At 45.5% G+C, this 72,089-nt stretch overlaps 1 protein-coding gene across 1 annotated transcript; it reads left to right on the top strand.

The window, feature by feature from the left end:
• Positions 1–44,266: 44,266 nt before the first annotated feature.
• Positions 44,267–49,608, top strand: UQCRFS1 (ubiquinol-cytochrome c reductase, Rieske iron-sulfur polypeptide 1). The gene is made up of 2 exons (XM_073605812.1): positions 44,267–44,561; positions 48,779–49,608. The coding sequence occupies exons 1-2, from the start codon at positions 44,363–44,365 to the stop codon at positions 49,387–49,389; spliced, it is 810 nt and encodes a 269-aa protein (XP_073461913.1). The 5' UTR covers positions 44,267–44,362; the 3' UTR covers positions 49,390–49,608.
• The last annotated feature ends 22,481 nt before the right edge of the window (positions 49,609–72,089 follow it).

Here is a 72,089-nt window from a genome sequence, read left to right as displayed (position 1 = left end):
TATTGAGGAGGTCATCCCTTTGGTCACTCTGTTCTATTCTTCTGACTTGTTCTTAGACTGACAGCAATCATTTTGATTGTAAAGGTAAAAATTTATAACAAACATGGTACACTTACTTGCTTTGTGCAATGGTTTGTGCAATGATCCCCTTGTGGGCTCCTTCTGCAGGCTTGCTCCCAGCTGGCAGGCAGCAAGCCCGTGTGGCTAGGCCCCGCCCCCTGCTCCCTCCTCACTGGCGGTATTTGACAGCAGCTGAAGCCAATGGCTCCCGTTGCTGCTTCTGAGCCAGTGAGGAGAGAGAGAACTGCTCTTGTGCACAGCGCTGGATCAGAATCAGGCTCAGGTAAATATAAAGTTTGGTTGCACACAGAGGTTTTTGTAAGTGATAATAAAGGCAGATACTCTAATACCAAACATATTATACTTTCTTGCTCTGTGCAGCAGTTTTGCACACAGCAGCCCTGATCCTCCTCTTCGTGGGTCCCCCACCTGTGCTCCTGGCCCTCTCTCTCCTGCTGAGTGCCCCTATAGCAAGCAGCTTGCTCTGGGGGCACTGCTCACTCCTGAGCCGCTGCTCTGTGTGTCCATTCACACATGGAGCATGGCTCTGCCCCGCCCCTGCTCTTTCCTCCTTGACTCACTGGCTGTGATTGACAGAAGTGGGAGACAGTAGTGGGAGTCAATGGCTACAGCCGCTGTCTCTGCCAGTGAGGTGGGGGAGACCCTTAGGAGCCGCTGCTCTCATGCACATAACTGGATCAAGATGTAGCTCAGGTAAGTATTAGGGAGGCATATATGACATACTCCTGACCACTGTGCTCTGTATACTGGGGTATATATGACATACTCCTGACCACTGCACTCTGTATGCTTGGCTATAGGACATACTTCTGACCACTGCACTCTGTATGCCGAGCTATATATGACATACTCCTGACCACCACACTATGTTCATTGGGCTATATATGACATACTCCTGACCACTACACTCTGTACACTGGGATATATATGACATACTCCTGACCACTACACTCTGTACACTGGGATATATATGACATACTCCTGACCACCACGCTCTGTACATTGGGTTATATATAGCATTCTCTGTATGCCGGGCTATATATGTGTAGTACCCTGTAGTTTAGGCAGGGAGCTCCTCGCAAATTTACTTGCCAAGAATAGTTATCTTGGTCAATTAATAGGCATCTATTGATTTCTCCCTAAGCTTGGCCCTGTTGCACTTTTCCCTTCTACCACTAGGTGGCCGGGTGCTTTGTGGTACTGGATACGAGAAGGGCAACCTAAGGTCAGGTTATGGGTATGTGGGTATCCCACTCCCAGCCAATGGGCAGGGGCTTTCTTTAATCCCTTGGCCCGCTGGGAGAGCCTATAAATTTGAGTGAGGTCAGGTGATCTGTGTTCTGTGCCACCTGGACGGCTGTCTGGGTGGATGTGTGTCATCTGCCCCGGGCTGCTAGGCCGGAGATTGGGCCTATCCCGGTGGCATCTAGCTGCTAGGCTGTGTGAGGGCCTATCCAGAAGTAAGAGGGCAACGCAGAGTTGGGACTGCGGCTTGCGGTTCAACCAAAAGTGACGGTTCTGACGGCCGGAGAACCTGTCAGGGGTCGGAGGTAGAAGGGAAGCTGTCAGCACGAAGGGACCTATCGCCTTTACCAGGCACCACAGTGAGTAACTGAAGAAAGTAACAGAATCATATTCTCACTGAAAGGGCACAGTGGAGAATCGGGAAACTTCAGGCGGTGATCAAGTCAGGGGCCCAACCAGCGGAGGTGACGCTTGCAGAGCAGCCTTGTGTGTCAAGCTAGGGACCAAGTCAGTCAGCAGGGGTGAAGCTTGAAAGTATCAGAAGTACCAAGAAAGGGACCCAGCGGGGAAGCGTGGGTGACACTTGAGGGAGATACCACCGCAAACCTTGAAGGAGCTCAAGGGATTCATAGAAAGTGAACCAGAGGGTCTAATGAGAGACCACGAGCTCAGTATTGAAGAATTACAAGGAGCAGTTGTAGTGGAGCTGAAAGAACTCTTACGTTTGAGTTAGGAACTGTTAAAGGACTGTTACCATAGAAGACAACAATCCTGCATGTACAGAAGTGGCGCCTTGCTGGGGACTTTCCCTGTACGGCTGTCCTCCTATTGAAGTCTCGGAGTCTGCCAATTGAGTTTGCAACTATTTAAGGGTGACCTGGCCCTAACCCTCTTTCCCTCAAAATATATAAAAGGACTGTTAAAAGATATAACACCTCTTTTACATCCATGAAGTGTCTGGCGCCCAATGACTTTTACCATCTTTGCACCCACTATGCCTCCCAACCCACCACATATTGAAAGATGTCAGCTATCTTTGGCCTTGGAGGTTCTCATTAGATCAAAAGAGGTAAAAGACTTTGCTACATATGACATACTCCTGACCATCACACTCTGTACAGTGGGCTATATATGACATACTCCTGACCACTGCACTCTGCATGCTTGGCTATAGGACATACTCCTGGCCACTGCAGTCTGTATGCTTGGCTATATGACATACTCCTGACCACTGCACTCTGTATTCTTGGCTATAGGACATACTCCTGACCACTGCACTCTGTATGCTTGGCTATAGGACATACTCCTGGCCACTGCAGTCTGTATGCTTGGCTATATGACATACTCCTGACCACTGCACTCTGTATGCTTGGCTATATATGACATACTCCTGACCATCACACTCTGTACATTGGGCTATATATGACATACTCCTGACCACTGCACCCTATATGCTGGATTATACCGTATATGACATACTCCTGACCACTGCTCTCTGTACCTTGGGCTATATGACACATTCCCAACCACTGCATTATTTATGCTGTATTTCACATTAAGTAATTCTGACCAAAATGTTTAATGTCTCAACAGTTGCAAGCCATTGATTATTTTATGTTGTTCTTATTTAAGGTAGGCCGACCCTGCAAGGGTTAATTGCATGTTCAGGTCTAAGTAGTTAAATAGATCTACTTACCAGATCCTCTATTCCTCTATGCCCGGGAATAGGCAACCTGGGGTCCCCCAGCTGTTGTGGAACTACATTTCCCACGAGGCATTGCAAGGCTGGCCGTTACAATGACTCCCAGAGGCATGATGGGACTTGTAGTTCTGCAACAACTAGAGGGCCCCAGGTTGCCTACCCCTGCTCTACGCTGTTAGACCAGTCCTGACAGCAACTTTTTCCCCATGCTGGGGGATAACAGGCGTGTAGGCGCTTTAACCTTCCCACATAACAGGTCCACCCGTGCTAAGGCCTCGAGGCTGCTGACACCTCCAGTGTACCAGAATAAGGAAAGGGATGGTCGGCACTCAGGATGACATCCAAAAAATAATATTCCTTTATGGAAAAGACATGTACAACGCTGTAAAAACAGCCTTTGCGTTTCAGACGTTGGCTTAGCCGCATCGTACATGTCTTTTCTATAAAAGGAGTACTTTTTTTGGATGTCATCCTGAGTGCCGACCATCCCTTTCTTTTTCCCCATGCTGCAGCAGTCTAAGCCCTTTATATATGTCCTAATATTGCTGCTTCCATAGATCAGAAATGTATTTGCCTACTGCGAGAATTTGTAAATGCAGCAAGCCGAGACCTATAGTTGAGAAAATTGTCAGATGCAGGTTTTAATTAGGTCTACTTCACTGGAAAAAATGTTCTGGAGTGAAGCTTTAACTCCTACAAAAACCCACGCTCATAAAACAAAATTGAATTTTGTTGAATTTTATGTACCATAAACTTATTTATTTTATCCAAGATGCTCATCGTGGGGTGGCCATAGAGATGTGCACTCATAGTAAAGTCAAAGAGGAGGTGGCACGGTGGAAGTCATATTGTGAGAAAATTTCAAAGCGTTGATGAATGTTTATTTTTCCCTCGAATAATTTTAAAGCTGAAAACGTGGACCCCATAAAAAGGCAGAGAAACCGTTGTAAATATAATGAAAGGTAAACAAAGGTAATTTACAAACGTGATCAAGATAATGAAAGCAAGAGCCAATATCGTTGGTGTGCCAAGAAAAATAGGCTGGTGAGCTAGGAAAACAGAATGTGGCTTCTATTTCATTGAGGCACATCGCTTGCCTAGAGCAATTGGCTGGTAAGGGATACCCCCACGTTATGACGACCATCCTCCAATACTTTCGGTTCCCTTGCAGATAAATGCATTAAGGGCTAATTGGTGTAAATCCACGGGTGAACTTCAGCAGTATTGAATGTCAATATTATTCGATTTTGCACGCCCAATAGGCACTATCTATGAAGAGATTTAGGAAGGGCTCGTAAAATGACTGCGATGACGGTAAAAGGTCCTCCATCATTTTGGGATTATCACGGTTGATAGCAGTGACCCCAGACTTTGAGAGCTCCGCTGGCTTCCAAGACGTTTGGCTGGCATTTTCCATTCGCATCAAAGACTGGCCATGATCCACGTCTTTGGAAAGGAGCCATCTGTGAGGGCTTCTCATTGGCTAGAAGCAGCTGTCTAAAATCTTTTTTCTTTGCAGCAGGAAATAAATCTGTCAATTAAAAAAGGAAAACAAAGTTGCTTTGACCGCCAAGTATATCGTTTTTAGAAAATGAAATGGGTAAGTTTGATGGCACCTTCGTCTTACCTTGACCTGTACGTTGCCCTGAAAAATTCCATCTGATTTTAAATTCAGTTTACAGTTGAATGTTTGGAATGCAATAATTGCAAGATGTGTATGTCTATGAATGTTTTCTTTTTCTTCTTTGACATTAGTGAGGCACCTTTTATGAATTTTGAATATTTCTGATATTAGAAGAAGATTTTTAACTCCATCAAAACTCCATTGTCAACCCTCAGCATACAGTAGGTTAGGTGGGTTAGTCAATGGTTGGGTCAATGTCAAACATTGAGGAGAGCTTGTATACCCCGCTTTGTGATTTTTACCTACAGGAAAGCCTTATTTAGGAGATATTCACCCTGCATGCAGCCACTGACGTCAACGGCGCATGTGCTCTAAAGTTCCAGCCTATCATGCCAGAACTTCAGAGCTTCTTGCCGAAACCAAGGGCTCTCACACGCATGTGCGGGAGTGACATTATCGTGGCTCCAGCCACTCAGAGCGCCGGAGCCCAAGAACATGTCAGCCCCCTCAGCGGTGACCAGGCACTTTATTCTAAGGTAAGTATTTCATAATGTGCTAGTATGCAATGCATACTAGCACATTATGACATTGTCTTGCAGGTTTTTTTCCGTGGTTCACCACCGCTTTAAAGGGTAAGTTTACCCTCCCTACCCCTGGTTCTGCACTGCATTTAACTGGTTCGGTGACACTTTCCCACATCCACCGCCAGTCACTATAACTGACACCACACCTTCAATCTTCATTATACAGCTTGGCAACTGTGTAGCATCATAATGCAGGCAATATTGAGCAGTGATTGGTCAATGTGTCTACACTAACCAGTGAGAATCTCTTCTTTCTTTAGGGACCAGTTCCTGAAAGGAAGAATGCTTATGCCAAGTTTACCCCTACCGCAGGTGGTCAGACACTATAGCTGGCTGCTATGTTCTTCATCTATAGCAGCCCCCTTTCCCATAAGGCAAGCAGGTCTACCAGTACTCGGTTGCCCCCAGGACTTATACACAATGCTATAGTGCCAGGCCACCACGCGGGGGGCAGTTGCGAACTAAACAAAGCAAACAGATGCTTGTGGTTGACAGACAAGCAGCGTGGTGCAAAGACAGTCCAGGTAAAAGCCAGGGAGAGTTCAGAGAATAGTCGATATCCGATCTGAAGTCATACACAGGTAAATCCAATCTAGCAGAGCAGGGCAGACAAACCGGTACCTAGATTAGGTATTATACACGTTATCACTCTATCACAAGCATGACACTGCAGGCTTGGCTGGCTTAAATCAGGTTTGGTCTCCACCCAGAGATTGGCCACATTAATCACCTTGCAGGTGGACAAATAGACAAGGAGAATGCCACAACCAAACCCAGGATGCTGGAATGAGGAGCACGAGTGCTAGATGCTCATGACAGCTTAACAGATATTCCCATTGGATCAGGGATTGTTTTTTGTTTTGGATAGGAGGGGAGATGGATTAGAACACCTGTCAGCTTTTATTGCCGTCTTTGCACCCTCTCTATTTGTCCTGTTTAACCACTTCTCGTCCTTTCTATAGCCGAAAAACGGCTACAGCGCAAACCTTCTTTGCCGGGAGGCCGTCGTATGATGCCCTCCCGTGCTCAAGCGGCCTGCGTGCCACCTCTAGGGCACGCGCGGCGCGCTCTGTGATCAGCGAGTCAATGAGACTCTGCTGATCACAGATCGGAGTTAGGGGTCGATCCCGACCCCTTACCACGTGATCAGCTGTCAGCCAATGACAGTTGATCATGTGATGTAAACAGAGCCGGTAATCCATGTAATGTAAAAAGCCGATCACCAGCAGCTGTCAGAGGGACATCGGTCCCGATTAAGGAGAGCAGCCGCCGCCTCATCTGTGCCCACCTGTGCCACCTGCCAGTGTCACCTACCAGTGCACAACAGTGCCGTCTCCCAGTGCCCACAGTGCCACCTATCAATGCCCATCAGTGCCATCTATCAATGCCACCTATCAGTGCCAATCAGTGCCTCGTCACCAGTGCTGCCTATCAGTGTTACCTACCAGTGCCCATCAGTGCCACCTATCAGTGCCATTCAGTGCTTCATCACCAGTGCTGCCTATCAGTGTTACCTACCAGTGCCCATCAATGCCACCTATCAGTGCTGATCAGTTCCACCTATCAGTGCCCTTCAGTGCCATCTATCAGGGCTACCTATCAGTGCCACCTATCAGTGCCCTTCAGTGCCACCCATCAGTGCCACCTTATCAGTGCTTATCAGTGCCCATCAGTGCAGCCCATCATTGCCCATCAGTGCAGTCTCAACAGCGCATATCAACGAAGGAGAAAAATTACCTGTTTGCAAAATTTTATAACAAACTATGAAAACTATTTTTTTTTTTCAAAATTTTCCGTCTTTTTTTGTTTGTTTAGCAAAAAATAAAAAACCCAGTAGCGATGAATTACCACCAAAAGAAAGTTTTTTTTTTGTGAAAAAAATGCTAAAAATTTCATATGGGTACAGTGTTGTATGACCGCGCAATTGTCATTCAAAGTGTGAAAGTGCTGAAAGCTGAAAATTGGTCTGGGCAGGAGGGGGGTTTAAGTGCCCGGTAAGCAAGTGGTTAACATTATCTTTGAAAGTAAAAGAAAATCCCAAATTTTGTTTTTTCCCCAGAAAAGTAATAGAGGGGAAATCTTCCAATGGGGACACTAGTTCTGGTGACCTGGGGGGGTCCCAAAGAGAGTCGCTAAATTTGCAGGGATTTCTTCTCACTTCCTGTTTTGGCTATGGGACAGGAAGTGAAGGTAAATCTCCCCAATGGGACAAAGATGGCGAAAATAAACCTTACTCTATCTAAAATAAAAAAGAACTCAGCATCTGCAAGGATTTTACAAGCTTGGGGATGATGTCACAGTGGGGTTTTTTTTTAAAGGAACACAGGTACTAGGTAATAGGAAAAAGTCATGTTGGAACAAGATGGGTAATGCCCGGACGCACACTTGTTCAGTACAACCGTCAGAAATGCAATACAAGTTGTAGCCGCCAACAAAACTGCCTCGGTTGTTGACAATCTAAATTCTGCTCATATTTCACATTCTCAGAAATACAGAAAGTTATTATTATTCGTACTCCCTCACATGCAGTGATTTGAAGAATCTTGGGTCAGATGGGAATTATGCAGATTTATGTCTAGTTTGGCGGCTTTAAACAAATGAAAGAAACGTGAGCAGTGCAAACAAAAAGGGACGGAGCCCAAATTAGACACTGACCCACGCAACCGGTTCACGACACCACGAAAATAACTCTACTGTGCGCCGCCACTTGATTCCTAGCCGACATTTTTTTTTTTTTTTACCACCGCCACTGTAAACAAACATATCGGAGAACCTAATTGCTGCATCTTTTTAATGCATCAAGAGGGGTTTTTTTTCTTTAGATTTCTTCTTTAACTTTTTTTTAATCCTTAAAATGGTTCTAAAGGCTCAAGTTTTTTTACTTTCATGCATTTCTACGCATGGAGGTAAAAAACCTCCTCTGTGCAGCAGCCCCCCCTAATACTTACCTGAGCCTCACCTCGATCCAGTGATGTGCACGAGAGCCTCGGCTCTCCGGGGACTCTTCCATATTGACTGAGACAGCAGTGGGAGCTATTGGCCAATATGTAGCAGAATACATATTAGCCTAAATTTATAAAGACTTTTTTTTTTATTGGATATGTTTTATAGTAGAAAGTAAAAAAAATATTGTTTTTTTTTTTTTTTCAAAATTGTTGGTCTTTTTTTGTTTATAGCACAAATTTTTTCTTTTTTTTTTCTTTTTTGGGTTTAGCTTTGTTGGGTTTTGTTTGGTGTTCTTCTGTTTTGTTTTTGTTTGGATGAGGTGGGGGTGGCAGGTTTTATATATTGTACAGAAGGGTTTATAAGATAACCTATATAAATGGGAAAAATGACTTAAGTTAGAAGTAAAGAAGTACATATTAGCCTAAATTTATAAAGACTTTTTTTTTTATTGGATATGTTTTATAGTAGCAACTAAAAAAAATATTGTTTTTTTTTTTTGTTTTTAAAATTGTTGGTCTTTTTTTGTTTATAGCACAATTTTTTTTTTTTTGGTAGTATTCTTTGGTTGTGTCCTTCTTCTGCCTCCTCTCCCCCCCCCCCCCTTTTTTTTTTTTTTCTTTTTTTCTTTTTTGGGTTTAGCTTTGTTGGGTTTTGTTTGGTGTTGTTCTGTTTTGTTTTGTTTTTGTTTGGATGAGGTGGGGGTGGCGGGTTTTATATATTGTACAGAGGGGTTTATAAGCTAACCTATATAAATGGGAAAAGTGACTTAAGTTAGAAGAAGTAAAGAAGTACATATTAGCCTAAATTTATAAAGACTTTTTTTTTATTGGATATGTTTTATAGTAGAAAGAAAAAGAAAAAATATTGTTTTTTTTTTGTTTTCAAAATTGTTAGTCTTTTTTTGTTTATAGCACAATTTTTTTTTTTTTGTAGTATTCTTTGGTTGTGCCCCTCTTCTGCCTCCTCTACCTCCCCTTTTTTTTTTTGGGTTTAGCTTTGTATGGTTTTGTTTGGTGTTGTTCTGTTTTGTTTTTGTTTGGATGAGGTGGGGGTGGCGGGTTTTATATATTGTACAGAAGGGTTTATAAGATAACCTATATAAATGGGAAAAGTGACTTAAGTTAGAAGAAGTAAAGATAGAAGTATATATATTATAGTTCACTCTCTCATTTTTTTCCATGTACAGCATTGTATGGTTTGTTTTAAATGTAAAAAAAACTTAATAAAGATTGAATTATAAAAAAATAAAGTAACACAGTGCTGTATTGCAAAAAATGGCCTGGTCATGAAGGGGGGTAAATTTTCCAGAGGTCGAGTGGATAAATAAATTAACTAAATATAAATTAAATATAAATATATATGAACCTTAACCCTGGTTTTTATTTATTTATCATCATTGTTATTTATGTATTGTTAGAGTTAGGATTAACCCCTAATTCTAAACCCTAATCCATAACCTCTAACCCTAACAAAATAAATAGATAAATAAATGAATATTAAATAAAAAATAAAAAATAAAAAAAACGAGAAGAAGAAGAGGAAAGCTGAAAAACATGAAAAACATAGCAACAAATGAGGAAACAGATTACATTTTTCTCTATTAGCTGATAAAAAAAGCCAAAGCTCAAAAACACTTTAAAAAACACTGTACAAAAACACGCAAAAATGCTCAAAAACTTGCATAAAAAGACGTGACAAAATATACCCCCCCAAAAAAGTCCCAAAAATTGCAATGTTCAGGTATGAATGCAGTGGTCTCTCTGCAGATGTCTGACACACACCCCTACTAATTCAGAGCTGGAACTCTCCAATCAGCAGGTAGGAGCTTTGTTTGGTTGCAGAGTTATAGATCCGACTCAGCAAGGGGGCAAATTGGACCTCAGCAGAGAGACCACTGCTTCCACACAGATAGATTTTATACAGAGAAAGAAAAATGGATGTAAAAATGAATCTGAAATTTATTTCGTTGAAAGTTCAATTGGGCTTTAATGTCCTATTATGCCGCGTACACACGGTCGGACTTTTCGTCTACAAAAGTCCGACAGCCTGTCCGACAGACTTCCGGCGGACTTTCGGCGGACTTGCAGCAGACTTTCTAACGAACGGACTTGCCTACACACGACCACACAAAAGTCCGACGGATTCGTACGTGATGACGTACACCGGACTAAAATAAGGAAGTTCATAGCCAGCAGCCAATAGCTGCCCTAGCATGGGTTTTTGTCCGTCGGACTAGCACACAGACGAGCGGATTTCGGGTCCGTCGTAGTTACGACGTAAAGATTTGAAGCATGTTTCAAATCTAAAGTCCGTCGGATTTGAGGCTAAAAAAGTCTGCTGAAAGTCCGGAGAAGCCCACACACGAACGGATTACCAGCCAGCTTTAGTCCGTCAGCGTCCGTTGGACTTTTGTAGACGAAAAGTCCGACCGTGTGTACGCGGCATAACAGTGATGGAGAACCTTGGCACCCCAGATGTTTTGGAAGTACATTTTCCATGATGCCCATGTGCTCTGCAGTGTAGTTGAGCATCATGGGAAATGTAGTTCCAAAACATCTGGGGTGCCAAGGTTCGCCATCACTGCCCTATAAAATAGCCAATATTTAATCTAATATAAAGAATATTGCAGACTATCCAGTAGCAATCTAACAATTATAATTTTTTTTATTAGGTTTTTTTTTTGGGGGGGGGGGTGAAAAGGGGACTAATGACATCCACCACAACCTGTCCTGTCTGTACATTCTCATAACACTTAACAGCAAATCCGCGTTTGGATAGAGTTGGCCAAAGATTTGCCACCTGTCCCTCAGTTTCCGAGATAATCTCAGACCGAACCACGGACATATATTTTACATCCTTCCTGATTTTTTATTACTGACCAATTGCCTGTTATTATGGGAAAGAAATGTCCCGAACGTCCACATCGGAGCATAAAATGGCTTTATTTGTATTTTTTTTTTTTTTTTATTATGATGGGATGTTATTAAGAATTTATAGACTTCTGTCAATTTACTGCGGCCGGAATGGAGATGAGTAAAACAGCAATTTGCTCGCTTCTCCCCTCCAATCTCATCATGTTAAATATGGTCAGGTTGTAAAAATATCATCTGTCCATGGTGTTTTAGTGATAATTCAATAAAAAAATGTAATCTAGCATGCTCCTAATGGCTTCTAAACTTGTAAAATCTGACTTAAATTGTAGTGTGGAAATGATTGCGTAAGTTAGGAAACAAAATAATAGTTTTTTGGTTTTTTTTAATGGTTTCTTAATAACCGGAACTGGAAAATGAAATTTAGACACTTTAATTAAATAGTTCACAGACCTTGCCCTGTAAGAGTGATGGGAATTAAATGATTACATCCATGCTCTGGATAAAATTATACAAGTTAAGACCTATTGGGCATTAAATCAGCATTTGATAGTTTAGGATTCTGTATCATCACTTCTAGGTTTTATCAGAGTCCTTAAAGATTGTCGCATTAAAACGAAACTGTGATTTTCCGAGACTGTAATTTTTTGAGGCCAAGGGAACCTCAAGTCTGCCTCCTGGTGCATACACTATTTTGTCAAATGTATTGGAACGCCTGCCTTTACACGCACATGAACTTTAATGGCATCCCAGTCTTAGTCCGTAGGGTTCAATATTGAGTTGGCCCACCCTTTGCAGCTATAACAGCTTCAACTCTTCTGGGAAGGCCGTCCACAAGGTTTAGGAGTGTGTCTATGGGGATGTTTGACCATTCTTCCAGAAGCGCATTTGTGAGGTCAGGCACTGATGTTGGACAAGAAGGCCTGGCTCGCAGTCTCCGCTCGTATTCATCCCAAAGATGTTCTATCGGGTTGCAGGCCAGTCAAGTTCCTCAACCCCAAACTCGCTCATCCATGTCTTTATGGACTTTGCTTTTGACAATATAGTATATTTAAATTCTGCCTGATCTTGTGTGTCATCCATGCAACTGCCTTCACCCATCTACATTGCATGTAATAAGAATGGTGTTGAGCAATTAGATTGTTAGAGAGGAAGGTGACAAATAGCAGTCTTGACAAGTCTTTAATGAAGGATTTCTCAACTGAGGTTCTCCAGAACCCTAGGATGCCATAAGAAGTCCCCAGCAGGGATGAGCTTGGGTTTGACTCTGGGTTATGTCTCAACCTATGGTTGGCCGTACCCAGAAGGCAGCTGTCAGGCCCAGGCAAATGTGATGTGGGTGGGGAATGCACATATACAAAGGAACAGGGATGCTTGTGACATTATTGACCTAATATGGCCACATGGCCACATGGCCAAATGTCCATGTAGTGATGTATGTGATTGTCAGGAATCCACAAATTGCTGGCTATATAGGTAGGTGTGATGGTCGGGTGTCCACAAATTGTTGGCCATATAGGTAAGTGTGACAGTCAGGCGTGCACACATTTTTGGCTATATAGCAGGTGTGATGATCTGGTGTTCAAATACTCTCGGCCATACAACGGGTGTGATGGTCAGGTGTCCACAAACTCTTGGCCATATAGCAGGTGTAATGATCAGGTGTCTACATACTCTTGGCCATATGGTGGGTGTGATGGTCAGGTGTCCACAAATTCTTGGGCATATAGCAGGTATTATAGTCAGGTGTCCACAAATTATCGACCAAATAGGTCATTGTTCACATACTCTTGTGTATGTGGCAGTTGCAATGGCCAGGTGTCCACAAATTGTTGGCCCTATAGATGGGTTTCGTGGTCAGGTGTCCTCATACATTGGCCATAGAGCAGGTGTGCTGGTCAGGTGTCCACAAATTGTTGTCATATAGGTAGGTGAAATAATTAGGTGTCCACAAATTGTTGGCCAAATAGGTAGGTGTGATGGTCAGGTGTCCACATATTCTTGTCCATATTGCAGTTGTAATGGTCAGGTGTCCACAAATTGTTGGCTGTATAGTGTGTTGTATCTGTGCTTTTAGTTGAAGTTCAGCTGCAAAGTTATCATACTTATTGTAATTGTATTATTATTTAAGACAGGGGACTTTTTTCCATACTAAATAATAAACTTAAAAAGGAATAAAGTTACTAAAACTCACCTCAGAGGGTATCTGTGACCTCCCAGTTTGGTCGGAGGGAGTATGGCTTCTACAAAGACATGTAGCTCTGCAGCTCGGTGGCCTTTGGGATGTAGCCTCAGATGATCCTTTCCCCACATCATGATGTAAAGTCTTATAAAGAAAATTCATTACCAGCTGTCATCTGCAGGAGACAGAGACACTAATCATTGGCGCTGTGTGTCATAAATGCCCCCAGACAAACCTCAATACTCGAAAATTGCTGGGCAAAGCCGGGTGACGTGTGTCTTTGCTTTGATGGACAATGAGAAGGGGGTGACTCAGTGAACAAACCCGACAAACGTATTGATCCATTACATATAGGTGCGAGATCTGCAATGCCTGGGACTTCTGGGGGTCTATATAAATGTAAAGCCACATTTCAGCAGATAAATAAGCAGTGTGCATGATAGCATGATATGTGCAGTATAGCCACAATATAGCATTACCAGTGAAACTGTTTGCCTTTGTTGTTATCCTTTTTTTTTTTTTACCAGTGAAAGTTGTTGTGGGTTTTTTAACGTCTGTAATAGGTTTCCCCATTCTCCCCTTTTCTTTCTACAATGAATGCGTATTGTCAGTTGGGATTCTGTATGGTAATTATACATTTTCAACAGACAGGTTTTCCCACAGGAGACAGTGGAAAGAGGTTTGTTATTTTGTCCTGGTAGGGGCTAAGCTCCTTACCCCATATTTCTTCTTTAGTATTGCATAGCTTGGTGGACCTTAAAGTGGTACCTAATGCTAGGCATTTTTTACCCTAATGCATTCTCTGCACTAAGGTAAAAAAGTCTCAATATTTTTCTATGCCTCCCCCAACACTTACCTACGGACCCACGTCACAGTTGTCAAGTACACAACAATCTGCATCCCTTCTCTAATCTTCTGGGTTGTGAAGGACAGTATAGAGGGCTTTGGGGCAATAGGCTGCCATTAGTCAAACTGTTAGGGAGAGGGGGGTGGTAGGGGTGTGGCATTCTGGGTGCTGTATGTGTCTATGGACATACAGTATCACCTGAACTCAAAAGTCAAAAGAGTACTGATTAATTGGGAAAGCAGGGTGGGGGGCTACAAAAATGTGGGGGTGGGGTGGAGGGGCTATAAAAATATGTTGATCACTTGGAAACAGGCAGCCCTATTATGCTTCGCTTCATATTAAACCATGTCAATTCAGTTACATTTGAAAATGCTGGTGGCCTGGTGGTCTTGGCCACATGGCCATGTTTGGTCAATGCCATTGACCTAATTTGGCCATTTGTTCATATCTTAATGATGTCACAATTTGGCCATTTGTCCATATCTCAACAAGGTCACAATTTGGCCATTTGTCCATATCTCAACGAGGTTACAGTTTGGTCATTTGTCCATATCTCAACGAGGTCACAATTTGTCCATATCTCAATGAAGTCACAATTTGGCCATATCTCAATAAGGTCATTATTTGGCCATTTGGCCAAATCTCAGTGATGTTACAATTTGGCAATATCTCAATGATGTCACAATTTGACCATTTATCCATATCTCAGTGATGTCACAGTTTGGCCAATTGGCCATATCTCAGTGTCAAAATTTGGTCATATCTCAATGATGTTGAAATTTGGCCATTTGGCCTTATCTCAATGAGGTCACAATTTGGCCACTTGGCCATATCTTAATGAGGTCACAGTTTGGCCATTTAGCCATATCTCAATGATGTCACAATTTGGCCATTCCGCCATATCATAATGAGGTCACAATTTGGCCATTTGTTCAGATCTCAATGATGTCATAATATGACCATTTGGCTATATCTTAACGAGGTCATAATTTAGCCATTTGTCCATACATCAACGAGGTAACAATTTGCCCATTTGTCCATATCTCAATGAAGTCACAATTTGGCCATATGTCCATATCTCAATGATGTCACAATTTGGCCATATCTCAGTGATGTCACATTTTGGCCAATTGGCCATATCTCACTGATGTCACAATTTGGCAAATTGGCCATATCTCAGTGATGTCACAATTTGGTCATATCTCAATAATGTCAGAGTTTTTGGATTTGTCCATATCTCAATGAGGTCACAATTTGGCCATGTGTCATTGAGGTCACAATTGGGCCATTTGTCAATATCTCAGTGAGGTCAATTCTGTTATGAGCATCTCCGTTCCTTCCTTTAGGTGCAGCTGCAGAACAGGGAATCCCCATCCTATAGTTGACTGACCCAGTACTGACAGCTTCCTTGTAGGTTTGGACCAATTCCAGGCTCAGCTCTAGTAGGGAACTGATGCGAATGCACAGTAAGTAAAGCACTGCATAACTTGTTGGTGCTAAATAAATACCTGTAGTAAATAAATAATAAACAAATGCAGCCAGTACATCTAAAGGACTGGTAAGCTGCAATATATTAGATTTTTGTTCTTGGGTTTAGATATACTGTAACTCTTAGAAATATTCTAAAAAATGCAGTGATATATGAGAAAAGAACTAAAAGAAATATTGAAAGTTAAGTGAATAGCTCAGTACATTTTCCTTTGGAACATGTCAGAGCTTTGATGAACAACGTTCAAAGGTGGAAATTTCCTTTAATAAGCTCATGCAGAAAGCAGTTTTGCCCAAAGTTCTCCATTGAATATACATTGGTGGATATCTGATCTCTGCTTTGTTACACTCTAATGCCGCGTACACACAATCGGAATTTCGAACGGGAAATGTTCGATGTGAGCTTGTTGTTGGAGAGTCCGACCGTGTGTACAGGGCATAAGAGTTGTAAAGAAATTTGTAATATAATAATAATCCACCGGTGTTCCAATGAAGGGTTAAAGAGTAGATGCCAAGGTCCAGATTGATGTCTTGTGCTCAGCAAGAGGGGTGTTATGTCTGACTGTCAGAAGATAGCCACAAGGTTAATTGTCTGCACCTGAGCAGCACATGTGATTAAGGATCACAGCAGCATGCAGAGACAGATGGGAGTTCCGGGGCGATCTCTGTCACAGCCAACACTTGGTGGACGAAGCTGTTCTGCTAGACAGATGGGAAGGGTTGTGTTCGGGACATTTTTATACAAGGACACCAGGCTGGTGATATACGTCCTCTGATAGTATCTGGTGAAGTAGATTGTGTGAAGGCCTGTTTTGTGCAACTGTGGATCTGCCATCCAGTTCTCTTGGGAAGATTTCCCTGTCTTTCAAATCTTTTCCTTGCAGCCTGTATTTTTGGAATTATTTGTAGGGTTGTTCTTACAATGAGACAAGCAGCTTCAGGTGTAATATTCTTATGAGGTCATGTGACAAGGTTCCCTGCCACCTGGCCCCAAATGTCTTCTGCTGGAGGAACATCTCAGCAATTTAATATCTGCACCCTTGTTTCTGTGCCCCATCAGGTACATTATAATGTGCAATTGTCTGAATTCAGACTTTCAGCAGCACAGGCTTAAGATATGTTTTTTTTTTTCTTTATTCTATTAAAAGTCAGGGGTGCAAACTAAAAAAGTATCCACGTGTTTCGGGGGGTCCAAACACCCCCTTCATCAAGCTCTGATGAAGCAAGCCCTGATGAAGGGGGCACTTGGACCCTCAAAAACACGTTGGCTATTTTTTTTTGGATTGTACCCCTGACTTTTAATGGAATAAAGTTGTATCTTGACCTCTTAACTGTGGTGTGGGGCTATAATTTATATTCTCATTACATTACACTATAAGCCAAGGAGCCTGTTGAGATCCTTTGGGGTGTAGAACCTGCCTGCCCAGGAAGCAGATAATTTACACCGACATCAATTCTTTAAGATAATAATACCAGTAAGCTCTATGGGTCCAGTGCTATCTTTCCATTTTCCTCTACTGCAGTGCTAAGGGCATGGGATCCTCTCTGAGCATCATGACAGAAGCATCCTGTTGGAGGCTATCGGCCTGGCTAGTAACCTGTTCCATACCTTCCAAGAATCTACTCACACAGCAGCACTTCCAGGACAAGTTTTTTTTTCAGAAGACATGAGAAGGAAGTGTCCATACAATGGCAGCCTTTTAACACATTACTATCACACAGTTGCTATACATATTTGCATGCTTTCAGTCATCTCAATGGTGACGGCATATTCCTTCAGTTGCAAACAGATAACAGCAGAGCATTGAGCTGAGTTGAGGAGCACCCTATACCTTTAGGGTTTTGCCAGATACCTCCTTCCTATACTCAAGGAATGTGAGTAGTCACATTAGTCCTGGACTTGTCCTTCCTTGGTTTCACCCTAAGGGGAAGCTCCCAGAAACTAGGTTCTCAAAGAACATCTTTAATGTCATGGTCCTTGCACTGCCTCCCATGACTAACTGACCACTGCCCATCTATTTATACAGATTTCTCAACTCAAGATGATTCACAATGGCAAGGGCGGAGCTGGCTATCTATGGTGCACCAAACTCACCACCTATACAACTACACTGTCTATTCTCCCTACAGGAATCCCAACCATAATGATGGCAACACCTAATGATCGGTTTTGGGAACTATACCTCCATTCCCCTACCCTACACAAGGCCATAAGTTTCATGACATCCATAAAACTATAAGAGGTCCATTTTCTTCTAATTTACTCTGATTGATAATCTCACCAGTAATTTTGTAGAAGAACAGTTTAAGAGGGTAGCAGCATGTGGTCAATTTGGATTTTGCTCTTAAGGTCCTTTATCTTTGCCTGGTTATAGCCCCCATTATCAAGACTGGTTTCAGGGTTTTTAATTACCTTTCTCTGTACAACCTTTTCCCATACATCATTTTGTACAACATTTTAATCCTTTCTTTTCCTTCATCATGTTGTGTTGGGGCTATTTAGACTGCAAGCCCTTGTTGGTAGTCAGAGACTTTTTTTTTACACTGAAACAACCACAGAGTTTATTGAAGGTGGAGCATACATACAGGCACAGAATTAGACAACAACTTTGGAAAACAAATATCCATATAGCGAGTCAATGACTAATAGGAAGTGATACATATGAACATTCGAAAAGTTGTACAAGGTGCAAAAGTACATTGATACACAAGAATCCAAATACAGTGTCCAAAGTCTAACGAGGATTAGCATAAACTGCAGCCCCAAATCTGAATGGCAGCCACGTCGTGGCATGGGTTTTGGGAAAGCACTCAATTGACCAAGACCTCCCGGTACAAAGACAATCTGAGGTACAAGTAACAGAGTGTTCCAACCCCATATTATATGATATTTGATGGGGCATCCCCTATGGATATAAATGAGCTTCTTAAATGGAAGGGTAAGGTTGATTTCCTTAACCCATGATTGAAATGTAGGAGTGGGGGCACCTAGATCCAAGAGCAAGCAACCCGTTTCATGGCGGCAAAAGGAACTTAATGTAAGAATATTGTCATATATTTGTCAGTGTCAGGGTCAAGAAATAATCCCAAGAGACAAAGTTTAAAATCTAACAGCAAAGGCTGAACCCATTTGGTTATGTAAGAATTGGACTATCTGCAGCCAGAAGCTCTGGGTAGCTGAGCATGCCGACAGCAAATTAAAAAACATACCATTGGAGTCGGGGCAGCTAAAACACTGGGGGCTAAGGGGAGGTGCGATATCTAGCCACACATACAGTATAGGGTTCAGGTAACCCCCATGCAAAATATACAAATGGGTGAGTCGATCTGACAGGGAGTCAGAGACTTTTAATGCTTTCATGAGGAGCCCAGAGGGCCATTTACGAAAGGAAAGGGGAAATACCCCACACACATATCTTTAGAGATTAGACCACTCACATAACACCAGGAGTTCCACTGGAAACTCATTTTTCTGCATGTTTAAAAACTTTTACTTAAGATTTCTCCTAAGAAGAACATAACTTCTGAAACAGTCCTTTTCAACCAGGATCCTGTGGAACCCTAGGGTTCCTACAAAGATTATTAGTGGTTCCTTGAGCAATAAGCAGTGGTGGATTGACTTCCTACCTGATGGTGCTTGCATAGTTATAGGCCCAATGTCACCCTCTGCTCTTAACAACTGAAGCCATTGATCCTTTTTCCCTTTCTTTAAGGGTGGCATTTTTTCCAATGACCACTGATGCCAAGGGGTAATCTTCCTCCTACTGGCCACCAATTATGCTAAGATACTATGAGCTGTAGATGTATTATTTTTAGAAGGAGTTTCCTGAAGTGTGAAATTTGTTTCAAGGGTTCCTCGGGGGTAAAAAAAAGGTTGGAAAGGCTAGTTTAGATTCTCAGATCATTTAGAAAGAAAAAAGAGAAAAAAGGTTGGGACTTTATTCTCAGATCAAGTATTGTGTCTGTGTGGGTTTCCCCCGGGTACTCCTGTTTCCTTCCACACTCCAAAAACATGCTGGTAGGTTTACTGGCTCCTCTCTAAATTGGCCCTAGTATACGAATGTGAGTTAGGAACTTTAGATTGTAAGCTCCTTGAGGGCAGGGACTGATGTGAATGTACAATATATATATATATATATATACATATATATATATATATATATATATATATATATATATATATGTAAAGCGCTGGGAAATTTGACAGCGCTATATATAAGAACCTGTAATACAATAAAGTGTAGGCAGGTAAAGGCTAGCTAGTCTGCCTCCAGGTGGCTCTGTGCTAGAATAGTATCTGGGTACAGCGGACAGTGTCATCAGGTGGTAGGCCCCTTCTAGTTAGAGCCCTCCTGCAGTGATCTCATGGGTAAGTCAGTGCCCAGTTATAAGCCAGGTTGGAAGGAGCCCTAGTGCAGTTGGGGCATGGGAGTCAAACACTCCACACCAGTACAGATGTAACCAGCACGTGGAAGCCCTGGGCAGGTTTGGGGGCCGGGGAGAAATAGACCTGCACCCAGGAGAGCCGGCTGTACATTTCCTGACCCTTATGAGGTGGGGGCTAGGGCGGGATGTAAAAGGCCTTTTAGGCCAGGCCAAGAGTTCCCTTAGTGAGGCTGCTTCCCTGGAAGGTTGTACCTATGGAGAAAGTGACTACAGAGAGCACAATCCTATGAGTACTAATTGCCCCAGTGGGAGGAGAGACTGTTACAGGGAAAGTGTTGCAAATGCTTTCACATGTAACTGCTGCAGAACGTCCACTAAATATGATTGAATGCAATGTCAATTGACTCCGGAATGCATGTTGATGTGATGTGATGTGACTATTATTTAATTCCCTGAATTCCATCAGTAAAATTTAGCAACCTTATTCATGTGTGGACATTCCTTCCTTGAGATTTAAAGGTCAATGGCCGGGAGGAATATTGTTCTAGTGCGGGGGCAGGGACTTGTGCTCTTGGCACAATTATTACCATACATTAAAGCCCCTCTTACAAATATTTTATTTAAAAAAAAAAGAAAATTGTTTATGATACTTAGCAAACTAGTCATTTGGTTAGGGTTTATATGTTCTTAAAGCTGAGCTATAAGCAGATATAAAAAAACACAAATTGATTTAGCTCTATTATCATTATTACATCATGAAATGTATTTTTAAATGCAAGCAGCGTAAGTACCTAAATGGTATCAGCCTCTTGCAGCCCCTGTGCAGCAGGGCAGGACTGTGAGAGGAAGAAGCAACATGAGTAGCCAATCAGTTCATGTTCTGACAAGAAACATGCTGATAGGGGAAGAGAGCAGAGTGACAGAAAGATGATCTCATCACTGTGCTGTTTTCTTTTTATTGTCCAGTCACAGGCTGGGGACAGGTCTAACCTGGGGATCAAAAGAAGTAGGTTTAATTATGCTGGCCATCAGACTGAGGACATCTAGTGACAAAAAAAAAGTCCTGCAGGAGAAAATTGAAGGTGAATATTGCAACAAAGGCTGGATTTGTTATTTTGTCTTTTAATGAGCTATTCGTTTTTATCTTGCTATTTTTGTAGAAGGTTCTTCTTTCAAACCATCCATGGGGACCTTTGAAATCTCTGAACTAAAGGGAAATAGTGTAGAATAGCCTATTTTTATTATTTTATATTTTAATGATCTATTTGTTTTTATCTTATTTTTTATTTTTGTTAAAGTTCGTTAAAGTTTGCTGTAAAGTTTTAAAATCATTCATGGGGTCCCATAAAATCGATGGATTGAATGGAAATATCGCAGTAAAGCTTGGGTTTATTATTTTATCTTTTTAACGATCTATTCATTTTTATCTTGTTATTTTTGTATAAAGTTCTGTTTTGAATTATAAAGCACATAAAGTAAAAAGGAACAATTGCCTCAACTAAAAAAAAAAAAAAATGTTTTGGAAAGTTTATAAAGTGAATAGTTGTCGCAATTCCTTTTCCGTCCCATGTATCTTCGCTCCCCATGATTCTAATATTCTAGTCTACAGCAATATGACCTTTTCACAGCAAGAAAGAATTATAACGGAGGTCCAACTTTACTATAAATACCGGCAACCATCCATAATCTTAGCTTAAATTGGACATTGCATGCGGCTAAGAATTATAAAATTAAAGGGGGAAAAAAAAAAGCTGTATATCAACATTATTTAAGTGACTAATTAATCAACCAGCGTAATTAAAAAGAGCCGTCTTATCAGGCAGTACATCTTCTGAGTTGTATGACGTCTTCATCAGACGGACACGAGCAATAGCTATCGGTAATGGATCCCGATTAGCGGACCTGAAATTCAAACAATTAATTATTAGCATCTTCCTTCACTTTGCACTCTCTTTAATTAATTCTGCAATGTTTTATCTCACTGAAAAAAAAAAAAAAAAGAATACTTTTCACTTAAATATTTGCCTTTTCCAAGTCTATCTAAAGTCCACGAAGAATCAAAAAAGTTGTTGGATTGCCGAGCTGAACATTGTACCCCTACCCATTCACCAAAAAAAAGTGCAGGCTCCACAGTGTGACAGTTCTTATATACAGTATCTCACAAAAGTGAGTACACCCCTCACATTTTTGTAAATATTTTATTATCTCTTTTCATGTGACAACACTGAAGAAATGACACTTTGCTACAATGTAAAGTAGTGAGTGTACAGCTTGTATAACAGTGTAAATTTGCTGTTCCCTCAAAATAACTCAACACACAGCCATTAATGTCTAAACCGCTGGTAACAAAAGTGAGTACACCCTTAAGTGAAAATGTCCAAATTGGGCCCAATTAGCCATTTTCCCTCCCCAGTGTCATGTGACTCGTTAGTGTTACAAGGTCTCAGGTGTGAATGGGGAGCAGGTGTGTTAAATTTGGTGTCTCTCACTCTCTCATACTGGTCACTGGAAGTTCAACATGGCACCTCATGGCAAAGAATTCTCAGGGGATCTGCAGAAAAAGAATTGTTGCTCTACATAAAGATGGCCTAGGGCAGTGATGGTGAACTTTTTTGAGCCCGAGTGCCCAAACTGCGACACAAAACGTACTTATTTCTTTCAAAGTGCCAACACGGAATTCAATTTACCAGCAGCTCTGTACAGCAGATGGGACTGATCATCCCTCTAAATGAGCCCTAAGGGACCAAAAACGTACGATTCTGCCAGATTCGCTCAGAATGCAGGGTTCAGGAATGCGTTGTGCTCAGAATACACTGTGCAACATACACTGAGCTACCTGACACATGCACTGAACATTACACTCTCCTACCTGACCATTACACTCACCTACCTGACACATGCATTCACCTACCTGCCCATTACACTCACCTACCTGACCATTACACTCACCTATCTAACACATGCACTCACCTACCTGCCCATTACACTCACCTACTTGCCAATACACTCGCCTACTTGACCATTACACTCACCTACCTGCCCATTACACTCACCTACCTGACCATTACATTCACCTATCTAACACATGCACTCACCTACCTGCCCATTACACTCACCTACCTGACCATTACACTCACCTACCTGACACATGCACTCACCTACCTGACCATTACACTCACCTACCTGACCATTACACTCACCTACCTGACACATGCACTCACCTACCTGACCATTACACTCACCTACCTGACCATTACACTCACCTATCTAACACATGCACTCACCTACCTGCCCATTACACTCACCTACTTGCCAATACACTCGCCTACTTGACCATTACACTCCCCTACCTGTCCATTACACTCCCCTTCCTGACCATTACACTCCCCTACCTGACCATTACACTCACCTACCTGACAATTACACTCACCTACCTGACACATACTTCCTGCACTACTCACATCCCCATCCCCCCACACACAGTACAATGTAGATCGGAGGATCCATCCTCCTCCTTACCTCTCCATGACCTCATCATCCAGCTCTCCCCGGGCAGTATTGTAGGAGTCCCCATCATCCAGCCTCTCCTCGATATCCCCGCCGTTGGGAGGTCAGCTAGCAGCCACTGCACCTCTCCCATGGCCATGGATGATCTGCTCCGAGCACCGCCCCTCCCCCTCTGCTGTTCCACAGGCTGCACCAGAGGGACAGACTGAACCAAAGTAGTCATGGAGCAGGGGAAGCTAGAATAGGGTTTCTGCAGAGAGGAATACCCAAATGGCTTATGGAGGTGTAGGGGTCCGGGGGAGGCAATGAGCTGCAGCACAGACCCTTGGGTCGATGGAGGAAGAACTTTACACACCCCTAAGCATCGCACATGGGACGAGATGATTGGCTGCCAACCCATCCCGGCAACGTCCCTGGCACTGATGCAAGGAAGGGAGCCGGCTCCTCCGTGCCTGCACCGCCAGTGCAAGTGACTGCCTGGCTGGGGGATTCCCCTGGTGTGCCCACAGAGAGGGCTCGGCATACCAGCTGTGGCACGCATGCCATAGGTTCTCCATCACTGGCCTAGGCTATAAGAAGATTGCCAAGACCCTGAAATTGAGTTGCAGCACGGTGCCCAAGACCATACAGCAGTTTAACAGGACAGGTTCCACTCAGAACAGGCCTCACCTAAAGAAGTTGACCAAACTCGGCCATGGTCGACCAAAGAAGTTGAGTGCACATGCTCAGCGTCATATCCAGAGGTTGTCTTTGGGAAATAGACATATGAGTACTGCCAGCACTGCTGCAGAGGTTGAAGGGGTGGGGGGTCAGTCTGATGGTTGTCATCCCACAAGGAAGCCTCTTCTAAAAATGATGCACAAGAAAGCCCACAAACAGTTTGCTGAAGACAAGCAGACTAAGGACATGGATTACTGGAACCATGTCCTGTGGTCTGATGAGACCAAGATAAACTTATTTGGTTCAGATGGTGTCAAGCGTGTGTGGCAAGAGAGAGAGAAGGACGCGCCAAACTAAGTGCAGTATCCCAAAGATTTATTTGCATAGGCAGGATTAAACACTTACAGAATAAAAAATAAATATGAGCTCATCTGTACAGTACTCCTTCTACTGGCCTACTGCTCTGAGAGCCCAGCCTTGCCTTTCACTTGTCAGTAGAGTTGCCACCTCATCCCGTTAAACCCGAACACGTATTAATTACACAGGTTCTGTGGCTGATTAAGGTGGTAATTAAACTCACTTGGTGCCTTATCTGCATTAAATTAGCCTCAGAACCTGTGTAATTCATATGTGTTCAGGTTTAAAGGGATGAGGTGGCAACCCTACTTGTCAGTGATCTCCTGTCTCCGTTTGATGATGTCATACCTGTGGGACACTCCATGCTGCCAGTGGGACTTCCTTACTCCTCGAGGCTCCAGGAACTGCTTCTCTCTCTCCAACTGAGCAGCTGGAAACCACTCCACACACCCACCACATTTTCATGATGACAGCTCCGATGACAGCCCGGAGATCTATATACAGACGAGCCCATATTTATCTTTAATTCTGTAAGTGTTTTTAATCCTGCCTATGCATTAAATCTTTGGGATACTGCACTTAGTTTGGCGCGTCCTTCTCTCTCGCTTGCTATCTATGATTTACACAGAGCCGTCACAACTCTGAGGACAGCAGCCACAGTTGAGCCTTTATTCAGTATACCCCATATCACAGCTCAGTGGTTTTTAAAGACTGCCTCCCATCCCATTCCATTGTGTCTTTTAAAGAGACATTTGTCTTTTCAGTTGGCTGGACTATATCTGAATACAGTTCTAATGCACCAGTTTGTTTGCCCTTAATCAAGCGTTTGTGGTGGCAACCAGGTGAGGAGGACAAAGCCAAGTTTGTCTTGCCTACAGTCAAGCATGGTGGTGGGAGTGTCATGGTCTGGGGCTGCATGAGTGCTGCCGGCACTGGGGAGCTACAGTTCATTGAGGGAACCATGAATGCCAACATGTACTGTGACATACTGAAGCAGAGCATGATCCCCTCCCTTCAGAGACTGGGCCGCAGGGCAGTATTCCAACATAACGACCCCAAACCCACCTGCAAGACAACCACTGCCCTGCTAAAGAAGCTGAGGGTAAAGGTGATGGACTGGCCAAGCATGTCTCCAGACCTAAACCCTATTGAGCATCTGTGGGGCATCCTCAAACGGTCTTAGAACTCCCAGCCAATCGGGTCTCAGGACCCACGTCTGTTCAGGACCCACGCCTGGAGCGAGGAGCAGCCTCCTAAGGTAAGGCCGTACTGACCGTCACCTTCCCGTCCGATCCCACGGTGTGGCGGTTGTAAGAATGAGGGGGGCAGGTTTGTTTGCCGCCCCCCCCCCAAAAAAAATATTGAGCACCAGCCGCCACTGGATGGTAGAGCCCAGGTGGAGCGACGGAAGGCGACGAGAGGTGGGGGGGGCTTCCCCTCCCACTGCTTGTGATAACAATTGAGTGCCTGCTTAGCCGCAGCGGCTGTTATCACAAGAAAGCCGACCGTCCGCTCTAAAAAAACTGTACCGGGGTGATTCCTGCAGCTGCAGTCATCACTGCGCTACAACCACTTGAAACAGAATGCGGCAAGTAGTTAAGGACGCGGCAGCCGGCTTTGCCCAATCAGGGCTTAGAATGCAATATGCAGTGCGCAGTGCATTATGGGTCACTCAGCGGGCGAACATCCCGCAAATTTGGATGTTCGCCCAACCACTCGCCCCTCTCTGGAACCAAAAGAAGAGCATACACTGCTTCAGGCAAATCTTCAGCCGCAGACCCCGGCTCACCACCGTCCAATGCGAATAAAATGAAGAAATGGTCGCACTCCGAGTTTCCAAAAAACTTGCTTGATGTACCTTTATTGTCACAAGTGTATCAGACAATCGCCCCTCTCTACTCTCTAGTCCTTTTTCCAACCATTTTCACAGTGGCAGGGCCTCGCACTGTCACGATATCTTTTTGATTGTCAGCTCTTATGAGCAGGGCCCTCACATTATATACTGTAAATAAGAAAAAAGAAACAGTACACATTGTATATAAAACTGTGCTTTATCTAAGGTCGGCTTTAAATGCTCATATGCGGTTAAATTCGGAAACACACCTAAGATTTCTACAAACAGTAAAAACAAAGACTGCCGGAGTGGCTTTTATTACAGCCTGACCCGTAACAAGCTTTCTGTGATTTGGTGGGATGGCACCTCAAGTCGCTGCAGTCAGATCATTTTAATGGCAGCGGGGAGGCGGCTGACAGCTGCTGCATTTCACTGAAATTCCCTCCAGCAGCCTCCAACAGGGAGATCCAGCGTCTGGCTGCTGTGCCTGGATACGTTTATTGCTTGCTGGTGTCTCACTTAGGGTAGCGGGACTGCCCAGCCTGATAATGCGCAGCGCTGCAGGCCACAGATTGCTTTATGGGTTGCCAAATGATAGACTTTGCGGCAGATCTGCAAAAAAATGAAAAGCATTTTTTTTATTGTAAAGTTTGATTTACCACTTAACTGCTGTTCTAGTTACACGTAACTGTGCTGAATTGTTGTTTATACATTTGCTACGAATGTGTCAATTGCAGTATTTTTATAAGGATGGGAGGGAGGTAGAAGAGGAGAGGGAAGGGAAGAGAGGGAGGGAGGAAAAACTGAAGAGAGGAAGAAAGGAAGATACGGAGGTAGGAAGGTAAAAAAAAAAGAAAAGAGAAAAGGGAAAAGGAGACAGAAGAGACATGATGGTAAAAAAAAGAGAAGAGACAGAATGGTTATGGATAGGAAGGAAGGTGAGGAAAGGAAAGGGAGGAAAAGGGAAGGAGAGAGGTGAGGAAAAGAGACAGGAGGGTCAAGAAAAGGAGGAGACAGGACAGGTGAGGAGAGGAGCCTGGAGGAGTGAGCAGAGGAGGACAAAGGAAAGTTGAGGAGAGGAGAAGGGACATGAAGAACAAGAAAAGGAGATGGAAGGGTGAGAAAAGGAGATAGAAGGGGGGAAGGAGTGAGGAGACAGGAAAGAAGAGTGAGGAAAGGAGATGGAAAGCGTGAGGAGAGGAGAAATGGAATGAGGGTTGAAAAATTAGAAGACAGAAAGGTTTGGGGAGAGGACACCAAAGAGTTGAGATGAGGAAACAAAAAGGATGAGGAAAGGAGATAGGAGGGGGGAGGAGTGAGGAGACAGGAAAGAAGAGTGAGGAAAGGAGATGGAAGGCATGAGGAGAGGAGACAAGAAATGAGGGTTGAAAAATTCAAAGTCAGAAAGGTTTGGGGTGAGGACACCAAAGAGTTGAGATGAGGAAACAAAAAGGGCAAGGAAAGGAGATAGGAGGGGAGAGGAATGAGGAGACAGGAAAGGTGAGGAGACAGCTGAGGTGAGGAGATGAGAAAAGAAGAATGAGGAAGGAGATGGAAGAGGAGAGGAGATAGGAAAGGTGAAGTGAGGAGTCTGAAAGGGTGAGGACATGAGAAAGAAAAGAAGGATTAAAAAATGAGGAGACAGAAAGGGTGGGGAGAGGAGGAAACTGAAGAGTTGAGATGAGGAAACTAAAAGGGTAAGGTAAGGAGATAGGAGGGGGGAGGAATCAGGAGACAGCAAAGGTGAGGAGATGAGAAAGGAAGAGGAAAGGAGATGAGAAAGGAAGAGGAAAGGAGATGGAAGAGGAGCAGAGAGGAGATAGTAAAAGGTGAAGTGAGGAGTCAGAAAGGGCAAGGACATGACAAAGAAAAGAAGGATTAAAAAACAAGGAGACAGAAAGGGTGAGGAAAGGAGACAGGAAGAACAAGAATTGGAGACAGGAAAGGTGATGGGAGGAAACGGGATGAGGAGAAGAGACAGAAAAAGTCAGGAGACAGCAGAGGTAAGGAGAGGAGACAGGAGGGAGGAGTAGAGGAGAAAACATAACATGTGAGGAGAGGTAACAAAAAGGGTGAGGAAAGGAGGAGAGAAGAACAAGAAGAGGAAACAGGAGTGGGTGAGGAGAGTAGATGGGAAGGGGAGGAGAAGAGACAGGAAGGGCAATGAGAGGATATAGGAAAGAGGAGACAAGAGGGGTGAGGGGAGAAGACGGAAGGGGTGAGGAGAAAAGAGGAGATAGGAGAGGTAAGGAGAGGAGACAGGTGAGGGGTAAAAAAAAGAGGGTAAAGAACCGGATAAGTGAATACAGGAGACTGGAGGCCAGCGGAGAGGAGGAGGCGGGAAGGCAAGGAGATAAGATGTGAGTAAGCATCACTAGATGTGAAACGCATTAGCTTTTGCTATACTCTGTTCCTATGAAATGGCTATCTTTGGATTTTAAACAATTATGCAATAAAGATGTCTGTCTTCAGTGTGTGGCAGTCCAGGATTTTCTTGTTTCTAAGGAGTGAAGATGGGATGAGTGAGGAGATGTAAAAAGAGAGGACGGGCAATGAGAGGAGATAGGAAAGATGAGGAGAGGAGACAAGAGGAGTGAGGAGAGGAAACAGGAAGGGTGAAGGTAGGAGACATGAAAGATGAGGAGAGGAGACAAAAAAAGATTAGAAGAGGAGGCAGAAATAATGAGGAGAGGAGACAGAAAAGGCAGGACAGGAATGATGAGGCAAGAAGACAGGAGGAGTGAGGAAAGGAGACAGGACAGGTGAGTGGAGGGGACAGGAAGGGAAAGGGGAAGACATAATAAGCAAAAAGGAGAGGACATAGGAAGGGAAAGGGGAAGACATAGGAAGGAAAAGGGGAAGACATAGGAAGGGAAAGGGGAAGACATAGGAAGGAAAAGGGGAAGACATAGGAAGGGAAAGGGGAAGACATAGGAAGGGTAAGGGGAAGACATAGGAAGGGGCGCACGGGCGCCCCCCCCCCCCCCCCCCCATCAATGCGTCTGGCCCCCTAATCTACATGCAGGGCAGCAGATCCATGGATTCCAATGGGGGTAGGTGGGGGGGTTTGAAGCACATGATTAGAAGCCAGAGGCTCTAATAGGCTTCAAAATAGGGTGGGCTCGGGGCACAGAGCACTGCACCCCGAGCCCACCCAATTGTGTGACACTAGCGAATGAATATTCACTATTCTCACAATAATTCTCCTCCCGGTCAATCAAAAAGCGGGCTTAGACCCATTTCCCGATTGGCCAAAAAAAGAAGCTACGCTGGCCGCCAGGAGAAGACGCGAGGTGAGGAGACGCACGGGAAGCTAGCCGGCCGCCCGTCCATCGCCCGGAGGGAAGCCCAAGGAGAAGCTATGCTGGCTGCTGGGAGGAGGAGGGAGGAGACGCGAGGAGGAGGAGGAGAGGAGACACAGGGGAAGTGTTGTGGCCAGGTGACAGACCGGGGGGGGGGGGAGGTGTGGGTGACCTGACCGGGGGGGGGAGGGTGGCTGGCTGTGCACTGCTTGCCACCCCCCCAAAAAAAAAAAAAAAATACCATTGGCCGCCACTGGTTAAGGGGAAGGTGAGGAGACAGGAAGGATGAAGAGGTAGGAGGAGTGAGGAGAGAAGACAGGAAGGGTTAGGAGAGGAGAGGAGATGGGAAGGGTTAGGAGAGAAGAGCAGACGGGAAAATTGAGTAAAGACGAGGAGAAGATACAGGTGGAGTGAGGAAAAATGATAGGACAGGTGAGGAGACAGGAATGTTGAGGAGAGGAGACAGAAAGACAGAGAGGAGACAGGAAGACAGAGAGAAGACAGGAAGAATAAGGAGACAAAAGAAGCAAGAAGACAGTAGGAGATATGCAAGAACAAAGATGGAAGTCATGAGTGCCAACTTCACTTGCTGCCTCGCTATCACAGGGAACAAAGTATGGCAGCCCAGAGCTTGTACCTTTAAATGTAAGGTCCCCTATACTGCAATGACAGGTCTCCTTTACAACACTTGTGAAAAGATTGCTATGAAAAAACACCTTCTTATATCCGCAGTACCCGTTAGTTAAATCTCTTTAATTGTGTCTCCTTCAATGACTTTCATTTTTTTTTCTATGTAAAATGGAGGTTTTAGTTATTCTCGTTGCAGTTGGAGAGGCCATATATTCAGGATGACATTGCTGTCTTCTCACAAGACGATCCTGACAATGAAATTTACGGCTGTATTATAAAACAATCTGAGTATATGGAATACGTGTAGCCAAACCAAGAAATCTCTGGCACTGCCAGGCTGGGACACGTCCCCGGGGGTGGGGTGGGGTTGGAGGGGGGGAATCGAATGACTGGCTGGATCCTGTTCTGTTCATTTTTTTTTTTTTTTTATAGAATTTGGAGGATTAAATCACAAACTCCAGAAAAATAGGATTGCTGTTTTTCATTTTATTGACTTAATACTTAGCTAAAGCCAAAAACTTTTTTTGGAAAGCGTAGGAAAAGATTAAAACCCTAAAGAATAATATATTTGCTATCTGTGTCCTATTGGGGAGATTCCCTTCACTTTCTGTCCTGTAGATAGACGCAACAGGAAGTGGGAGGTAATATCTCCACAGTAAGAGAAATCTGCTAGAACGCTGTCACTGGAAAGAGTGACCCCATTCCTGTTTCTTTGGCAACTGGAAATTTTGGATTTTCCCTCACTTTTCGTCCCCGGTGATAGTCAGAGAGGTCGAATCTCCCCAGGGAAGACACAGACAACAATAAAAACTTGATAGGAGTTCTAATCCTCCCCCCCCCCTTTAGGCTCTGCTCCCAGCTATGCAGGTGTGATGGTGCCTGCACATCTTATTGGGAAGAAGAATGCCTCCTTACATTGGTAATCGTTGGGAAGAAGAATACGTCCTTACATTGGTGGCCATTGGGAGAAAGAATGCCTCCTTGCATCAGTGCTCATTGGGAAGAAGAATGCCTCCTTACATTGGTAATCGTTGGGAAGAATACCTCCTTACATTGGTGGTCATTGGGAGATAAAAAGCTCCTTACTTTGCTGGTTGTTGGGAAGAAGAATACCTCTTAACATTGGTGGTCATTGGGAAGAAGAATATCTCTGTACATTGGTGGTCATTGGAAGGAAGAATACATCCTGGCATTGGTGGTCATTGGAAAGAAGACTACCTTTGTACAATGGTGTTCACTGGAAGGAAGAATACCTTCTTGCATTGGTGGTCATTGGAAAGAAGAATACCTCCTTACATTGGTGGCCATCGAGAAGAAGAATACCTCCTTACATTGGTGGGTACTGGGAGGAAGAATACCTCCTGGCATTCGTGGTCATTGAGAAAAAGAAGACCTCTGTAGATTGGTGTTCATTGGAAGGAAGAATACCTCCTTACATTTGTTGGCATTGGGAAAAAGAATACCTCCTTAAATTGGCGGTCATTGGGAAGAAGAAGGCTCCTTACTTTGGTGGTTATTGGGAAGTAGAATACCTCCTTACATTGGTGGTCAAGGGATGAATAATACCTTCTTACATTGGTGGTCATTGGGAAGAATAATACCTCCTTACATTGGTTGGCATTGGGAAGAAGAATACTTCCTTACATTAGTGGTCATTGGGAGGAAGAAAGCTCCTTACTTTAGTGGATTTTGGTAAGAAGAATACCTCCTTATATTGATGGTCTTTGGAAGGAACCTCCTTACTTTGGGGGTTATTGGGAAGAATGCCACTCTTAGAGACAGCTAAAAGATCATTTGTGCCAGTGGTACTTATGTGAGAGAAAACATGACGAGTTCAACTGGCCCCCACTGGCTCTACCCATTGGTGTTGGCCCTAGAACTATGCAGGCGCCATCAGGAAGGTAGTCCATCGACTACTTATTGCTCAAGGAAATTCCTATAAACGTCTGAGGAACCCTAGGGTTCCACTGAACCTTGAATGAGAGAGGCTACTCTAGTTCCAGCACAAGGTATTGTAACCCAAGCTTCATCACAAAGTAAAGAAAACAAAAAGAACATATTTATTACGGTGACTAGTTTACAGAAAAAAATATGGAAGCTTCACTTGGGCTTTAATGACCTGGGCCAGTAGAAGACAATTCCCCTGACAATAAATATACGCAGGCTGGGTGATGGAACACTAGTCGAGGCGTTCAGCAAAATAATATTCCAACCATGTCTGCGTTTGGATTATGGTTGATGGCAGAACAGAGCATATAATCTGCTGTGGCTTGGAGGGGATGTTTTTTTCATCACCAGTATATTATTTTCTTTCCTTCCTTCCAGTAAAGGATTTTGCGATTTCAGGCAAGAGTTGTCACTTTATTATGGAGGCACAGCACTCTCCCTGTACATGGAGATGGATTATAAGGATCCCAATGTTACATATTCAGATGCAATAAACTACTATCACTAGTTGTAATAAACAAATAACATTAATATACACATACGGTAAAGTTATATTGTATACAGCCTTATGGATCTGTAAAGGCTGTGCGTTTTCCCAGGCTGTGAAGCTGTAGGGGGGGGTCAGTCCTTGCAGCTGATGGGGCTTCAGGAACCTCTAACTGTGCATGAGGGTCTCCTGGAGAATTGATTACATATTTGCTGTACAAACAACCTACCCACTTCCAGTCCAGGCCTTTTATGGCACTTTTTGTTTCCCAGTAACAATCGGTATTTTTTGCTAGAAAATTACTTAGAACCCCCCAAAACATTATATATTCTTTTAAAGCAGAGGCCCTAAAGAATAAATTGGTGAGTTTTGCAAATTTGTTTTATGCCACTATGGCATAAATGGAAACTTTTTAAAATTTTAATGGAAAAAAACAAAAAAAAAAACAATACATAACCCATATTTTGTGTACAATATATAAGATGATGTCACGCCGAGTAAATAGATACCCAACATGTCACGCTTTAAAATTGTGCACACCTGTGCAATGGCAACAATTGACATCAATTTTACTATCCATAGGCAACGCTTTAAAAGCCTTTACTTGTTGTTACCACTTTAGATTTACAGAGGAGGTCTAGTGCTAGAATTACTGCCCATTATCTGACGTTTGTGGTAATATCTCACATGTGCGAGGCGATCGATTGTTTGCGTGCGTGCTGGACTGATGTGCGCGTTCGCCTTTGCACGTGAGCATGGGGTTGGGCGGGGGCACTTTAAATTAGTTTTTTTTTGTGTTAATTATTCATTTATTTTATTTTTTATTGTTACGCTGTTACTTTATTTTTTTTTAATCACTTTTTTTGCTGTCACAAGGAATGTAAACCATATGGCAGCAATAGGCATGTGACAGGTACTCTTTATGGAGAGATCTGGGGTCTCCCAAATCCCTCCTCTGCCCTTAAAAGCATTTAAAACACCAAGATCAGTGTTTTTGAATGGCTTTTGATTTTTTAAAAATGGCGCCGTTGACATTCAGGTAAACTGGAAGTGATGTCAGGTCATTGCTTCCAGGTTACAATAGTAGAGAGCCGATCAAATCAACATAATTAAGCTCCGAAGGGCGGAGCAGAACACGTTGGATCCCCGGTTGAGGTTGCCACACTTCACCGATCGATGGGATTGTTTAGACGTGCGGCTACAGGTAGACTTTCTGTTACATCCGGAAAGCCGGTCAAAGCCAAAGTTTTGTTTGGGTGTCCAACCACGCCGGATGGTCACTTGGGTCTCCTGATGGGATGGGAGAGCCTGAGCAAGCCGCAGATGATGGCGGGAAGGGGGGGGGGGGCAATCCCCTCCTGCTGCTTGTAAAAGCAATTCAGTGGCTAGTTAGCCACTAGGATTGCTTTTACAGTGGAACCTCGGATTGTGATTAACGCGGGTAACGAGCATTTCGCAATACGAGCACTGTATTTTTAAAGAACGTAACTTGGTTTGCGAGTCTTGTCTCGCAAAACGAGCACGATTCAGTACCGATGTGCAGTACCGCTTTTGGCCTGAGGTGGGGGGGGTGCCGGAGGCAAGCAGAGATGAACGCCACGTTCGGAAATGCGCGGAAAGGCCCGAGAACAGCACGGCTGACCTCGGAAAGACTTCCTACCCGAGATTTGCCGAGGTCAGCCGATGTGTTCTCGGGCCTTTTCGAGGCTCTCTGGCGCCCCGCCCCCGCATCTGGCCACATGCGGTATTGCATCCCATTGAAGTCAATGCGGAACAAATTATTTTAGTTTCCATTGACTTCAATAGGAAAATTCGCTTTGATATGCGAGTACTTTGGATTACGAGCATACTCCTGGAACGGACTATGCTCGTAATCCGAGGTTCCACTGTACAAGAGATCTGACCGCCGGCTCTAAAAAACGGTACTGGGATGATCCCGGTATAACCACCTGAATTCCAGTTACATACAAGTACATTTTATGAAGAAATCTGGTTTTTTACAATTTTTTGGATATGTTTCATAGCAAAAAGTAAAAAATATTGTTTTGTGTTTTTTTTTCAAAATCTCTGTTTTTTTTTTTTTTGTTTATAACACAAAAAATAAAAACTGCAGAGGCGATCAAATACCACCAAAAGAAAGCTCTATTTGTGGGGAAAAAAGGACAAAAATGCTATTTGTGTACAGCGTCGCATTACCGCGCAATTGTCAGTTAAAGTAACGCGGTGCCATATCGCAAAAAAATGGCCAGGTCAGGAAGGGGGGTACATCTTCACGGAGCTGAAGTGGTTAATGCTCCATTCACACCTGAGCATTGTGTAGCTGGAAGTTTTTAAACGCTGGAGGAAGAAAAATCAATTATTCTCCATGGAGTTGGTTCACATCTCCATTCCGAGATGTCTGAAGTTAAAGGCGGGTTTTTTTTTTTCCCTCCCATGGAAATGCAATGAAACGCATGATTTGTGCGGTTTTTGAGTGTTTTTGCTCATCTTGTTATGCGTTTTTGAGCATTTTTCTACTCAAATGCAATAATTGATTAAAAATAAATGATCATTAATAAATAAATAATAAATAAATAATTAATAGTGAATAAAAATGTAATAATAATAAGTAAAAAAAAACGAATAAATAAAATAAATAAATAACAATTAATAATAAATAAATAAACCCCTAAACCTAACAAACAAACAAAAAAACAAGTAAAAAAATAATAATTATAAGTTATTTAAGAAAAAAATCGCAAATTCAACAGCCCCCTAAAGCCACACAAAGACACCAGATACGTATTCCTATTAAAACTTTGGAACACTTTATTCCTTATTTGAAATTTGATAAATGGGTAGATATGGGATTGCTGTGGGTCGGCGACCTTTTCAATGGTACCACATTAAAAGATATAGTGAAAAGCTGACAGCTGATGACTCGTCGGTTGTTAAGGACATGGCAGCTGCCCTCTCCTTAACGACCAGCTATTCACAGTTTGTTAAGGAGAAAAAAAAATGCAAAACCCATGAAAACCGCAAACACATAAAAATGCCAACGCTCAAAAAACGCTTTAAAAAAACTCTGTACAAAAAATGGTCAAAAATGTGCCACAAAACACCCCAAAAAACGCTCAAAGACACGACGCTCAGGTGTGACTGCAGCCTAAAGGGCTCGTTCACAGAAGCAGCCAGGGGAAAATAAAATCAGGTGGTTTAGCCGTGGTTTTAGCATCCCCCAACCTCCTGGCTTGCAGCCACTCAGCCTTACACTTGACTCAGCCGTGATGCCTTGGTTCGCCGCCAGCAGCAAAAATTTAATGGCATGTTGATGCCAGTGGTACCAGCCATTAGGGGCGCAGGGGCGTCACCCCCCTTAATCCATGCGCCCAGCCCCCTAATTTCAATGCAGGGTGCCGGATGCATGGATTTCAATGAGGGTTTTTTTTCTTTTCTGAAGCTCGTGATTAAAGCCAGAGGCTCTAATTGGCTTTAAAAAGGGTGGGCTTGGGGCGCAGAGCACTGCGCCCGAGGCCACCCACTTGTGTGACATTAGCGAATAAATATTCGCTAAGGTCTTCCTGTTTCTCCTTCCAGCTAATCAGGAAGCAGGTTGTGAGACCCGATTGGCCGGGAGTTGGAGTCCTAAGACCAGATTGGCCGAGAGTCCTAACTCCTGATTGGCCGGGAGTAGAAGCGACCGCCGGGACTCGTAGCTGCTTCCTACCCCCCAGCTGAGGGACATCATTCTATAGTCACTTTCCTTCCCAACATCACTCCCTGGTCACCCCATAGACACTGCAAGAAATCCCTCCCCATTCTGCCACTGTCATATCCTCCACACTCCTCTCCTGTACATACTGCCCTTATCATACCCTCTGCACTCCTCTCCTGTACATACTGCTCCCATCATACTCTCCACACTCCTCACCTGTACATACTGCCCCATCATACCCTCCACACTCCTCACCTGTACATACTGCCCCCATCATACCCTCCGTACTCCTCTCCTGTACATACTACTACCATCATACTCTCCACACTCCTCTCCTGTACATACTGCTCCCATCATACCCTCTGCACTCCTCTCCTGTACATACTGCCCCATCATAATCTCCACACTTCTCTCCTGTACATACTGCCCCATCAGACCCTCAACACTCCTCTCCTGTACATACTGCCCCCATCATACCCTCCGTACTCCTCTCCTGTACATACTGCCCCCATCATACCCTCCACATTCCTCTCCTGTACATACTGCTCCCATCAGACCCTCAACACTCCTCTCCTGTACATACTGCTCCCATCAGACCCTCAACACTCCTCTCCTGTACATACTGCTCCCATCATACCCTCCACACTCCACTCCTGTACATACTGCCCCATCATACCCTCCACACTCCTCTCCTGTACATACTGCTCCCATCATACCCTCCGCACTCCTCTCCTGTACATACTGCCCCATCAGACCCTCAACACTCCTCTCCTGTACATACTGCCCCATCATACCCTCCACACTCCTCTCCTGTACATACTGCCCCATAAGACCCTCAACACTCCTCTCCTGTACATACTGCCCCCATCATACCCTCCACACTCCTCTCCTGTACATACTGCCCCATAAGACCCTCAACACTCCTCTCCTGTACATACTGCCCCCATCACACCCTCCACACTCCTCTCCTGTACATACTGCCCCATCAGACCCTCAACACTCCTCTCCTGTACATACTGCCCCATCATACTCTCCGCACTCCTCTCCTGTACATACTGCTCCCATCACACCCTCCGCACTCCTCTCCTGTACATTCTGCCCCCATCATACCCTCCGCACTCCTCTCCTGTACATACTGCCCCATCAGACCCTCAACACTCCTCTCCTGTACATACTGCCCCCATCATACCCTCCGCACTCCCCCCTGTACATACTGCCCCATCAGACCCTCAACACTCCTCTCCTGTACATTCTGCCCCCATCATACCCTCCGCACTCCTCTCCTGTACATACTGCCCCATCAGACCCTCAACACTCCTCTCCTGTACATACTGCCCCCATCATACCCTCCGCACTCCCCCCTGTACATACTGCTCCCATCATACCCTCCACACTCCTCTCCTGTACATACTGCCCCATCATACCCTCCGCACTCCTCTCCTGTACATACTGCCCCATCATACCCTTCACACTCCTCTCCTGTACATACTGCCCTTATCATACTCTCCACACTCCTCTCCTGTACATACTGCCCCATCATACCCTCCGCACTCCTCTCCTGTACATACTGCCCCCATCAGACCCTCAACACTCCTCTCCTGTATATACTGCCCCATCAGACCCTAAACACTCCTCTCCTGTACATACTGCCCCCATCATACCCTCCGTACTCCTCTCCTGTACATACTGCCCCCATCATACCCTCCGCACTCCTCTCCTGTACATACTGCCCCCATCATACCCTCCACACTCCTCTCCTGTACATACTGCCCCCATCTTAACCTCTGCACTCCTCTCCTGTACATACTGCCCCCATCATACCCTCCGCACTCCTCTCCTGTACATACTGCCCCCATCATACCCTCCGCACTCCTCTCCTGTACATACTGCCCCCATCTTAACCTCTGCACTCCTCTCCTGCAGAATCAGATGTAAAGGGGAACAGACCCTGTGCATTCAGATCTAGAGGGGAACTCTGCAGATTCAGATCTAAAGGGGGACTCTTGTGATTAACTCCATATGATTAGAAATGCTATTTAATCACAAAAATATATGTATAGTGTATACTACATAACAAAAATGCTGTGCATTGCTTTGTACAGAGGTAATGAATTTAATGTACTACAAAAAAAAAAAAAAAATTGGCGTGCACTGCAAGTGTTCAGGTTTGGCCTGACAAAAAGGTGGCAACCCTACAACCACCTGGATGGGGTAAGTGCGGGGCTAGTGGGAGGGACTGGCTGGCGATGGGCAATTGATTAAAAAACGGGGGGGGGGGGGTCGCGATTGAGTGAGCACCCTTTATGTGGTTGGTTGGCTGACTGCGGAGGCTGGCTGGGGTGGCCGCCCCCCCCCCCCCCAAGGAAGTTGAGCACCAGCCACCACTGGGTGGTAGCATCCCCCGACCTCCTGACATGAACAAGGGCTTGCAGCCCCTCAGAGCCGTACACTTGCCTCAGCCACGATGCATTGCTTCGCTGCCGCAGCAAATATTAACCACTTGCTTACTGGGCACCTAAACCCCCCCCTCCTGCCCAGGCCAATTTTTAGCTTTTAGCGCTGTCACTCTTTGAACGACAATTGTGCGGTCATACAACACTGTACCCAAATGACATTTTTATAATTTTTTCCGACAAATAGAGCTTTCTTTTGGTGGTATTTGATCACCTCTGGGTTTTTTATTTTTTGTTAAAAAAAATAAAGACCTAGATTAAAAAAAAAAAATACAAAACCGTTTTATATTTTGTTAATACATTTTGCAAACAGGTAATTTTTCTCCTTCATTGATGTACGCTGCTGAGGCTGCACTGATGGGCACTGATAGGCTACATTGATGGGCACTGGTAAGGCGGCACTGATAAGGCTGCACTGATGGGCACTGATGAGGTTGCACTGGTGGGCACTGATAGGTGGCATTGGTGGGCACTGATAGGCAGCATGGAAGAGCATTGATTGGTGGCACTGAAGGGCACTAATAGGTGGCACTGATAGCTGGCACTGATGGGCATTGATGGGTGGCAGTGATGGGCACTGATGGGTGGCAGTGATGGGCACTGATGGGTGGCAGTGATGGGCACTGATCGGCACTGGTAGGTGACACTGATAGGCAGCACTGCTAGGTGGCACTGATGAGGCACTGATTGGTACCACTGGTGGGCATTGATAGGTGGCACTCGTGGGCATTGATAGGTGGCACTGATTGCTGGCACTTATGTACTGGTGGGCACAGATTCATGGCACTGTGGGCACTGATACCTGCACTGGCAGGCGGTACTGGTGGGTACATATGAGGCGGCTTCGCTCTTCCTCTTCAGGACGGATGTCCCTTCAACAGAAGCCGGTGATCGGCTTTTTTTTCTCCTCACGCTGTTAGCGTGAGAAGAAAAAAAAAACAATTACCAATCTTCTGTTTATATCATGTGATCAGCTGTCATTGGCTGACAGCTGATCACGTGGTAAGGGCCGGGATTGACCCCTTCTCCGGATCTGTGATCACCCGAGTCTCATTTACTCGGTGATCACAGCGCCTGTGCGCCCTGCAGGGGGCGCGCAGGGAGCGTGCAAGGGAGAGGACGTCTATTGATGGCCGACCGGCAAAGCAGATCCACGCCGTAGCCGTCATTCGGCTATAGCGCGGGTCAGAAGGGGTTAAACGGCGGTACCGTTGCCAAACAAGACCCATTCAAGTGAATGGGGCTGCATTGCAACAAGCCTGCAAACCTTGTGCAATGCACGGGACGCTGCGGTACAGAATTTTAAGGGTTGAAAAAAGCGGTAAGGAGGTGGCATATCGCCTCCTCACTGCCTGTCAATTGCCCTCTGAAAAGCAATCCACAGTGGAGCAGCATTTGAACGAGCCCTAACACAATGACACAGCTTGGCAAAACGTATTTTCCAGACCTCTTTACGGCCAATTAGACTTTTATTTAAAGCGCCCTTTTCTTCTACGTCTTTATCCTTTAACTGGGATTATCGTCTTTTTTTCCCCCGCTCCCGCGGGTTTCTCCCCCTCCGGTATGGCGTGTTTTCTCTAGCGAGTGACTTTTTAAGAACTCATTTCCCCGCCACCGGCTTTTCCAGAGACACGGGGGTTTTAAAGCCTTTAAGAGTCGCCTTTTTAAAAAAGAGAAAAATAAATAAACAGCGTGGAGGTCATTACCGGATGGGAATGTTCCTTCTGCTGCGAGGTCGTGCGCGGAGCCCGCACTTTGATTATACCTTTCGGGTTTTGTTTTTTTTATGTGTAAAGAAAAATGCGTCTCCAGGGGGTGCGCGTGCCAGAAGAGGTGTATGGGAACTCAAGTGCGTTTTCGGCAAGCTCTAATACAACGTTGCGATTCTCATTTTTGCAGAATTTGGCTAAATTAACCTCTTGCTGATCCCACGTAATGCATGTGGACGGCTTCCAAGACTGGGGGTTTCCTGTGCTGAGGGCACGCTCCCAGTCTCTAGTATATGATCAGGAGCCAGAGGGAGCGGCTTCCAATCATGTGACCAATGTGACAGCCAATCACAGTCCTAGTAAATGAGAAAACTTTGGGTGCTGCTCCGAGCTCTTATCCCGAGTGGTCCGGAGGCTTATGCCGTGTACACACGAGCGGATTTCAAGATATAACGGCTTTCCCGACGGGATTCCGCTCACTTTTGCCTTGAATACACGCGGTCACGCAAAAGTTTGCTGAAATTACGACCGTCAAGAACGCGGTGACGTACGACACTATGACGAGCCGAGAAAATTAAGTTCAATGCTTCCGAGCTTACGTCGAATTGTTTCCGAGCATGCGTAGGGATTTTGCACGTCGGAATTGCCACAGACGTCTGTACATGAATTAAATAAAGTTTTCTACTTTTTTTAATTCTGTTAGATATTAAATAATATTAATAATAATAAAAGTCAGTTAAAACCAGAATTAAATTTATGTACTCGTTTACTCTATTTCATGATTTCAGGGTCTTTTTCCTCTTTTTGGCCCCAGTGGGTCCCCCGGCCTCCCCTCCTGGTCTGCTTTATGTGTGGGTGAACTGGGTCAGCTTTTCAGGCTAGGCACCCCTCTTTTTGAGGCACGCCACTTGTGTTGGATCGCCGGCTCAAGCAAACTGGGAACATCTTTTTGCATTCATATGTTTTTAATCTGCGTGGTCTGAAAGGGTTGTCATCTCCAGGGCTTTTTTTCAGGGGGAACTTGGTGGAACTCAGTTCCACCACCTCTGGCTCAGACCCTTTGGTGTCTGCTCACCACAATCACTTGTAAACACAGAAGACCAGTTTCCGTGTTTACAAGTGACAGCTCTGCACTCTGTGTGTAACCCTCCTGAACTCTGCACTCTGTATGTAATGCAATCCTGGTATTTAATGCCCCTTTAAGACCCTCCTACTGTCAATGGCGTCCCTAGGGGGGGGCAGAGGGGGCCCTGACCCCCCAACATTATGCTGTGCCCCACCATATGCCCCCCCAATTAAAAAAAAACATTTTTTTTTTTTTTTACAAAAAGGCAATGTCTAAGAGGGAGAGCGTCCCCAATCAGCTCCTGCGGGTGATTCCTCCCCCCTCGCTCTGCTCGCTGACACTGCATAATGCGAGCGCTCACACAACCACGGCAGCCCAAAGGCTGCCCAAAGAAGAGCGAGTTGCAGGAAGGACTCCACCAGGACTCTCAGTTACTGAAAAAACAGACTGATTTCTCCCGTCCTTAGGACAATAAAGCTGACGTGTTTCGGCAATAGCCTTAGTCGTAGCTACGACTAAGGCTATTGCCGAAACACGTCAGATTTATAGTTTTATTGTCACTCTGATGTACCAATAAGTGACACTTCAAGGATTACAGTTTTGCCGGCTCTTCTTACTTACTACTGTTGCATTGGAGTGTGTTGGGACACATCGAGCCTCGGCACCTGTGAGTGGACCTGGTGTATGGACTGAGTTGTCCCTGCAGAGAGCGCTGTTACCTTTCTTCTTATTCGAATCCGGAGCAGCTGGATTTTCCGCAAGATCACTTTTATCGGCGGTGGGAGAGGGCCCCCCTCCCGCCGCGCTCCGGTGCCCTCCACCGCCCACCGGAGCCACCTACCGGAGCCGCCGCAAGAGGCGATCGGATCCTGTCCCCTGTTGGGCATGGAGACGAGTGAGGAGAAGATGGCCCCCACCTGTCTCCATACCATTGCAGGGTGGAAGCGACATCAAAACGTCACTTCCGCCTATAGCTCTTTCAAATGACATTCAATTTTTTTTTTTTTTCTATTGCATTTTAGTGTTAATATGAGATCTGAGGTCTTTTTGAAACCCAGATCTCATATTTAAGAGGTCCTGTCATGATTTTTTTCTATTACAAGGGATGTTTACATTCCTTGTAATAGGAATAAAAGTGACACCATTTTTTTTTTTAAAGAACAGTGTAAAAATGAAAAATAAAAGGTAAAATAAATAAGATAAAAAAAATGTAAATGCGCCCCGTCCCACCAAGCTTGCGCGCAGAAGCGAACGCATACGTGAGCAGCGCCCGCATATGAAAACAGTGTTCAAACCACACATGTGAGGTATCGCCGCGATCGCTAGAGCGAGAGCGATAATTCTAGCCCTAGACCTCCTTCTATAACTCAAAACATGCAACCCGTAGAATTTTTTTAATCGTCGCCTATGGAGATTTTTATGGGTAAAAGTTTGTCGCCATTCCACGAGCGGGGCGCAACTTTGAAGCGTGACATGTTGGGTATCAATTTACTCGGTGTAACGTTATGTTTAACATTATACAAAAAATTGGGCTAACTTTACTGTTGTCTTGTTTTTAATTTAAAAAAATGAATTTTTGTCCAAAAAAAAAGTGCGCTTTCTGTGTGACAGAAAGTATCGCAACGACCGCCATTTTATTCTCTAGGGTGTTAGAAAAAAAATATATATATATTTATATTTGTATATATATATATATATATATATATATATATATATATATAATGTTTGGGGGTTCCAATTAATTTTCTAGCTAAAAAAAAAAAATGATTTTAACTTGTAAACAACACGTTTGAAAAATAGGCCTTAAAGAGGAGGTCCAGCCAAAAAAAAAATGGCTGCTAAAAATACTGCAGCTGCCGACTTTTAATATTAGGACACTTACCTGTCCAGGGAGCCCGCGATGTCGGCAACCCAGATGATCTTTGGATCGACTCCCGGGTGCTGCCGCCGCCATTCCTGGTAAGGGAACCAGGAAGTGAAGCCTTTCGGCTTCAGTGCTGGCCCCCTATTGCGCATGCGCAAAGCGCGCTGAACTTTCCAATTGACCCGGCAGCAGGTGAAGGAGGAGGGGGGCCAAACTTCCGGGAGAAGTCCTGGAAGTGGGGAAGGGGACCTGTCATAAACGTCCCTGAAAGGTGCCAAATGTGACACCGGAGAAGGGGGGGGGGGGGGAGCTTTTGGGTGGAACTCCACTTTAAGTGGTTAAAGTGGTTTTTTTTGTTTGTTTTTTTGCATTAAAAATATTACCGTGCAAATACTGTGTGACATTAAAAATTGCAACAACTGCCATTTTATTCTCTAGGGTCTCTGCAAAAAAAAAAGTATAATGTTTGGGGGTTATAAGTAATTTTCTAGCAAAAAAACAAAATACTGATTTAAACAAAAGGTGCCAGGATTAGCCTGGTCTTCAAGTGGTTAAACTGTACAGAGCCCAGCGGATCAGTATGACAGCCAGGCAGTTGGCACCCATTGCTGTTGTTTATATATAAGGCGTTCAGTCCTTGGAAGTTTCTGCGCAGGCTCATCAGAGGTCACCGAGTGTCACACTCTCCAGCCTGGGACAAGGGCACTCAGCACGTGACCAGCTCTCGGCTGCGAGCCCCGCCCACTCCCTGGCACACTCGCCGCTCTGGCTTCTCAGACCCCGCCCTGCGTCTCCCCCTCCGACGTCACCGCGCCGCCCTACGTCCCTTCCGCTTCCTGTGAAAGGTCGCTGTGACCGGCTCGGTAGTCCTGACTCTTCCGAGGTGTCCCCGCCGCCATGTTGTCCCTGGCCGCCCGCTCCGGAGCGCTCTCCCCGTACCTCTCCGCCACCACGTATGCTGTGGCCGGGCAGCTGAAGCCGCTGGTGTCCGGGGTGACCTCACACGGGGAGAAGAAGGTGCCGCTGGATGTCAGGAGAACGGCTGTGAGGGGCCAGAGCCCCAGGGGGCCCATCTCCGCCACCGCCCGGATCAGTGGTCAGTCTGAGGGGGAGCTTCCAGGCCGGGTGGAGGGGTTGGGAAAGTTGTGGGAGCCTTCCAGGCTGGGGGGGGGGGAGTTGTGGGAGTCTTCCAGGCTGGGGGGGGGGGGAGTTGTGGGAGTCTTCCAGGCTGGGGGGGGGGAGTTGTGGGAGTCTTCCAGGCTGGGGGGGGGGAGGAGTTGTGGGAGTCTTCCAGGCTGGGGGGGGGGGAGTTGTGGGAGTCTTCCAGGCTGGGGGGGGGGAGTTGTGGGAGTCTTCCAGGCTTGGGGGGGGGGAGTTGTGGGAGTCTTCCAGGCTTGGGGGGGGGGGAGTTGTGGGAGTCTTCCAGGCTTGGGGGGGGGGGAGTTGTGGGAGTCTTCCAGGCTTGGGGGGGGGGGGGGGGAGTTGTGGGAGTCTTCCAGGCTTGGGGGGGGGGGGAGTTGTGGGAGTCTTCCAGGCTGGGGGGGGGGGGGAGTTGTGGGAGTCTTCCAGGCTGGGGGGGGGGGGGAGTTGTGGGAGTCTTCCAGGCTGGGGGGGGGGGGGAGTTGTGGGAGTCTTCCAGGCTTGGGGGGGGGGGAGTTGTGGGAGTCTTCCAGGCTTGGGGGGGGGGGAGTTGTGGGAGTCTTCCAGGCTTGGGGGGGGGGGGGAGTTGTGGGAGTCTTCCAGGCTTGGGGGGGGGGGGGAGTTGTGGGAGTCTTCCAGGCTTGGGGGGGGGGGGGGAGTTGTGGGAGTCTTCCAGGCTTGGGGGGGGGGGGGAGTTGTGGGAGTCTTCCAGGCTTGGGGGGGGGGGGGAGTTGTGGGAGTCTTCCAGGCTTGGGGGGGGGGGGGAGTTGTGGGAGTCTTCCAGGCTTGGGGGGGGGGGGGAGTTGTGGGAGTCTTCCAGGCTTGGGGGGGGGGGGGAGTTGTGGGAGTCTTCCAGGCTTGGGGGGGGGGGGAGTTGTGGGAGTCTTCCAGGCTTGGGGGGGGGGGGAGTTGTGGGAGTCTTCCAGGCTTGGGGGGGGGGGGAGTTGTGGGAGTCTTCCAGGCTTGGGGGGGGGGGGGAGTTGTGGGAGTCTTCCAGGCTTGGGGGGGGGGGGAGTTGTGGGAGTCTTCCAGGCTTGGGGGGGGGGAGTTGTGGGAGTCTTCCAGGCTTGGGGGGGGGGGGAGTTGTGGGAGTCTTCCAGGCTTGGGGGGGGGGGGGAGTTGTGGGAGTCTTCCAGGCTTGGGGGGGGGGGGAGTTGTGGGAGTCTTCCAGGCTTGGGGGGGGGGGGGAGTTGTGGGAGTCTTCCAGGCTTGGGGGGGGGGGGGGGAGTTGTGGGAGTCTTCCAGGCTGGGGGGGGGGGAGTTGTGGGAGTCTTCCAGGGCGGTTGCTGTGGTGGGACAATCTTCCAGGTAGGCCCATCTAGGCTGGGGGTGGAAGGGTGGTCTGCCTTGTGGTGGTCTTCCAGGCTGTGAAGCGATGGGTTCTTCCTGGCTGAGCAATATGAAGTCTTCCAGGATTGGGGGAGGGGGTCCTCCTTTAATTCATGGAACGAATTGGGGATCTTCCAGGAAGAGGGGGGGGGGGGTTGTGGATGGGTAATCTTCCAGACAGGACCTGCAGTGCCTTCTAGGCTGGGGGGAGAAAAGGTCTCTTCCAGGCTAAGCTTCCAAGGTCTACTCCAACATGGAGTCTTCCAGTTGTGAGCCACTTAGATGGGAGACTAGTTGGGGAATCTTCCAGGCTGGGCCATGAGATGTCTTTTCTGAGCTTGGAACAAAGTGGGTGACCTTCTGGGGGAATCTTCCAGGCTAGTCTTCTACAATATTGAGTCTTCCAGGCTGGGGGTCTTCTGGTGGAATATGGTGGGGTTATCTTCCAGGCTAGGCTTGCAGGGTCTTCTCCAATATAACGTCTTCCAGGAAGGGGGAGGGATTACAAGCGTGGCATGAATTGCAGGTTTTATCTTGATATAGAGTCTTCCGGGTGGGAGGGGTTTCTTAGAAGTGTGGCCTGAATTGGGGGATCTTTCAGGCTGTGGTTATGCCTGGCTGGAAATCTTCCGGACATGTCTTGCAGGGCCTTCTAGGCTGGGGGAGAAGGTCGCTTCCAGGGTCTACTGCAATATAGTCTTCCAGTTGTGCAATGAAATTTGGGCTCTTCCAGGCTGGGAAATGGGAATCTCTTCCAGGCATGGAACAAATTGGGCGACTTGTGAGAATCTTCCAGGCTGGGCTTGCAGGGTCTCTTTCAATATGGAGTCTTCCAGGCAGGGGAAGGAGTCTCCCATTCCTTAAAATAAAGAGTGGGGTTGCTTCCAGGGAGGGGGGTTGTGGTGTGTAATCTAGGTTGGGTCTACATTGATGGTCTTTCAGGTTGGGGGGGTGGGGGTGATCTTCCAGGCTGTTAAGCTAAATGGGTGGTCTTCCAAGCTAGGCTTCCGAGGGGCTCCAGCAATAGTCTTCCAGGATGGGGGAGGGGTTTCTGATGAGCATTGTGTGATTTGAGCGAATTGGAGGTTCTTCCAGGCTGGTGAAGGAAGTGGTCTCTTCCAGGCTGTGAAGTGGTGGGTTCTTCGTGGCTGGGCAATATGACGTCTTCCAGGATTGGGGGAGGGGGTCTCTTCCAGGAGTTGGAATGGATTGTGAACCTTCCAGGAAGGGGAGTTGTGGTGGAGAAATCTTGCAGGGTCTTCCTCAATATAAAGTCTTACAGGATGGGGGGGGGGTTCAGGCATGGAATTGAGTTGAGGTCTTCCAGGCAGGAGGTAGTGGTTGGGTAAACCGGGGGGCAGGGCATCTCCAGGCTGTGTAATGAAGTTGGGGGTTTCCAAGGAAGGAGGTTGTAGTGGGCAGATCTTTCAGACTGGGCTTGCAGTGTCTTTCTCAATATGGAGTCTTCCAGGATGAGGGAGGGGTCTCCAAGGCTGTGAAATAGGTGGGGGGGGGGGGGGGGGGGGTGATTGGGTGATATTCCAGGCAGGGCTTGCTGGACCTTCCTTGGTGTGGAGTCTTCCAGGTGGGATGGGTTTCTCTTCCAGGCTGTAAAATCAAGTGGGGTGGGGGAGGGGTCTCAAGCAGAGGATTGTGGTGGTATAATCTTTCAGGCTGGGATTTCTGGCCCTTCCTTGATGTGTGAAGTTTTCCAGGATGGGGGTTGGGAATGTCTCTTCTAGGCTGCGAAATGGAGGAAGGCAACGCAGCCAGGCGGGGGGGTTGTGGGTGAATCTTCCAGGTTGAGCTTGTTGATTCTTTAGTATGGTATCTTTCGGGTTGTTGGGTGGTGGAATCTGAGGGGCGAAGGGATCTCTTCAAGGCTGTAAAATGGGAGTCGAGGTATCCCAGGCAGGGGATTGTGGTGGGGGGAATCTTCCAGGATAGGTTTGCAGGTCTACCTCAATATGGAGGGGGGGTGTCTCATTCATGTTGTGGAATGAAGTTGGTGGGTTCAGGCTGGGGGTTGTGGTGGGGAAACTTCCTGGCTGGGGCTGCCTGGGTATGAAGTCTTAAGGCTGGTATGGGAGGAGTCCTCCAAGCTGGAAGACTTGATGGCCTGTGTTTCTGGCTGGGCCTGATGTACTTGTATATGGGGGGGTTCTTAGAAGATGTGGGAGGTTCTTCTATCATTGGTTGGAATCTTCCAGACTTGGGGACTGGGTGGGCAAGTCTTCCGGTTAGGCATAAAGGGTCTACCTGTGTATAGAGGGGATCTTCCAGGTTTGAATGGGGGAGGGGGTCTTCTAGGCTTTGGGGGTCTTCAAAGAATTATGTAGGAGATCTTCCAAGCTTTTCATATTCTATCCCAAATGGAAGAAGGTTTTGGTGTTGGATGGTAAAGGGGGAAGTTCACCTTCTTAATGAGTTGAACAAATTCCTGATGTCCTGGGGAAATCTCTGGACACTGGTGCCACCGGTGTGGCAAAGTGTACAGCACAGCACACAGCCCCGAACTGGGTATTCATCATAATGCTCGCAATGGCAAGCGCTCGTTGGTCAGTGCAGCCATGAGATGAGCGGTTCTTTCTTCTGGGACATCTTATTGGAAGAAGCCTCAGATGCACATCCTGTTGGTCAGCATGGTCACGTGACCAAGGAGCACTTGCTGTTGCAAGCTTCGGTGCTACTCCGGCAACATGGCAGCAGACCCGAAGTGGTGGCCATGATATTTTGCTTTTAGTTCAGTTTAATTTTCTGTGTAAAGATGAACTTTTCTCCTTTTTTGTCTCGAACAGTTGAATTTGCACTTTTAGCTGTAACTTTGTTTCTTGCCCTTCACAGGTCCCTCTTCCATTCGCTTCTTGCACAGCGATGTCACTGTCCCAGAATTCTCGGACTATCGCCGCTCAGAAGTCGCCGACAGCACCAAGTCCTCGCAGCCCAGCGATGAATCCAGGAAGACTTACTCTTACCTGGTCACCGGCATTGCCACAGTCGCCTCGGCCTACGTCGCCAAGAGCGTAGTCTCCCAGTTCGTCTCCAGCATGAGCGCCTCCGCCGACGTCCTGGCCATGTCGAAGATCGAAGTGAAGCTGTCGGAGATCCCAGAGGGCAAAAACGTGTGCTTCAAATGGCGAGGCAAGCCTCTGTTCATCCGTCACAGGACGGCCAAGGAGATCGAGCAGGAGGCCGCCGTCGAATTGAGCGAATTGAGGGACCCACAGCACGACCTCGACAGGGTGAAGAAACCGGAGTGGGCCATCCTCATCGGAGTCTGCACTCACCTGGGTTGTGTCCCCATAGCCAACGCTGGCGATTATGGCGGCTATTACTGCCCGTGCCACGGCTCCCATTATGACGCATCTGGTCGGATTAGAAAGGGCCCGGCGCCTCTGAACCTGGAGGTTCCTCATTACGAGTTTCCAACTGAAGAACTTGTAATAGTTGGGTAGACTTTTACACTTCAAGGAGGGATTTCGGGTTATTGCTGTTAATCTGTGTTCCTGTCTCCATGAGGTTTCATGCTTTTAAAGATCGGTGTTCAATATTTTAATAAGCCATCACACTAGATCTGAAGATCTCTGGTTTCTGCTGTACAGTGTGATCGTAGAGTGTCAGCTCCTCTGACGTCCTGTACAAAGAAAACATTAAATTCTGACTTTACACTGTAACTGCCCTCTGATTGTGGTTTTTATTCTCCTGTGCTAAAAAAAATAAGAAGCCAATTTATGTCCAGTAAATGTAACTTGTATCACAATCAACGTTTTCTTGCATAGGTGCACCAATGCGTGCGTTTGCATTCATATATGCGTCTAGGTGGGGGGCATTTTTATTTGCTTGGGTATCACAGACAGTACTCAATTTTCTCTGTCACAATTGCACTAATACGGCTACAATCAAATCAAGTATTTGCTTGGATGTAACTTTAAGCACTTCACGCAAAATATTTTTGTGTAAGTGGTTGTACTGGAGTGATACCTGCCAGTGGTGATTAACCAATGAGCCGCTCGGTCGGAATCGCAAGCGGGGGGGGGGGGATACGACTCTGTGTTTTTTTTTTTTTTTTTTTTTTTTTTTTTTTTTATTTATTTTTATTTATTTTTTTTAATGGGCCTGCACACCAAAGAAAACGTAAGTCGGTCCGGCAAATGTAAACTGTGTTCAAATCACACATGTGAGGTATCGCTGCGATCACCCCAGCCCTTTCACACTGGTGTTGCGCCGGTGGTAAAACGGCGCTATTTTTGGCGCCATTTTACCGTAATTTTATCAGCGGTTTTCGTCCGCTAGCGGGGCGGTTTTACCCCCCTGCTAGCGGCTGAGAAAGGGTTAAAACCACCGCAAAGCGCTGCTGCTGCTGCAGCGCTATGCCGGCAGTATAGCCACGCTGCCCCATTCATTTCAATGGGCAGGAGTGGGATACACACCGCTCCTTCACCGCTCAGATGCGGAAAGCAGGACTTTTTTTTTTTTTTTTTTCTTTTTTTTTGCGTCCTGCCAGCGCACTGCTCCAGTGTGAAAGCCCTTGGGCTTTCACACTGGAGTGTGAGGAGCGGCTTTTTCAGGGCGCTATTTTTAGTGCTGTAGCGCCTGCAAAGCGCCCCAGTGTGAAAGGGGTCTAACTCTAAACTGGTAACCGTTAAAAAATTATAACCGTCGCCTGTGGAGATTTCACGAATGCATGCAATTTTAACACGTGACATGTTTGGTATCTATTTATTCAGCATAACATCTTTCACATTATGCAAACAAATTGGGCTGACTTTACTGTTTTACCTATAATAATATTACTTTTTTTTTTTTTCAAAATTGCGCTTGAAAGACCGCTGTGCAAATACCATGTAACATAAATCATTGCAATGACTGCCATGTTCTTCTCTAGGGTCTTTGCTTAAAAATTAAATGTTTGGGGGTTCGAAGTAAATTTTCTAGCAAAAAAATGACTGATTTTAACTTGTAATCAAACGTCAGGCCTGGTCTTGAAGTGGCTGGTTAATTTTACTATTATTTATTTATTTTTTTCTCATCACATAGGTCACCTATGTGGTGATTTTTAGGTGATGGGTTCTCTTTAACGTGACGTGCAGCATCAAAAAGCCCCTGCGTGTCTCTCCTGTGCTCCACTGAATGTAATGCAAGGCAAATTGCACTTCATTACATTCTTTCCTTTTACTGGCCAGGGAAACCCAACAGGGACCCGGAAGTGACATCACTTCCAGGTTAGGAACAAGATGGGGGTGGAGAGTAATGTGTGTCCGCTCTCCTCCCTCTCCTCTACCCTGCAGATAGGCAAGCAAAGCCTGGGATACATGGGGGGGGGGGGGGAACGACCTGTCCGGCACTGCATGTCCTGAGCGTCAAGTGATTTAAATTGTGCATCCCTGCAACAGTGAATGTGCTGACAAAAGCCCAGGCGCCATTTCTAGTCGATGTGGTGGCCTGGTGCCTGGGATTTTTTTGAGCAATGGATTAGAAGACTGGTTTGTGCCCAATTCATACATCCTAAATTTCTGTGATGTTGGAAACATAACTCTGGCAATGGCTTCCAGGTGTTGATCCGCACTGACTGTTCAGCCTGTACAATAGAATGACGGGCTGAAAAGAGTCAGGTCTTACAGCAGCAGGAAGGCCTTTCTGCACATCCAGGGGTTACCTACAGTTAGGGACAGATGTCTGCATCTGGACACACATTGTGGACAGCTTTGGCATTTTCTGCCTATTAATTGGTTGTGCCGGCTGTGCATCTGCCGCTGCCTAGAAAACGCCTGTCATCCTGGCTGCAGTTATATTTACCACACCATGACCTCGTGCTTGAGGCTTTACTCGAAGGTCTTGTTCATATAGGCTTTAGCTTGGGTTAGGTAGGTGTGTGTCTGAACAGGACGCTTTTTCATTATGATTTTGTAGCTTTGTTTTACCTCCTCCCGCCCGCTGTATACAGGACTGTCTGGAAACAGGGCAAAAGGGGAAGCTGCCCCTTGAGCCTGCAAATAGTTGATAAGTGGATTCAGGAGGGCCCAAGAAAATGTTTGCCCAGGGTCCAATCAGTATTAAAGAAAGACGGTGGGTGGGATTCCCTCTTGTTTTGGGATAATGTCATATGATGTCGTCCCAGTCTCACTGTGCTGGCGCGGTAACCCCGATCTCGGTAAAGAGTCGATGACACCGCTCTTTACCCATGTGTACAATCGCAGCCGATCACATGTAAACATGGAAGTGCCGTTACGCGACTCACACTGTATAGGTATTCGGGGCACTGATCATCAGTACAGTGCCCATTGGTGATGCCAGTCAGTGCTGCCTTATCAGTGAAGGAGAAAAATTACTTGTTTACAAAATGTTCTGACAAACAAAGGAAACTTTTTTTTTTTTTTTTTTTTTTTTTTTTAACTAAAAATTAAAAACCCAGTGGCAATTACCGTGTTTATCGGTGTATAACACGCAATTTTTTTTTTTTTGCCCTTTAAAATCAGGGGAAAAAAATCGTGGGTGCGTGTTATACGCCGATCCCCGCTGTCTGTGAGGGAAAGAGTAGCGAGCGCCGCCGATATACACATAGCCGAGGGTACCATGTACTTGGCTCAGTTCCGCTCGCAGTCACGCCCAGTCTCGCCATTGGATCTGTGTTATGTCCATCATAGTAGGCAGGACTGCGAGAGGAGCCGAGTCCACAGGACGTCCGGCTCTGTCTATCGCGGCGGTAATTTTAAACGACCGTGCTGCAATGACACTAAGGCTGAATTGATGGGCATTAAAATTTTTTTTTTTTTTTTTTCTTTTCCCCTTTCCTTAACCACTTAAGCCCCGGACCATTTGGCTGCCCAAAGACCAGAGCACTTTTGGCGATTCGGCACTGCGTCGCTTTAACTGACAATTGCGCGATCGTGCCACATGGCTCTCAAACAAAATTGACGTCCTTTTTTTTTCCCACAAATAGCTTTCTTTTGGTGGCATTTGATCACCTCTGCGATTTTTATTTTTTGCGCTATAAACAAAATAAGAGCGACAATTTTGAAAAAAATGCAATATTTTTTACTTTTTGCTATAATAAATATCCCCGAAAAATATATCAAAAAAACATATATTTTTTTTTTTTTTGCTCAGTTTAGGCCGATATGTATTCTTCTACATATTTTTGGTAAAAAAAAAATCGCAATAAGCGTTTATTGATTGGTTTGCGCAAAAGTTATAGTGTTTTCAAAATAGGGGATAGTTTTAAGGCATTTTTATTAATAATTTTTTACTAGTTTTGGCGGCGATCGATTTTTTTTTTTTTTTTTTTTTTTTTTTACTGCGACATTATGGCAGACACATCGGACATTTTTGGGACTATTGTCATTTATACAGCAATCAGTGCTATAAAAATGCATTGATTCCTGTGTAAATGACACTGGCAGTGAAGGGGTTAACCACTAGGGGAGGGGTTAAGTCAGTACTAGGGAGGTGTTTCTAACTGTAGGGGGGTTGGGCTGTATCTGTCAGTACACTGATCTCTGCTCCGATGACAGGGAGTAGAGATCGAGTGACACTGTCACTAGGCAGAACGGGGAGATGCTGTTTACATCAGCATCTCCCCGTTCCTGCTCTCCGTGAGACGATCGCGGGTATCGCCGCGGCGATCGAGTCCGCGTGACCCGACTCACGGAGCTCCCGGCCGGCGCGCACGCAATGGCACAGCGGGGAATTCAAAAGGACGTACAGATACGCCATTCTGCTGACGTAAATAGTCGTGCGCCAGTCGGGAAGCGGTTAAACTTCTCTCCTAAACTTGGGGTGCGTGTTTTACGCCGATAAATACCACCAAAAGAAAGCTCTGTGAAAATAATTGTAAAAATGTCAGATATAGTGTTGCATGACTGCGCAATTGTCATTCAAAGTGTGACAGCGCTGAAAATTGGCCTGGGCAGGAAGGGGATAAAAGTGCCCGGTATTGAAGCGGTTAAAGCTTTTAAAGAACGTTTCAATTCTAGTTAATTTTTTTTTCACCTTCATGCGTTCCCTGCATTAAAGGGACTAATGCTTTTAATTATTTTTGTGTGTAAAGTGATAGATATAGTATCAGGTTTATACTTGCCTGCTCTGTGGAATTGCACACAGTTGCCCTGAACCTCCTCTCGGGTCCCCTAGCAGCGCTCCTGGCTCCTCCTCTCTGGCAAATGCGCCCATAGAAAGCCACTTTCTATGGGGACAATCGTGCGGGCTCGCTGTTTGCATCTATCGATCGCTCACTCGTCACTGACGGCAGTGGGAGCCAATGGCTGACCGCTACTTCAGCAAAGCCAGTGAGACCGGGAAGTGAGGGGAGAGGAGAGCTGCAGATGGGCACAGCGCTGGATCCAATGAGGGCTCTGGTATGTAAAAATAAAAAAAAAAAAGTGGGTGGGGAATCCTGATGCTTAAAGGGTAACTCCACTTTTGTGGGGAAAAATAAAGCCTATACAATTGTGACTCAAGTCCTACTATAAATAAATGTTTATTAAAAATTACCTTTTTTCTTTTCAATCTCCAGCTCTGTAAAATGAAATATTTCAGCCTGGAGATGTTCTGTACACATTGGGGTTTATTTACTAAAGGCAAATCCACTTTGCACTTGGAAGTTCTACAGCTACTACACCTCCAGGTGCACTTGTAGTGCACAGTGTATTTGCCTTTAGTAAATCAACCCCTAATTAGTACAGAACGCCCCCCAGAAACATAATTTCCTCCTTGTGTGATTGGCTCACTGATTTTCCCAGAAGTCTGCACTAAGATACAAGTTAGATATTGAGCATCCCCTTCAACAAAAATATTGTTCTTTGTGAGATTCTTCCAATCGAAAATCACATCTAAATGGATGCAGACCCTGCCACTTTCCTCATTGGAGCCCTGCAGGTGCAGCAGCTGATTATGAAATCACTCCCATTATATTTACTGCATACACCCCTACCTCTTCACCATAAAAAAAAGGTAGAGATCTGCAACACAAATGCAATGTACATAGATCACCCAGAGGAGAATGGCTTTTTTTTTTTTCTCAACGAAAGTGGAGTTTCTCTTTAACCACTTGCCAACTGCCGCATGTACATATACGTCGGCAGAATGGCACGGCTGTGCAAATGGGCGAACCTGTAAACCTCTTTGAATTTGCCGCCGGGTGGTCGCGTGCTCGCCGGTGGCGCATTCGCGACACTGCCGCGAGCTCTGTGAGTGTGATCACGGGTCCCACGGACTCGATGTCCGCGGGGATACCCGCGATTGTTTCACGGAGCTGAAGAACGGGGAAATGCTGATGTAAACAAGCATCTCCCTGTTCTGCCTAGTGACACTGTCACTGATCACAGCTCCCTGTAATCGGGAGCAGTGATCAGTGTCGTGTCACACGTAGACCCCCCCCCCACAGTTAGAATCCCTCCTTAGGACACACTTAAACCCTGCAGCGCCCCCTCCTGGTTAACCCCTTCACTGCCAGTCACATTTACATAGTAGTCAATGCATTTTTAATCTCACTGATCGCTGTATAAATGTGAATGGTCCCAAAACAGCGCCAAAAGTGTCCGATGTGTCCACCATAATGTCGCAGTCACGAAAAAAATCGCTGATCGCCGCCATTACTAGTAAAAAAAAATATTAATAAAAATGCCATAAAACTAACCCCTATTTTATGGATGCTATAACTTTTGCGCAAACCAATCAATAAACGCTTATTGCGCTTTTTTGGGGTTTTTTTAACCAAAAATATGTAGAAGAGTACGTATCGGCCTAAACTGAGGAAAAAAATGTTTTTTTATATATTTTTTGTGGATATTTATTATAGCAAAAAGTAAAAAATATTTTGTTTTTGTTTTTTCAAAATTGTCGCTATTTTTTTGTTTATAGTGCAAAAAATAAAAACCGCAAAGGTGATCAAATACCACAAAAAGAAAGCTCTATTTATGGGGAAAAAAGGACGTCAATTTTGTTTGGGAGCCACGTCACACGACCGCGCAATTGTCAGTTAAAGCGACGCAGTGCCGAATCGCAAAAGATGCTCTGGTCTTTGGCCAGCCAAATGGTCCGGGGCTTTAGTGGTTAAAGCGGAGCTCCACCCTATTTTACATGTTTTGCTCAATCAGATGCCATGAATGTATTTAGTTATAAACGGATATATATATATATATATATATATATATATATATATATATATATAATTTTTTTTCCTTTTGTACCTGTTTTTTTTCCAATGTCCTTCTCTGCTTCCTGTCTAGTTATCTGTGGATATGGGCGGGTCAACTGCGGGTATTACGCAATTTCCTTTTTACGTGCAATTCCTCCTGGGAGCTCCTGTCATCATTCCCAGGAGTCATTGCGGAGGCCTGCCGCGAGTTCTCGCGGGATTTCGACGACGACGCCCGCCCGTTGTGAAGGCAACCCTGAAGTTTACGGCGCTGCTCACAGTAAACACTGAGCATGCGTGGGAAATAGCGGTGAATGCTGGGAGCTCAGCATTCACCGTATCCTGGAAATCCATGCTCGTGGGCTTCACATGCCCACAAGCAAGATGGGATTGGCCACAATCGATTTTTATAAATATTTATTGAAAACGAAAACGGACAGCAGCAGCTTGGAAATACCGAACCAATGAGTTTCAATTTAGATTTGTACATGTTTCTGAAAGAATTAAAAAAAAATAGGAATGGTCGCGGGAACCCCGCTTTAAAGCGAGTTCCGCCGAAAAAAAAAAAAAAAAGTCAGCAGCTACAAATACTGCAGCTGCTGACTTTTAATACATGGACACTTTACCTGTCCAGGATGCACGCGATGTCCTCACCCGAAGCCAATCTGCCCTCGGCTCCTGGGTGGAGGTGCCGGCATCTTCAGTAAGGAATCGGGAAGTGAAGCCTTGTGGCTTCACAGCCTGGTTCCCTGATGTGCATGCGCGAATCACGCTGCGCGTCCTCACTGGTCCCCGCTGTCTTCTGGGTGTCTCCCAGAAGACAGCGGAGGGGGGGGGCAGAGGAGGGGTCGGACATGGCGTAGATCGCTGCAGATTCTGCGGCGATCTATCGACGGAAGTGGGAGCAAATACCTGTATTGGGCAGGTATCTGCTCCCCTCCCCCCTGAAAGGTGCCAAGCTGCTTGTGTTACTAAACCCCGGACCCTGCATTCACTATATCTGGTCTCCCACATTACACAGAACATGGAAATGCAATTATTTTAGTAAATATAAACTGCTAAATACCTTTTCTCATCGGCAGTATATAGCAGTTTTTTTTACTTCTATCAGTGTCTGGTTAAAGCTTGTAGGAGGAGTTTTCATTCTACTCTCACTGTCCTATAAAGGTGCAGGACCCCTGACCCTCTGTCTGGATAGTGCTGATTGGCCCGGCGCTGATCACATGCACCCTCCCAAGAGGAAGGGAAAAAAAAAACTCTTTAGCAATACGGACCAAACAGCATGTGCAGAGTTTCTCCAAAGGCTCAGTCTAATCGGGAGATAGATTGGGACAATGGAAAAAGTGTGGGGGGGAGGGGAGAATCAGAGAAGACAGGATCAAAAAGCCTTTTTACACAATATGGAAGATTAACCCCTTAGGTTCCACAGTGAGTATAACAAGCATGCTTTACTGCATATACAGGCTGATTTTACTGTTGTGGGTTTAGAAACACTTTAAGGTAAAAGAAAATATTTAGGCTTTAGAAACTGTCCCACTACTTTATCCTATTACCCCCCCCCCCCCCAACAGTGACAAGAACCCTCTCCTTATCCAGTGCTGTGCCCGGCTCCTGCTGCTGTTGGTAAAATCCTGTAAGGAGGGATCAGGGGGCAAGGCCAAGCTGCACTATGTCTCTAGATGCCCACAGCTCAGCCTGGGAGAGCGCCCACATGAGTGCTTCCTTGTGGAACAGAAGAGCCTGGGAAAGGTGGTTGGGGGCACAGGGACCCCTTCCAGACTCTGTAAAATCAATTGGATTACTGTATAGCTACTCAAATCACTTGACATAAAGGGGCATCGCCGATGCTAAATGACATCAGGATCAAGACAGAAGCCAATTAACCTACCAGCAAGTCTTTGGAGTGTGGGAGGAAACCGGAGTACCTGGAGGAAACCAACAAAGGGACAGGAAGAACTTGCAAACTCCAGGCAGGTAGTGTCATGGTTGGGGTTTGAACCAGCGACCCTTTTTGCTGCTAGGTGAGAGTGCTTGTACCTCATACAGTATCTCACAAAAGTGAGTACACCCCTCACATTTTTGTAAATATTTTATTATATCTTTTCATGTGACAACACTGAAGAAATGACACTTTGCTACAATGTAAAGTAGTGAGTGTACAGCTTGTATAACAGTGTAAATTTGCTGTCCTCTCAAAATAACTCAACACACAGCCATTAAGGTCTAAACCGCTGGCAACAAAAGTGAGTACACCCCTAAGTGAAAATGTCCAAATTGGGCCCAAAGTGTCAATATTTTGTGTGGCCACCATTATTTTCCAGCACTGCCTTAACCCCCTTGGGCATGGAGTTCACCAGAGCTTCACAGGTTACCACTGGAGTCCTCTTCCACTCCTCCATGACGACATCACTGAGCTGGTGGATGTTAGAGACCTTGCGCTCCTCCACCTTCTGTTTGAGGATGCCCCACAGATGCTCAATAGGGTTTAGGTCTGGAGACATGCTTGGCCAGTCCATCACCTTTACCCTCAGCTTCTTTAGCAAGGCAGTGGTCATCTTGGAGGTGTGTTTGGGGTTGTTATCATGTTGGAATACTGCCTTGCGGCCCAGTCTCTGAAGGGAGGGGATCATGCTCTGCTTCAGTATGTCACAGTACATGTTGGCATTCATGGTTCCCTCAATGAACTGTAGCTCCCCAGTGCCGGCAGCACTCATGCAGCCCCAGACCATGACACTCCCACCACCATGCTTGACTGTAGGCAAGACACACTTGTCTTTGTACTCCTCACCTGGTTGCCACCACACACACTTGACACCATCTGAACCAAATACGTTTATCTTGGTCTCATCAGACCACAGGACATGGTTCCAGTAATCCATGTCCTTAGTCTGCTTGTCTTCAGCAAACTTTACGGACTTTCTTGTGTATCATCTTTGGAAGAGGCTTCCTTCTGGGACGACAGCCATGCAGACCAATTTGATGCAGTGTGTGGCGTATGGTCTGAGCACTGAAAGGCTGACCCCCCCACCCCTTCAACCTCTGCAGCAATGCTGGCAGCACTCATACGTCTATTTCCCAAGGACAACCTCTGGATATGACGCTGAGCACGTGCACTCAACTTCTTTCGTTGACCATGGCGAGGCCTGTTCTGAGTGGAACCTGTCCTGTTAAAACACTGTAGGGTCTTGGCCACCGTGCTGCAATTCAGTTTCAGGGTCTTGGCAATCTTCTTATAGCCTAGGCCATCTTTATGTGGAACAACAATTCTTTTTTTTCAGATCCTCAGAGAGTTCTTTGCCATGCGGTGCCATGTTGAATTTTCAGTGACCAGTATGAGAGAATGAGAGCGATAACACCAAATTTAACACACCTGCTCCCCATTCACACCTGAGACCTTGTAACACTAACGAGTCACATGACACCGGGGAGGGAAAATGACTAATTGGGCCCAATTTGGACATTTTCACTTAGGGGTGTACTCACTTTTGTTGCCAGCAGTTTAGACATTAATGGCTGTGTGTTGAGTTATTTTGAGGGGACAGCAAATTTACACTGTTATACAAGCTGTACACTCACTACTTTACATTGTAGCAAAGTGTCATTTCTTCAGTGTTGTCACATGAAAAGATAAAATTAAATATTTACAAAAATGTGAGGGGTGTACTCACTTTTGTGAGATACTGTATATTTACACAATTTCTGTTGGATTGTGGTGTTGGCAGCTACTGGTTTATAGTATAGCGCAGTCATTTTTTACAACCATTTCATGTAAATGTCCTCCAGGCTATTGGTTCCCATTCCTCCCTTGGTTTTTTGGGTTGATGGAGGTTGAGGGCTGCACTGAAAACACCAGGAAGTACTGATTTTCCGACTAAAGCAGCATACAAATGGGCAGACACCATCCTTGCTCCTACCCCATAGGACCCCTTTCCCAATTTTGAGGTTGATCCACTCCATTTGTTCCATAACCAGGCTACTCAATGACTGGGGCGCATCCTATGCTGCCATGCAGTTAATCAGGAGAGGAAAATGATGATAAGTTTTTGGTAACAAATTTCCGTTATTCCAGCTCCAATACTTGGTGAGCCTTTGATCCAGGACAAGTACACAGTTCAAAAGTTTAGAATTTGCTCCTTGGATGATTTGTTTAGCTCGGTGACTCAGGAATGAAGCCATTGACGACAAAGCAGCTCCTTTTCTTAAGAGGGTCGGCAATGGCAGCCTACAGAATTTTCAAAGAATGGGTTAGTGATGAGTTTGTTTTGCTGAATAAAAAGTGCATTCAACAAGGTCATTGACAGTTTTCTATGAAAAGGAAGCTTTTACCAGTGCATTGGAAATGTAGGTAATGTGCTGTTCATGCATTTTGCTTGGTTTACCATTGACAGCAATTGATTTAAAAACTGATGTGGGCTGTGCATAGAAACCAATCACTAGATGAAAGGAAAATAAGAAAAAAAAAAAGAGAAGTGGCGATGTACCTTGCTCTAGCAAATGGCATTAATGTTATGCAGTTTGGCTGGCAGTGCACAGTTTAATTATCCACAGTGCAGTTGTTGGAATTAGATGCCATGTTCTACAGTTGTTGATTCGTTGTCCTTCTTAGAGGGCAGATGAAACGCGTACAATAGCTGTGTTCTCTGCTGCAAGAATTCTCTACACTGTCTGAACTGCTAAAGATCAAGTAGTGGGGGGCGGGAGATGTGTGCCATTTACTGGAATCACAGGTCTAAAACTTCACAGTAGTGTTGTATAGTATGTATGGGCATGGATTTTGGCCAAGTCAACATGTTGCTTGTAACACCGGGGTCTGTGAGGATGTGACCTATTGGTTTGCATTGGGCTGCAATCCGATTGGAGCCCATTGTTGTGTCTAAGGCACTCTGACCCTCTAAGCCTCAGGGAGGCACAATGAGCATTCAGGTCTTAGAGGTTTTGGAGCAACCCACTCCGAGAAAAGTTTTCCCATGCAGTGGGGCGGTGCTCGCACTACATGGGTTAGCTGTTTTGCCCATACTTCTCCTATGGATAACAGGGGTGCAGTTTGTTTTGCAATCCTGTAAACTGTTTTCGCTGTCGGCTGACGTCACTCAGCTAGTCCAGGCTTGGGAAAGATCCCGACCATATGGTCGTTATCTGCCCAGAAGTCTGAACCGACACCTCTCTCAACGATCTGCTGAGAGCCCCTCCCACCCACTCCACAGTCCAGTGCTCCGGGAGGGGAGCAGAGATCCGCTAACTGACAGTCACGGCTCTCTGCTCAGAACGGAGGGGAGAACTGAGCGCTTAAGTGTTTTTTGATCGCTCAGTTCTCACTGCAGAGCCGGCGGGGGACAGATGCAGAATAAATGTTTTGTTTTTTTTTTTTTAAATCCCGAACTTCCCTTTTAACTGCTCGTTTTTTGTTTTTTTTTATTTCTAGGAATGCAACAAATACAATAAATCGTAGACTTCTCATACAGTGCAACCAATGGTATGGTACAATAGGTACATCAAGGAGGCAGATAAATTCCGCAAAGCGGTCAATAAGTATTCACAGTAAACATCCATCGTACCTAAAGAAAGGAGCACATTAAAAGTCAACAATTAGTTAGGGATTTTCAAAAGAGAAAAAAAAAAGAGGAGGAAAGGGGTCACCACTGGGGGAGTAGGAGCAACCCTAAGCCCCAGTTCACACTGGGATGACTTGTCAGGCGACTTAGCCGCCTGACAAGTAGTGTCCCGTTCTGTACAATGGAACCGTTCGCTCTGACTTAGAAAAAGGTTCCTGTACGACTTTGGGGGCGACTTGCATTGACTTCTATACAGAAGTTGTTTTGCAAGTCGCCGCTCCTGTCGTGTCCAGGTCGCCTGAGGCAGTCGCGCTGCAAGTCGTGCTGCCTCAGTATGAAGCGACACCACTTTAAATGCCACACACCACCTAAAAGGAGGCTTCGGTTAAGAGTATTGGAGGAATTCATTCGAGAGGTGGAAAAGGTCCCAATAGAACCATCTGGTTTTATGTTCCTCGGATTTATCTCGCAGAGCAGAAGTCAGGTTTTCCATTTGCTCAATAAGATTCACTCCTGCAAGCCACTGGGCCACCATTGGAGCAGACTGTTGTTTCCACATACGAGGGATACAGGCCTGTACTGTGTTGAGAAGGTGTTTGAGAAGAGATTTATGATCTTGTTTCCTGGATAAAGGTGTTAAATTAAGTAGAGCCATGGCTTAATAATCCTGCAGGGAGACGTTGGTGAATTTATGAATAAGTTGAAGTACCAGTTGCCAAAAGGGATGTAACTTGGGGCAGTCCCAGAAAATGTGTAGGATGGTACCTACATGCAAGCCACATCGCCAGCATCTGTTCGATTGCTGAGGGAACATTTTGGCTAGAACCGACATAGTCCTTTACCAGTGCGTAAGTATTTTATAAATAGTCTCCTGATATTTACTACAAAGAGAAGACTTATGCATGAAGAAAAGTATATGTTCTTGGGAATCTTAAAAAGTGACTCCCACTTCACGATAAAGCGGTCCGATATGGTATGAACATCCAAGACTTTGTATGAAGTAGAAAGGAAACAACAAATTGGCCACGCGCCTAAACAAAGCTCCTTGAAAGAGTGTAGCTTTCTTAAGAAGAGCGGAGGCTGAGGCAGGGATAGAAGGAAATGGGTGATCTGGAGAGTCCTCCAGGGGTCCTGTTTAATGAGTGCATGGCCAGACAATAAGTCAACAGATGGAATCCAGTTCTGAGATCCTAACCATTGAGAACGCATGAGCCCCTGTGGAGATCGTCATATAAAAGACGGATCAGTAAGGCCAGGGATGAATCCAATTAATGGCTCATTTTTGTCTAGGGGATTGTAGTAGGGAGAAAAACTTACCTTATTCTCCCTGAACATGACTGTCCTGCTCCTGCCCCCTGTTATGCCCCCATCCTGCTCCTGTCTTGTGCAGTGAACTGTTCCTGACACCATCACACCCATAGACCTGCTTTGGGCATGAAGACATCAGGAACAGTCCACCACTGGATCGTGGGGAAGCACCGTTAGCTGGTGGAGCAGAGGATTAGGTGAGTATACAGCTTTCCCCTGGACAAAACAAGCAGTTAACATGTGCAGTGCGGGCACAGCCCCAATGCATGGGAACACTTTTTTTTTGCTGGACATGGGCTTTAAAGCATTCAGGTTCTTGCCCAAATCTGTCCTCTGATTGCATCATTGAGCCAACTGTGACCACCCCATGGTCTGGAAAATTCAACCCTGCCTGCAGGGCCTTATGGGGTAGTACATAAATGACCAAATCGGTGCTCACTAAAGATCTTAAAGCAGTTCTTCAGCCAGGTTTCCAAAAATTAGAAGTCTGCAGCTACACAAACTGTAGCTTCTGATTTTTAATATACAGACATCCACCTGTCCAGGGATCCAGCGATGTCCTCATCCGGGCCGGTTCTTCATCAGTCTTTGTGTCCCCGGTGGCATGTTAACTGTGGAAAGCAGGCTGTGACACCTTCTGACTTCACGGCTAGCTTCCCATTGCGTATGCATGAGATGCACTGCACTCTGTGAATGGTCTCAGCCTTCTGGGACATGTCATGTGTTGGGGGGGGGGGTGAACTGGATCATCTAAGTAGGAGCGGGTACCTGTCAAAACAGTCAGGCTGCGGAGAGCATTTCTTCAGTCTCCTGATTTCTAAGCTCCACCTTTTATCATTGAAAGCAGTCCCTAAACTCCAAGATATTGACTCTGCCTAGGCTGGGATAATGTCATCTGTGTGCTGTAGGCCGAAAAGAACATTTATTTAGTCCCCCCATCCTCCCCCCATCTCCAAACTTTTTAAACAAAGGGCCAGTTTCCCGTCCTTCAGACTTTAGGGGAGTTGGACCATAGTCATAGGGATTAGAAAATCCCAGTGGCAAAAAACAATGCCCCATCATTGGTGCCAGTGGGAGGAATTGTGTCCCATCATTAATGTCAATTGAGTTGTACAGTTTATAGGTCACATTAAAGGTGAAAAAAGTTCTGAAATTATTTATCTTTGATTTTTTTTTACATCCCAGAAACCTGACATTTTAACAGGGGTGTGTGGACTTTTTATATCCACTGTACGTATGGTGGTATTGAAGCTTTTTAACCTATTTTTGTCACCTCAGCTGTGGTTGTGATTCTCAACCCTGAAGGAAGACCATCCTGTAAAGTCCTGCTGCTGGAATCTCCCACTTCACCCAGCACAGGTTCATTCTTTTGTAGCACAAACATAATTTATGGTATACTAGATCAGCGAATGAAAGGCAACCCTCTTATCCACTCTTCCTCCTTCCCCACCTCTCTAAAACTGGTCTAATAAGCTCTTGAATTCCATATTTCGCAAGGAAAGCCATAACAATCAAAACTCTGAGAATTATCGAGCTGGCCTTAAAAAAATACACATGTTCTGCTGAAAAACACAAACCTTTGACAATCCTAATCAGACGTGACATTCTCTTCTATGGCATCTCTGTGATTCATTGTTTTCCTGTCATCCGAAGACATAATTATTGATTATATTCTAGAAATAGCGTATACCTGCAAATAAAGTGACTTGTTCTCCACCAGTTTGTCCATACTTTTGACATAAGACTTTAACTAGGTTTTTTTTTCTCTTCTTCTCGGGCTGTTACAAAGTGATTGGGCCTGTCTCCTTCAGTGAATGCAAATAACTCTCCAATGGTAGCTAAGTAAGGTTATATAATACATGGCCCTGTTGGAAATCCCATTTAAAAAACTATGAACATTAATGAAGTCTAATGAGCATTGAAAAGCAAATGCTGGTCTATACATTCATGTAGAAATAGCTAGCTGCTTTTCTAAAAAAATGCTTAAGCATCATACACCAAATCTTTTCTCTGCTACCACTACTTCTTCACTGCTATTTCTGCCTGTCAGCCCTTCCCCAGCCAGAAACCCAATTTGTGGGTGTTGATGTTCAGCTTAGGTAACAACAGGAATGCCCCCCACCCTCATTCAGTGAGCACATGTTACAGTACTACCAGGATGTATGAGACCTCCAATAATCACAGGATCCCTGCTGGGTCTGACAGGATTTCTAGGACCTCCAATATTCACAAGATCTCTGGAAGGTCTACCAGGATTCATAGGACCTCCAGTATTCACAGGATCTCTTCTGGGTCTACTACGATTTCCCATATTAACAGTATCCCTGGAGGGTCTACCAGGATTCCTAAGACCTCCTATATTCACAGGATCCCTGGAGGGTCTATTAGGATTCCTAGGACCTCTGATATTCACAGGATTTCTGCTGGGTCTACCAGGATTTCTAGGACTTCCCATATTCACAGGACCCCCAGAGGGTCTATCAGGATTTATAGGACCTCCAATATTCACAGGATCTCTGGAGGGTCTGCCAGGATTCCTAGGGCCTCCAATATTCAAAAAAATCCCTGCTGGGTCTACCAGGATTCCTAGGACTTCCTATATTCACAAGATCCCTGCTGGGTCTACCAGGATTCCTAGGACTTCCTATATTCACAGGATCCCTGGAGGGTCTACCAGGATTCCTAGGACCTCCAATATTCTCAGGATCCCTGCTAGGTCTATCAGGATTCCTAGGACCTCCAATATTCTCAGGATCCCTGCTAGGTCTATCAGGATTCCTAGGACCTCCAATATTCACAGGATCCCTGCTGGATCTACCAGGGTTGCTAGGATTTCCCATATTCACAGGATCCCTTCTGGATCTACCAGGATTCCTAGGACTTCCCATATTCACAGGATCCCTGCTGGGTCTACCAGGATTCCTAGGACTTCCTGTATTCACAGGATCCCTGCTAGGCCTACCAGAATTCCTAGGAGTTCCCATATTCACAGGATTCCTGGATGGTCTACCAGGATTTATAGGACCTCCAATATTCACAGGATCCTTGGAGGGTCTACCAGGATTCATAGGACCCCCAGTGTTTACAAGATCCCTGCCAGGTCTTGTGTAACTGGAGGGCAAGGAGGGAAATTATGAAAAAGGATTAAAGAGGGTGAAGGTCTGCTTTAAAGCTTTGAAGTCCTGGTATGGATTTCCAGTTTGGACCAACTTAAGTCTAGGTTTACATGCTAAACAGTGTGTTTTTTTACTGCTCACCCTTAAGCTGCAAAGGCAGAGGACGAACTGATCGAACGACCCCCTGTGAACATCCAGGCTTGGCTTTAGCCGCTCAATACAACAGACCCCAAAGACAGCCAAAATCACTGTAGTAGCTGCCGCTGTTCGGCACAGGACCCTGAAGACAGCCACAATCACTGTAGTAGCAGCCACTCATCACAAGACCTTGAAGACAGCTACAATCACTGTAGTAGCAGCAGCTGCTTGCCCACAGACCCCGAAGACAGCCACGATCACTGTAGTAGCTTCAGCTGCTCGGACCTGGACCCTGAAGACAGTCATGATAACTCTAATTGTGGCAGACGTTTAGCACAGGACCCAGAAGACAGCTACGATCACTGTAATAGCTGCAAATGCTTGGCACAGGTCCTCAAAGACAGCCACAATTACTGTAGTAGCTGCAGCCGCTTGTCACAAGACTCCAAAGACAGCAACAATCACTGTAGTAGCCACAGCTACTTGGCGCAGGATGCAGAAGACAGCCACAATCACTATAATAGCGGCAGCCACTCAGCACAGGACCCAGAAGACAGCTATGATCACTGTAGTAGCTGCAGACAGTCTGCACAAGACCCTAAAGACAGCCACAATCACTATAGAACCTGCAGCTGTTTGGCACAGGACCTAAAAGATAGCATCGATCACTGTAGTAGCTGCAGCTGCTCGGCACAGGACCCCGAAGACAGCTGCAATTACTGTAGTAGCCACAGCTACTCTGCGCCTGACCCAGAAGACAGCTACAATCCATGTAGTAGTGGCAGCCACTCGGCACAGGACCCCGAAGACAGCCACAATCAGTGTAGTAGCTTCAGCCGCTCAGCACAGGACCCAGAAAACCACAGTGGTTCTTTGCTTCCGCAGTGCCCTCATAGGTATGGAGTATACACCCACCGGCCACTTTTTTAGGTAAACCTGTTCAATTGCTTGGTAACACAAATTGCTAATCAGCCAATCACATGGCAGCAACTCAATGCATTAAAGCATCTAGATGTGGTGAAGATGACTTTCTGAAGTTCAAACCGAGCATCAGAATGGGTAAGAAAGGGGATTTAAGTGACTTTGAACGTGGCATGGTTGTTGGTGCCAGATGGGCTGGTCTGAGTATTTCAGAAACTGTTGATCTACTGGGATTTTCACACACAACCATCTCTCGAGTTTACAGAGAATGGTCAGAAAAAAAGAAAATATCCAGTGAGCGGCAGTTGTGTGGAGGACATTGCCTTGTTGATGTCAGAGGAGAATGGGCAGACTGGATGGAGATGATAGAAAGGCAACCGTAACTCAAATAACCACTCGTTACAACCAAGGTATGCAGAATTCCATCTCTGAACGCACAACACATCGAACCTTGAAGCAGGTGGGCTACAGCAGCAGAAGACCACACCGGGTGCCACTTCTGTCAGCTAAGAACAGGAAACTGAGGCTACAATTTGCACAGGATCACCAAAATTGGACAATAGAAGATTGGAAAAACGTTGCCTGGTCTGTTGAGTCTCAATTTCAGCTGCGACATTTGGATGGTAGGGTTATATTTGGCGTATACAACATGAAAGCATAAATCCATCCTGCCTTGTATCAAAGGTTCAGGCTGGTGGTGGTGGTGTAATTGTGGGGGGGGGGTATTTTCTTGGTACACTTTGGGCCCCTTAGTACCAATTGAGCATCATTTAAATGCCACGGCCTACCTGAGTATCGTTGCTGACCATATCCATCTCTTTATGACTACAGTGTCCCCATCTTCTGATGGCTCCTTCCAGCAGGATAATGCACCATGTCGCAAAGCTCCAATCATCTCACCATTGGACAATGAGGTCCCTGTACTCCAATGGCCTCCACACTCACCACATCTTATCCAATAGAGCACCTTTGGGATGTGGTGGACAAATCTGAAGTAACTTTGTGATGCCATCATGTCACTATGGACCAAAATCTCTGAGGAATGTTTCCAACACCTTGTTGAATCTATGCCATGAAGAATTAAGGTAGTTCTGAAGGCAAAATGGGGTCCAACCCGGTACTAGCAAGGTGTACCTAATTAAGTGGCCAGTGAGTGTATATACTTGCATTGGTCCAAGCAACGTAATCCATACCTGAAATAAGCTTTAAGGAGCCAATCATCTCTTTGGTAGTTGCCCCAGAATATTCCCAAAAAACAATTTCATGTAAACTCATAGAAAGTATGTATCTTTTTTTTGCCAGGAGTTTCACTTTAAATCCAAGCAGTCCAAGTAACTGATATGGACTGTAATTCTTTCTGTAGGAAACAGAGAATGTAACTTAAAGGCATGGAAGTCGAAAAGTCCTTTGTATGTATATCATACCCAGAGTTCTAGCTTAATATTCCAGACTGGACAGGAATGAACCATTATTATGATTTACTGAAAGGTGAGCGGAAACAATTCTTCCAGAATGGGAGATTTTATTGAAAGGTGCTGCCCGTGGCTGTGCCCGGAATACAGAATCAGGGTGAGAGCAGCAGGCAGATCCTTATCACTGGGATTTCTTGTGGCATATATGTGACAATCATGGCCCATGACCTGGACTGTGTCTGGGGGGCGGACAAGGCTGCAGGCTTATCATTGGCAGATCTTTCATTTATTAATGCTGATGAAAATGACAGTGGCGGGGGGGGTTCATGGGAATGATGGGAGAAGTCTGACAAGGATCACATACACACTCAGATATAGTCTTTGTAAAATTAGATTTCTTCTTGCCTTAAAGACATCCAAATAGCAACTGGGGCACAGGCGGAACTTCACTCTCTCAATCAATATTGACTATTTGTAATCCTTACACATAGGGAAAAAGTTGGCACTTATAACAGCCTCAGTGAAGAGCCACCTAACTATTACATACCTAAAAAGTAAAGGGGACTATGGGGGAAAATAATAACAAGATGACTGTAAAAAGTCCATAATAGTCCGTAGTATGGCACTTGAAGGCAGCCCAGTGGAGATGAGAAGCAAACTCTTGGAGGCTGAGGGAAAGAAGCACAGAGGCGCCACTCTAAGTGCGGTATTTTGATCGATTTTAATGAGCAAATATAGCATATGTACTCACAAGAGTAGATTAAAAACAGGCATGGCAGTTGTGGGAGAGGAACCGTCCGGGAGGGAGTCCATCCGTGGCTGAACGCTGGTGAATTGGAGTGGGTTGCTCCGGTGGGTACCGACGTTTCCTGGACCTCAAGCACACAGGAAGTCAGGGGATGACGTCACTTCCGGTTAGGACGGTGGACCAATAGGCGACGCGTTCACTGAGCATGCTCTCCTTCTTCAGGCCTAGGCCTGAAGAAGGAGTTTGGGGTGGAGGACGTATTGAGACGCCTGCCTTTACATGCACATGAACTTTAATGACATCCCAGTCTTAGTCCGTAGGGTTCAATATTGAGTTGGCCCACCCTTTGCAGCTATAACAGCTTCAACTCTTCTGGGAAGGCTGTCCATAAGGTTTAGGAGTGTGTCTATGGGAATGTTTGACCATTCTTCCAGAAGCGCATTTGTGAGGTCAGGCATTGATGTTGGACGAGAAGACCTGGCTCGCAGACTCCACTCTAATTCACCCCAAAGGTGTTCTATCGGGTTGAGGTCAGGACTCTGTGAAGGCCAGTCAAGTTCCTCCACCCCAAACTCACTCATCCATGTCTTTATGGACCTTGCTTTGTGCACTGGTGGGCAGTCATGTTGGAACAGGAAGGGGCCATCCCCAAACTGTTCCCACAAAGATGGGAATATGAAATTGTTCAAAATGTCTTGGTATGCTGACGCCTTAAGAGTTCCCTTCACTGGAACTAAGGGGCCAAGCCCAACCCCTAAAAAACACCCCCCCACCATAATCCCCCCTCCACCAAATGATTTGGACCAGTGCACAAAGCAAGGTCCATAAAGATGTGGATGAGCGAGTTTGGGGTGGAGTCCTGACCTCAACCCGATAGAACAGGGCCTTAATTATTTAGAAATAATTTGATAAATTAGAAGTAAATGAAAAAAGTGAGCACTGCAATTCTTTTTAATTGTGCATTTTTTTTGCGCGGAAGCACACATGCATTATGCGCTATGCACTGCCTTATGTTGTGGTGTGAAGCAGCCCTTAGGAATCTGACAGAGGAAGTGACCTCCGTTGCAGAGAATGATGAATTCAGAGGTCATCGTAAATTGTCAGAGTATCATTGTGATTCGGCTCTGCGGGAGAGCCCGGTATCACAGAAGGCTTGGGGTCAGACATGACTATATAAACGCTCGCCATACAACATCTACACAGTCCTGGATGCCACCCAGGCACAACGATGTCACTGTAATCCCAACACAAAGGGCCACCACTTCCCTCGGACCTCTGCTCAGCTGGACAAGCAGCCTGGGAAGCTCACAACGTCTCCCTCTTCCTTTATCGGGGAAGATGCGCACTCTGTGAAGTCAGGCCAAGCTCCCCCCCTCCACTCCTTTCTAGCCGAGGTTGGTGGAGAAGGCGCTTGGAGCCTCAATAGAGCCTTTTATCTGGATGCTAAAACACACATCTTCTCTCCTGATCAAAGATCGGGTTGTTAAACCCAGAAAACACACACACTTTTATTTATTTATTTTTTTCCTTGTAAATAAACTAAGAGCATTTTATAACCTCTTAGCCAACAGCGAACAAAAATTGCCAGCATGTCCTCCAAGCCAAACAAAAATACGATTTTTTCACCCATCAAAAACAATTTTCACAAAACTGGAAAAAATAGAAATAAATATTTAATGATTGTCCCATTTCAGCTCCTGTCTTTATACCCACTAATGGGCCAGAGCAATTTTTACATCTTTTACAAAAAAAAAAAAAACATGTTTTCAAATTTGGATTTTGTTTTTTAAATGGTACCAAACAGCATAACATTTTTGTAATTGGTGGTCTTAGGCATATGTAGGTTTGAGGATTACATGTTGCAGGACGTAGATCCATGTGCCCGATATTTAAAGTCATTTTAAAGTTTTGTTTTTTAACCACTTGAAGACCAGGCCTTTTCTGGAACTTTTTATTTACAAGTTTAAATTACTTAGAACCCCCAAACATACATACATATATATATATATATATATATATATATATATATATATATATATATATATATTAGCAGAGACCCTAGAGAATAAAATGGCAATTGTTGCAATATTTTATGCCACAAAGTATTTGCGAAGCGGTCTTTCAAACACAATTTTTTAATTAAAAATACACTTTAACCACTTTCCGTCCGCCCACCGACGGAGGAATGGTGCAGCTCTCGTTCTGAGACGATGTCATATGACAGTGGCCGCCGGCGCGGCGATTGCAGCCTCACCGTGTTCCTAGGGCATGGCGTGACCCCGATCTCTGTAAAGAGCCGATGACGCGGCTCTTTAACCATGTGATCAGCTGTGTCCAATCACAGCTGGTCACATGTAAATGTGGAAGTGCCTTTAATCGTCTCTCCTCGCCTCACACTGACAGAGTGTGTGGTGAGGAGAGCCAATCAGCTGTATCTCCTCGCAGGGGACGCCGTCATCAGTGCCCTATTTATTGCCAAAGCCCCAGCAGTGCCCATCAGTGACACCAATCAGTGCCCATCAGTGACACCAATCAGTGCCCATTAGTGATGCCAGTCAGTGCTGCCTTTCAGTGCCTGCTCATCAGTGCTGCCCACCAGTGCCACCTATTAGTGCCACGTATCAGTGCCGCCTATCAGTGCTCATCAGTGCCTCATATCAGTGCCAATCAGTGTGACATATTAGTGCCTCCTCATCAGTGCCACCTCATCAGTGCCCATAAGTGCTGCCTCATCCGTGCCCATAAGTGCCACCTCATCAGTGCCCTTAAGTACCGCCTCATCAGTGCCCATAAGTGCCACCTCATTAGTACCCATAAGTGCTGCC

The sequence above is a fragment of the Aquarana catesbeiana genome, linkage group LG11 (assembly GCF_042186555.1).
Source record: "Aquarana catesbeiana isolate 2022-GZ linkage group LG11, ASM4218655v1, whole genome shotgun sequence".
NCBI classification, from domain to species: Eukaryota; Metazoa; Chordata; class Amphibia; order Anura; family Ranidae; genus Aquarana; species Aquarana catesbeiana.
Note: the sequence above shows the minus strand (reverse complement) of the source record. Positions and strands in the feature narration are given on the sequence as shown.

What these genes read in the sequence shown, in the direction of transcription:
- UQCRFS1 (XM_073605812.1), top strand. Translation starts at nt 44,363, where the DNA reads ATGTTGTCCCTGGCCGCCCGCTCCGGAGCGCTCTCCCCGTACCTCTCC. An exon ending in CGCCACCGCCCGGATCAGTG is followed by an intron (nt 44,562 to 48,778) that starts GTCAGTCTGAGG and finishes TGCCCTTCACAG; the next exon opens with GTCCCTCTTCCATTCGCTTC.